This window comes from Polypterus senegalus, chromosome 8 (genome assembly GCF_016835505.1).
Source record: "Polypterus senegalus isolate Bchr_013 chromosome 8, ASM1683550v1, whole genome shotgun sequence".
NCBI lineage: Eukaryota > Metazoa > Chordata > Cladistia > Polypteriformes > Polypteridae > Polypterus > Polypterus senegalus.
Genome location: NC_053161.1, coordinates 163,595,073 through 163,665,596, shown reverse-complemented (window position 1 = coordinate 163,665,596; position 70,524 = coordinate 163,595,073). Strand labels below are relative to the sequence as shown.

General features: G+C 44.0%; 10 protein-coding genes across 10 annotated transcripts; 5 read left to right on the top strand and 5 right to left on the bottom strand.

Annotated features, from left to right (window-relative positions):
- Positions 1–22,139: 22,139 nt before the first annotated feature.
- Positions 22,140–22,451, top strand: LOC120534671 (histone H4). The gene has a single exon (XM_039762263.1). The coding sequence runs from the start codon at positions 22,140–22,142 to the stop codon at positions 22,449–22,451; it is 312 nt and encodes a 103-aa protein (XP_039618197.1).
- Positions 22,452–23,390: 939 nt separating this feature from the next.
- LOC120533352 (histone H2B 5-like) lies at positions 23,391–23,828 on the bottom strand. The gene has a single exon (XM_039760207.1). It carries the CDS (start codon positions 23,812–23,814, stop codon positions 23,437–23,439), a length of 378 nt encoding a protein of 125 aa, XP_039616141.1. The 5' UTR covers positions 23,815–23,828; the 3' UTR covers positions 23,391–23,436.
- Positions 23,829–24,663: 835 nt separating this feature from the next.
- On the top strand, positions 24,664–25,140 carry LOC120533340 (histone H2A-like). Its single transcript, XM_039760194.1, has one exon. The coding sequence runs from the start codon at positions 24,702–24,704 to the stop codon at positions 25,086–25,088; it is 387 nt and encodes a 128-aa protein (XP_039616128.1). The 5' UTR covers positions 24,664–24,701; the 3' UTR covers positions 25,089–25,140.
- Positions 25,141–38,294: 13,154 nt separating this feature from the next.
- LOC120533333 (histone H1-like) lies at positions 38,295–38,960 on the top strand. The gene has a single exon (XM_039760184.1). The coding sequence runs from the start codon at positions 38,340–38,342 to the stop codon at positions 38,922–38,924; it is 585 nt and encodes a 194-aa protein (XP_039616118.1). The 5' UTR covers positions 38,295–38,339; the 3' UTR covers positions 38,925–38,960.
- Positions 38,961–40,749: 1,789 nt separating this feature from the next.
- Positions 40,750–41,234, bottom strand: LOC120533337 (histone H3). Its single transcript, XM_039760190.1, has one exon. The coding sequence runs from the start codon at positions 41,183–41,185 to the stop codon at positions 40,775–40,777; it is 411 nt and encodes a 136-aa protein (XP_039616124.1). The 5' UTR covers positions 41,186–41,234; the 3' UTR covers positions 40,750–40,774.
- Positions 41,235–54,342: 13,108 nt separating this feature from the next.
- Positions 54,343–54,838, top strand: LOC120533335 (histone H3). Its single transcript, XM_039760188.1, has one exon. The coding sequence runs from the start codon at positions 54,376–54,378 to the stop codon at positions 54,784–54,786; it is 411 nt and encodes a 136-aa protein (XP_039616122.1). The 5' UTR covers positions 54,343–54,375; the 3' UTR covers positions 54,787–54,838.
- A 1,935-nt stretch (positions 54,839–56,773) lies between these two features.
- On the bottom strand, positions 56,774–57,439 carry LOC120533331 (histone H1-like). The gene has a single exon (XM_039760182.1). The coding sequence runs from the start codon at positions 57,413–57,415 to the stop codon at positions 56,822–56,824; it is 594 nt and encodes a 197-aa protein (XP_039616116.1). The 5' UTR covers positions 57,416–57,439; the 3' UTR covers positions 56,774–56,821.
- Positions 57,440–61,138: 3,699 nt separating this feature from the next.
- LOC120533341 (histone H2A-like) lies at positions 61,139–61,619 on the bottom strand. Its single transcript, XM_039760195.1, has one exon. The coding sequence runs from the start codon at positions 61,573–61,575 to the stop codon at positions 61,189–61,191; it is 387 nt and encodes a 128-aa protein (XP_039616129.1). The 5' UTR covers positions 61,576–61,619; the 3' UTR covers positions 61,139–61,188.
- Positions 61,620–62,464: 845 nt separating this feature from the next.
- On the top strand, positions 62,465–62,919 carry LOC120533353 (histone H2B 5-like). The gene has a single exon (XM_039760208.1). It carries the CDS (start codon positions 62,496–62,498, stop codon positions 62,871–62,873), a length of 378 nt encoding a protein of 125 aa, XP_039616142.1. The 5' UTR covers positions 62,465–62,495; the 3' UTR covers positions 62,874–62,919.
- A 980-nt stretch (positions 62,920–63,899) lies between these two features.
- On the bottom strand, positions 63,900–64,211 carry LOC120534670 (histone H4). The gene has a single exon (XM_039762262.1). The coding sequence runs from the start codon at positions 64,209–64,211 to the stop codon at positions 63,900–63,902; it is 312 nt and encodes a 103-aa protein (XP_039618196.1).
- Positions 64,212–70,524: the final 6,313 nt, after the last annotated feature.

Sequence of the window (70,524 nt, the reverse complement as noted above, 5' to 3'; positions counted from 1 at the left end):
TGACCAGTTTTTGTTTGTGGTTTACAATATACGGGGTCGGAAAACCCCAACCCTTGCTACTGTCTCCTCGGTCCTTCACAAGTGGCGTAGCCGGCAGGATAGAGAGATCCCGGAATGACGGAGGGACAGGACCTCAACACGTGCTGCAGGAATGAGCGCCAGCTCCAGGCCTGCAGCTGCGCAAGCCGCCACCACCGGGAGCTGGAGGCCACGAGGCCAGGTTAGTGGAAGCCCACGGGCGAGACCAGACCCGCCCAGGCAGCCGCCTCATCCTATGGTCCGATGGGCCCTTCGAGGGCGTCGATGCCTACCTGGGCATGTTTGAGAGGGCGGCCACCCGGAGCGAGTGGCAGCGGTCAGTGGGCGTCCATCTTGGCGCCATACCTGAAGGACCAGCTGCGGCCTATTATGACCTCCCTGAGGAGGAGGCGCTAATTACGACCTCCTCAAGCCCGAAATATTGGCCCCTACGGCATTAGCCGGGCCAGCAGGCGGCGAATGGCGGAACTGGGTCTTTGACCCGAAAAGCCGCTTCGCGCCCAGGCGTTGAGTTCTGGGGCAAGATGGGCGCTGGCTACGGCCAGAGAGCCCGGCAGGCGGAAAGTGGTCGGCGGGTGGCCTGTGAAGGCCTGGTCAATGCGATGCCCAGTTCCCTCGCCCAGCAGGTCGGGGACACGCCTATCAGAACATGTCGGGCCTCCTCGGCGTCCTGGAGCGTCAGTTGGCGGTCCTCCGACTTGGGGGTCAGAAAAGCCTGCTCGCGGGAACCGCAGGGGGGCGGCCACCCGAGCCCCTCGGCGCGCTGCAGAAGCGCCAGCCAGAGCCAGAGAGAGGCGGGTCCGCCGCGCTGTTTCAAGTGTGGCGAGACCGGTCACCTGCTGCCAAACTGCCCCATCACATCGCCCGGAGCCTATGGACTGCAGCTGGACATCATCGGAGAGGTATTGTACCCGCCGCATCCCTTGGCAGTCGAATCACGGGAGTGGTGTTGCTAAATGGGCACGCCGTGGTGGCTTTGTTTGATTCCGGCAGCAACATTACCATTGTTGCTCGCCGTTTGTCTTACCGCAACAGTGGTTAAAACAGCATTTGTTGGTCACCTGTGTGCATGGGGGACTAGGTCATATCGTTCCGCTCACTGCTATGTCACCTGGAAGGGGAACCAATCAAATGGCGGTCGCTGTGTTACCTGACCCCCTTCCCAGTGATTCTGGGACAAGACTGGTCTAAAAGAATCAGCGGTAAGCCATTCGCGCTCCGGGGCCTCGTTGGATCTTGTTATGAGGGGAAAAGGCACCCCTCCGCGGCCTCCACGCCGTGCACAAGGGCAGGCCCTATGGGGCTGGTGTCTCGGGGACCTTTCGTGGCTACGGACCTTGACCGGAAGATTCCGCGGAGAAGGGACTAGCCAGGGAACTCTTCCGGGCCCAGGCCCCAAGACCCTCTCGCGCCTGGACCATCAATTTCGGTCCACGCCGCCTCCTTTAAGAGGGAGCAGTGGAATGATGACTCCCTGCGCTTTGCCGGAATGCGATCGTTCTGCCTAACAGCTCAACAGCGGACGGATCCACACCGCGGGAACCCTTCTTTGTCCTTGAGAATGATCTGTTGTACCGAAAGTGGCTACCCATGAGGCGAGGTGCGGAAGTTGTTGCTAATTCAGCGTACCTTCCGGCGGGAGATATGCGAGTTGGCACATGCTCACCTCCTAGGCCCACCTCGGGGCGAAAAACACTGGAGAGGATTAAGCCCGCTTTTACTGGCCTGGGATCAATGAGGAGGTCCGGCGGTTCTGTCAATCCTGTCGAGTGCCAGACCCGCCAGATTCCTAGGAGGGACCGTGCTCCTCTAGTCCCTATTCCCCTCGTGGACCATCCCTTTGAAAGGATAGGGGTCGATTTGGTGGGACCCTGGAGCCCTCAACCCGTGGCCACAAGTATATCCTAGTCATGGTGGACTATGCCACCCGGTACCCAGAGGCGGTTCCCCTGCGCTCGCTAATACTAAAAGCATCGCGGGAACTGGTTAATTTGTTTTCCGCGTGGGCATACCCAAGGAGGTCCTCACGGACCAGGGTGCGCCCTTCACTTCGGATACGTTCAAGGAGGTAGCCAAATTACTGCAGATAAAGCACCTGAAAGCGTCAGTCTATCACCCGCAAACTGGCGGGTTGGTGAGCGATTTAATCAGGCGCTTAAGCAGATGCTCCGCAAGGTAGTCAGCGCGACGGCAGGAACTGGGACCAGCTCCTCCCGCTCGTGCTTTTGCCTACCGGGAGGTACCCCAGGCCTCTACAGGCTTCTCCCCTTTGAATTACTATACGGGCGACAACCCCGGGAATCCTCGACATCCTAAAGAAGGCTGGGAGGCGAGGCTCTTCCCTCCTCTAACATTTTGAGCGTGCGCAACTGCGCGACCGACTCACAAAGATCAGGCCCCTCCTAAAAGAGCACGTGACTCGTGCGCAAGCAGCGCAGGCCGGTGTTACAACCGCAACTCCGTCCTCAGGGAGTTCCGCCCGGGGGACCGAGTTATGGTGCTCGTCCCGACCTCCCACTCGAAGCTGCTCGCTCACTGGCAAGGGCCTTACGAGGTTAAGGAGAGAAAAGGACTCGTCGACTATTTGGTGAAACAGCCCAATCGTCGACCGAAAGTGAGAGGATCTATCATGTCAACCTGTTAAAGCCCTGAGAGATAGAGAGGAGCTCCCAGCTCCGTAGGTCACTCTCCCTTTTCGCAAGCACAACTGCCCTTAACCTCGGCGAAGAGCTGACCCCAAGCAGCGGCAGGAGTTAGCCCAAACACTCCGAGCCATCCCGAGGTAGTGGCGAGTCACCCGGCGGACCGCTGATTGAGCCCGATATAGTCACGGAGCCGGGGTAATCGTCCGGGAGAGGCCCTACCGACTCCGGAGGCAAAAGCGCAGAGGTCGAACTGGAGGTGAAGCGTATGTTGGACATGGACATAATTGAAGAGAGCCATAGTCCCTGGTCCAGCCCTATTGTCCTCGTCTCCAAGCCAGGCGGCTCCTGGAGGTTCTGTAATGACTTTAGGCGTCTGAATCAGATCTCCAAGTTCGATGCCTACCCCATGCCCGCATTGGCGACCTCCTTGGCGGCTGGAGTGCGGCTCGATATCTGACTACCCTTGACATGACAAAAGGGTATTGGCAAATTCCTTTAACGGCATCCGCAAAGGAGAAAACGGCCTTTAGCACCCCTAGCGGGCACTGGCAGTACAAGGTCCTCCCATTTGGGCTGCACGGGGCCCCGGCGACCTTCCAGCGTCTGGTAGATAGAGTGCTGAAGCCCCACCAGTCCTATAGCGCCGCCTACCTGGATGGCGTTGTCATCTATTCCGGCACCTGGGAGGAGCATCTACTGCAGGTCGCAGCTGTCCTCCGAACACTGGCTAAAGCCGGCCTCCGCATAAACCCCGGAAGTGTTTTTGGATTAAAGGAGGCCAAATATTTAGGCTACCTCGTGGGACAAGGACAGGTGCGGCCACAGAGCTCCAAAGTTAAAGACATCTTAGAATGGCCCGTCCAGTACCAAGAAACAGGTGCAGGCTTTCTTGGGGCTTGCGGTTACTACCGCCGGTTTGTTCCCGTTTCTCGAAGAGCAGCACCCTTGACTGACCTGACAAAAGGGCGCCCCTATACGTGGTGTGGACCGACAAAGCAGAACAGCGTTCAGTGACCTAAAGAAGGCCCTAACGTCGGCACCTGTGTTACGGACGCCCGATTTTGGGCTCCGTTTATTCTCCAGACCGGCGCCGGACACAGGCCTGGGTGCCGTGCTGAGCCAAAGCGTCGATGGTGTCGAGCACCCTGTGATGTACCTTAGCGGAAACTGATGGACCGGGAGACCGTGCGCGGCAGTGGAGAGGGAGGCCTTGGCCATTAAGTGGGCAGTGACCCACCTCCGTTACTACCTGCTGGGTCGCGAATTCGCTCTGGTGACTGATCACGCTGCACTTCAGTGGATGTCCCTACACAAAGAGTGAATCCAGCGGGTCACCAGGTGGTTCCTGGACTTACAGCCGTATAAGTTCACTGTCACTTATCGGCGGGCACCCTTCAGGCCAATGCCGATGCCCTCTCTCGTATTCACGACCTCTCGGTTAGGTCCGCCCGACCTGGCGGTCCTGGGCTAAGGGGGATCGTGTCACGCGCGCGAGTAGGAGGCAGCGGATTGATTCGATAGCACCTGGGAAACCACTCGCCGCCAGGGAATGGTGGGGTATTAACTTTCTCCCTCTGCTTCCTCATAGAAAGAAAGACCTTCCTGCACCATAGGCCTGGATTGACCGCAGTGCGATACTTCCGCCCTTCCTCCGCCATCTTGCCCTGGCGTCATCCTTCCCATCCTCCCTTGCGGTCCTTCCCGCATTCCTCCACTTCGGCTCCTCCCCAATAAAATGGCCGCGCCAGGAGTCCGGCATTATGAACTGTTTGTTTATAATTTTGACCAGTTTTTGTTTGTGGTTTACAATATACGGGGCCGGAAAACCCCAACCCTTGCTACTGTCTCCTCGGTCCTTCACAATATATATATATATATATATATATATATACACTCACCTAAAGGATTATTAGGAGCACCATACTAATACGGTGTTTGACCCCCTTTCACCTTCAGAACTGCCTTAATTCTACGTGGCATTGATTCAACAAGGTGCTGAAAGCATTCTTTAGAAATGTTGGCCCATATTGATAGGATAGCATCTTGCAGTTGATGGAGATTTGTGGGATGCACATCCAGGGCACGAAGCTCCTGTTCCACCACATCCCAAAGATGCTCTATTGGGTTGAGATCTGGTGACTGTGGGGGCCATTTTAGTACAGTGAACTCATTGTCATGTTCACGAAACCAATCTGAAATGATTCGAGCTTTGTGACATGGTGCATTATCCTGCTCGAAGTAGCCATCAGAGGATGGGTACATGGTGGTCATGAAGGGATGGACATGGTCAGAAACAATGCTCAGGTAGCCCGTGGCATTTAAACGATGCCCAATTGGCACTAAGGGGCCTAAAGTGTGCCAAGAAAACATCCCCACACCATTACACCACCACCACCAGCCTGCACAGTGGTAACAAGGCATGATAGATCCATGTTCTCATTCTGTTTACACCAAATTCTGACTCTACCATTTGAATGTCTCAACAGAAATCGAGACTCATCAGACCAGGCAACATTTTTCCAGTCTTCAACTGTCCAATTTTGGTGAGCTCGTGCAAATTGTAGCCTCTTTTTCCTATTTGTAGTGGAGATGAGTGGTACCTGGTGGGGTCTTCTGCTGTTGTAGCCCCATCCGCCTCAAGGTTGTGCATGTTGTGGCTTCACAAATGCTTTGCTGCATACCTCGGTTGTAACGAGTGGTTATTTTAGTCAAAGTTGCTCTTCTATCAGCTTGAATCAGTCGGCCCATTCTCCTCTGACCTCTAGCATCAACAAGTCATTTCGCCCACAGGACTGCCGCATACTGGATGTTTTTCCCTTTTCACACCATTCTTTGTAAATCCTAGAAATGGTTGTGCGTGAAAATCCCAGTAACTGAGCAGATTGTGAAATACTCAGACCGGCCCGTCTGGCACCAACAACCATGCCACGCTCAAAATTGCTTACATCTCCTTTCTTTCCCATTCTGACATTCAGTTTGGAGTTCAGGAGATTGTCTTGACCAGGACCACATCCCTTTGTGACTGATGCTTGATCACTATCCTGAATAATTTGTTGATATTGGGTTGAATTCATCCAACCCTCGACTTTAACAAGGGCTTCAGTCCCTGAACTATACACACAGCCCCACAGCATGATGGAACCTCCACCAAATTTGACAGTAGGTAGCAGGTGTTGTTCTTGGAATGGGTGTTCTTCTTCTGCCATGCAAAGCTCTTTTTGTTATGACCAAATAACTCAATTTTTGTTTCATCAGTCCAAAGCACTTTGTTCCAAAATGAATCTGGCTTGTCTAAATGAGCATTTGGATACAACAAGCGACTCTGTTTGTGGCGTGAGTGCAGAAAGGGCTTCTTTCTCATCACTCTGCTATACAGATGTTCTTTGTGCAAATTGCGCTGAATTGTAGAACAATGTACAGATACACCATCTGCAGCAAGATGTTCTTGCAGGTCTTTGGAGGTGATCTGTGGGTTGTCTGTAACCATTCTCACAATCCTGCGCATATGCTGCTCCTGTATTTTTCTTGGAGTGCCAGACCTGGGTTTAACAGCAACTGTGCCTGTGGCCTTCCATTTCATGATTTCATTCCTTACAGTTGAAACTGACAGTTTAAACGTCTGAGATGGCTTTTTGTAGCCTTCCCCTAAACCATGATACTGAACAATTGTTGTTTTCAGATCTTTTGAGAGTTGCTTTGAGGATCCCATGATGTTACTCTTCAGAGGAGAGTCAAAGGGAAGCACAACTTGCAATTGACCACCTTAAATACCTTTTGTCATGATTGGACACACCGGTCTATGACGTTCAAGGCTTAACAAGCTAATCCAACCAATGTGGTGTTGCAAGTAATCAGTATTGAGCAACTACATGCATTCAAATCAACAAAATGACAAGGGGACCCACGTTTTTGCACAGCCAGTTTTTCACATTTGATTTATTTTCATACAACTAAATACTGCTTCACTACAAATCTTTGTTCAGAAAACACCCCAGTACTCAGATGTTCCTAAGAAATGAAAGACATACCACTGTTATCTTTGTTTTTCGAAAGTACGTGTAGAGTAAATTATTATGCAGGTTGAGAGGTTCCCAAACTTTTTCATTTGACTGTATAGTAGTGCTTCCCGAAGCGAGATCGCAGCATCTGTGGAAGATTGCATATCCTTTGCCAGGGTAACTGTGGGCTCCCAGTGCTGCAGCGGCTCACCGTAAAAAGAAATCTGAGCCAACCGCTGTCGTGCTATAAATGCCTGTTGTTGATGGGTGATGCAAGGAACATTAGAAATGCAGGGAACAGTATTGCTGTGCCTGTGCATAAGTGAGCGCTACAATAAATAACTGTGCTGTTCCTGTTTTCAAGCTGAATAAAGCTGGTTTACTAAGTACTAAGTACTAAGACTTAATCTTGTGTTTTGGGGCTCAAGACAGGGACTCAAGCATCACAATACATATATATTGTTAAAGATAGCCCGGCCACAGACAGACACGACAATGCAGTGTCCACCACATACACACGTTTATTTACAGAACCACTACTATTTACATGTATTTACACAGTCCCTGGCTCCCTTATTGGAGTGAGGTGGCCCCTTTTATCCTGTCCCAAATGTGCTCCAGGTGCCTGATGATGGACTTCCGGCAACATTCCCTAGTGTGGTAGAAGTACTGCCCTTGCACCTGAAAGCACTCTGGGCATAAATCATTCCTGGTCTGTCAGCACTTCTTGGTATCCAGGAAGTACTGTCCCCCAGGGATCAAGGACCGGCTAGGTACCCAGGGAAAAGAAGTGCCGCTCTCCCGGTTCCTCCTTCCTCCATGCATCCTGGGTGGCAGGGTTCCTGGCCGTCTATCACTATATATATATATATATATATATATATATATATATATATATATATATATATATATATATATATATATTTATATATTTATTTACTCTGTATATAAATAAAATTGTCACACACACGCGAGTAGGGAGCAACCGACCAGTTCCACGGTCCACAATAATACACAGAAAGCGGGTTTGGAACAGAGTACTAACACGTCTTTTTTTATTTAGCAGAAAAACAGATGAATCAACAAACTTTTTTGAACACCCACAAACGATTTCCCTTCTGTGTGTACGACAACTGCTAACTGATCTAACAAAGAAGAGGGCCCCTTTTAATTTGGTGTAGAACGAAAAGACAGAGCTAGCATTCAGTGACTTAAAGAACATCCTTACTTCAGCACCTATATTAAGAACTCCTGATTTCTCTTATCCATTTATTTTCAGACACAGGTCTTGGTGCAATGCTGAGCCAAATTATGCTGAACACCACGTAATGTATCTGAGCTGGAAACTGTTAGACTGAGAGACAAGGTATGTGGTGGTAGAACGGGAGGCCCTTGCAATTAAATGGGCAGTGACCCAACTGCAGTACAGCCTGTAGGGTTGGGAGTTTACCCTGATTACTGACCATGTTGCTTTACAGTGGATGGCCGGACATTAAGAGTCCAATCCCCATGTCAACAGGTGGTTTTTGGACCTGCACCCATATAGGTTCATGGTCGTTTACTGCAGGAGCTCTCTCCAAGCTAATGCTGATGCTGTTTCTTGGGTTTTTAACCTCTTGGTTCAGGTCACCTGACCCAGTGGGTCTGAACCTTGGGGGGACATTTGTTGTGTCACACATGGGAGCAGCCAACCAGCTCAATGGAGCGTGATAATACACAAAAGATGAGTTTGGAAGAAAGTACTAACACCTCTCTCTTTTATTTAGCAGAAAAACAGACAAATAAACAAACCTTTTCAAAGACCCACAAAAGATTTCCCTTCCGTGCATACAACAACTGCTACTTCCCTTCTGTCCCGTCCTGATTACATCACTTCTGGCTTCACGTTTCCATATCATCTCTAGCAATTCATGTGTTCATACAGCTGATGATTTATCAAAGTGACTCACAAGGATTATAGCTGAGTAAATATATGTTGGTTAGCTACAATTGCCAGACCGCAAGGTACCTAAATAATAAAAAGCAATAGGTAAAGGAGGAACTAAGCTTATAGTCAGATGTTTCATAGACAGCAGTAAAAGCCATCAGCCAAATAAACTACTGTACAATAAAAAAGTTATTTTGTTGCCTTATTCAATTAAAATACTCTGAATTGAAACTGGACGGCACGGTGGAGCAGTGGGTAGCGCTGCTGCCTTTCTGTTAAGAGACCTGGGTTCGGTTCCCGGGTCCACCCTGTGTGGAGTTTGTATGTTCTCCCTGTGTCTGTGTGGATTTCCTCAGGGTATTCCAGTTTTCTCCCACAGTTCAAAGATATGCATGTTAGGTGCATTGGTGATACTAAATTGTGCTTGTTGTGTGTGGGTGGGCTGGTGTCCTGCCTGTGGTTTGTTTTCTGTGTTAGCTGGGATTGGCTCCAGCAGACCCCCATGACCCGGTCCAGAATAAGAAGGATAGGAAGATGGAGAGATACATGAATAACAGCAATCCATTTTCATAAGGAGAATAAAGAGTACAATTTCTGCTCTTTTTAGAAAAGTTTTTTTTGTTGGCCTAAAGCTTCAGACCCCATCGATTATAAGATACAAAGCACAGTTATGGGTAAGCAGTGTGTTGTAGCTGCTCAGAGACTTCACTTTTAGTTATAAGGATGCCATTTCAATCCTAAACTTACAAAAACTGTGTGACTCTAAACTGGGTGTGTATACCTTGCTTGCCCTCCAAGTACAGTGTATGGAAAAGAAAGAGGGTGATTGTTTAGAGATGCTTTATATATATATATATATATATATATATATATATATATATATATATATATATATATATTGTGGAAGACTGCCGGCTTCCGAGGCCGTCCGCACCCCAGGCCGACAGGAGGAGCTCTCCCGACAGCGGATCGTGCCCGAGGTCCAGCAGGGCCTTATGGACTCTGTGGTGTTTATACACAGCCCTGCTGGATACCTTGGGCGCCACCAGGAGTCGCTGTGGGGGGACTTATGGGCTCTGTTGTGCCTTATGACCCGGGAGTACGTCACGGTCACGTGACAGGAAGGTATGGCGTGCTCCCGGGTTGAAGTAATAGACTGATTGCCCTGACCCGAAGGAATAATAGACTGCTGGGACAGGAACACCTCCGGGTCGGGGCCTATAAAGGACGGTGCCTCAGTCCAGACACTGAGCTGTGCTGGGTGGGAGAGGAGCAAAGTGTCTGGGCGAGGAGGAGAGGTTATTGTGCGTGTTATAAAGAGATTTGTGAGGAGTGTGGTAGGTGCTTGGTGCACTGGAAGAAAATAAAAGATTCTTGGACTATTACCTGGTCTCCGGAGTTGTACCTGAGGGTTCGAGGGTGCACTACTGCCCCCTACTGCCACACTGGCATAGTCGGCAGGATTCTCCGCCGTCTGTTGGCAGAGGACCTGCATAAAAACAAATTTCGTGTGGGCAGACAACCTCGGTCGATTCCCCATTTTACACGGAGGTGCACAACACCACCCGCTGCCAAGGAAGCGGCAACAGTGCGTGCTATCCCGCTCTACAGGGCCATGGGAAAGAAACGGAAAAAGAAGGTCAGTCCCAGCCGCCTGCAGGGCATGACGGACGCCGCGATGTCCTGGACCCTCCTGACCGGGAGCGAGGAAGACAAAGCGCTGATACGGGCCAAACAAGCCCGGCCGCGGCGACCCGGACACGGACAAATGCCCAGCGCATCGTACTCCTTAGACGGTCCGGGGGTGCTGCATTCCGTTACGGAGGTATCCTGTTTTGCAGACGTCCGCCGGGAGGATTGCAGCGGCGTCTTGGACGACGGCCTCATGCCTCGGCAAAATGGCCGCGGCTCCCAGAAGGCAAGTCGCGTGAAAGACGGTTAGAGACAGCAGCGGTCGGCGACAACAGACTGGTCACCAGCGGGGATGTCGGACGGTGGAGGAAACCCGAGTCCGCCGGCGAGGCGGTCGCCCCTAACGGGTCCGAGCCTCCTCGAAGGGGAGGGGAAGGCGGGCGAAGCGCCGCCGAAACAAAAAGCCACCGACAAAGAGGGACGGGTTGTGGCTGGCGAGTCTGCCGCGTAAAGGAAAAGGCAGACCGCAGCCGGCTTGTAGTAGCCAGCCGTCCCTCTGAGGACTCCAACTCCCAGGGGCCTTTGCGCGACCCAGCGGAACACGTGCCTGGGGGGCGTGCTCATTGGTTCCCGGCGGAAGGTAAGCACAACGCGGAAGCGAAAATGCAGCCGGCCGTAGTAACTAACTGTTTGGACTTACGGGGTCTCGAGAAATACCTCGAGCCCCTGCACCGTTTCTTGCAGGGTGTCGAAGACCTAAAAGAACGAGTGGAGGAACTAGGAGCGACGGCAGCAGCACCTGTAAAGGCGCTGAAGGATTTCGTGCAGCGGCTGCGCCGGGAAGCTCCGGAGATGATCGATGCGGGAGTACAGGTGAGTCCCTCCCGTGTCGTAGAGAGTAAGGGGACACAGTGCGATCGGGCACCGCGGAGAATGAGTAGCGCGTGCCAAAGCACTGTGTGCCCGACAAGAGACTGGTAATACGATGACCGAATGGTCGGGGACTGGAGCAAACAGCCCGGGGCATGCGCGTGGCGTGGCTTTCCGGGGCAGTACGGCTCACCAGGACCCGACCGGTCTTAAGTGCGGGGTAGCGCCGGTGGTAGGAGTGCCGGGGGATGCGCCGCTCGTGCCGGTGCAGCTGAATAGTGCTGTTCATCGGTGCGGGACGGTGCAAATGACGCCGACTCCCAGTAAGCGGAAGGTAGCGGGTGTGCAGACAGCACAGAGGCTCTCCTCTTCCCATGGAGGGCCTCAGGCTGAGCGCAAGCCCCACATTAAGCGGGAGATCCCAAAAGGAATGGTGGGTCTCCCAACAGGATGGAAGGAAGGCTTGAGGGCCGCCAGGCGGCCATGATGACTTCCCTGGCAGGTGAAGGGGCGAGACGACGCTGACGGAGTTCCCGAGATGTTTTTGGTCCCGCAGAGGGGAACAGCCAGGAGGACTCCGTCGGTGCTATAATTGCCGGCGACGGGCCACGAGCGCTATTGTCCCCGGGGAGACAGGAAGTACACCGTCCCCCCAAGGTTCGCTCGAGGACAGGGACAACGCATTCAAGGCCCGGATGACGCGGCCCTCCTGGAGGAGGACGTCCCTCTCGGGGCCGGACGCTCCGCCCAGAAGTCGTCACTAAGGGGGGGGAACTGTGGAAGACTGCCGGCTTCCGAGGCCGGTCCGCACCCCCAGGCCGACAGGAGGAGCTCTCCCGACAGCGGATCGCGTGCCCGAGGTCCAGCAGGGCCTTATGGACTCTGTGGTGTTTATACACAGCCCTGCTGGATACCTTGGGCGCCACCAGGAGTCGCTGTGGGGGGACTTATGGGCTCTGTTGTGCCTTATGACCCGGGAGTCGCACGTCACGTGACAGGAAGGTATGGCGTGCTCCCGGGTTGAAGTAATAGACTGATTGCCCTGACCCGGAAGGAATAATAGACTGCTGGGACAGGAACACCTCCGGGTCGGGGCCTATAAAAGGACGGTGCCTCAGTCCAGACACTGAGCTGTGCTGGGTGGGAGAGGAGCAAAGTGTCTGGGCGAGGAGGAGAGGTTATTGTGCGTGTTATAAAGAGATTTGTGAGGAGTGTGGTAGGTGCTTGGTGCACTGGAAGAAAATAAAAGATTCTTGGACTATTACCTGGTCTCCGGAGTTGTACCTGAGGGTTCGAGGGTGCACTACTGCCCCCTACTGCCACAATATATATATATATATATATATATATACTAGGAGTGGGGGCTCCGCCTCGTTTGTCTACCCCCGGGTTTGGTTAACTGGATATGCAATTTAAAGAAATTGTTATTTTCATGGTAATCGTTACATTGTTTTCACTTTTACTTCAAAACTTTAGTAAAAACAATATTTTGAACTTTTCTTCAAGATTGTTTTAAATTTTGATGCTGTGTTTAGACTCACATTGTGACAATGCAATGTATAACTGCCCTTGAATGAATGTAGTTTCTTTATCTATAATAAATTACCAGACTTTTTCGAATGTTTGTCCATGCTCTTTCTTCTTCGCTTAGTCATTGATGTGTCTAGAACGTATACAATTATTGTCCTGATAAAATTTAGAAGAGTTGAGAGTGCAGGAAATGTGTCTGACAAAAGCATTCACACAACTGAGAGGTTAGATGACCGTGGTCTTGTTTGAAAATGGTTGTAAGTAGGACGTGACTTGAAAGAATTTAATTGCAAAAGTCGCCATCTCACAGGACTTGCTTCCAATAGGTCGTAAGTATGGCGTGACTTGAAACAATCTCGTGTAAAAAGTCTCCGTGTCACGGGACATCACTCCAAAAAATCTCTCAATAGGTCACGTCTTGTCCCAAGATTGTTTTGTTATAATGAAGATATATACAGGGTGGTCCAGATCTAATTATGATTTATATGGGGATGATTCCAGTCCGGAGCGAAGACGATTCTTCATGTCGTCAATTTGCAAACTTCTCACTGGTCCGGGATTTTTTGGGTGATTTTCTATGTAATAAACTTAACAAGTTATAGCATAATGAAAATTGCATAATTAGATATGGACCATCCTATATATTTATATATATCTTTGTCTATACAGGTATATATATTTTGGCTGACAGCCGGGGTCCATGCCCGGCCGGGACACCCCTTCACTGTATATTCGGAGTAAGCAGCCCTGGACCGTGCAATACCTCCCACTGGACACTAGATGCCAACCCCGGGTACTGCCAGGGGTGCTGCAGCTGGGACTCCTGAACCCATATGGACAGTGTATTCGCCACACCCTAAGTGCAGCCGGAACTTGGCAATCAACCACCACTCAATGGCCAGAGTTGGGAGGAGGAGGACGAAGCTTGGCGGAGGAGTGGTGGTGCCAGAGAAGAGTGTGTTTTAAGTGCTTTATTTGTGTACTGGGGACTGTGTTGTGCCAGTGGTGGGCACAGGGAAGATGTGCGCCACAGGTGAAGAAAATAAAAAGTTCTTTTGTTTTATACATGCCTCCGGGTGTGAGTCTGGGCCGGGCCCGGTGCATATATAATGCATTTTACAATATATATCTTATACATAAACAACTACGTGTGAAAGTGTGTGTGCCTGTCCAACCTGGAAGTGAGAGGTGGAGTTGGGGTAAGGGATTCACCTCAGAGGATATGCAAGCGAGGCCAGCGCATCAGCAAAGCAAAGCAAAACCTCAGAAAAAAGAGTCACTCAGTTAAACAACTAATGCAGAAGCGAGGCAAGTACATCGGCAAACAGTATCCCTTTTACTTTTCCTCCCGCCGCTAAAACACAAGCGAGGCGAGAACATCAGCAAAACGAAACCTCTAAAGAAACTTTCAATTACCTGACATCTCGACATTTCCTTTTTTTATGACGATTTCAATAGTTTCTAGGACCCTGTGCTTTTCACAGCTTTTTCAACAGATTATATATATATATATATATATATATATATATATCCTATAGGGGCCCATGGCCACCTCCAGCGGGTGGGTTCTGGTTCCTGAAGCCCTGGAAGCTAGCACTTCTGCCACACCAGGAAGTGCTGGCAGAAGGTAGCCCAGGATCACCTGGAGTGCTTCCGGTTGCTCAGTCGGCACTTCTGCCACACCAGGAAGGCAAGGCTTCATGGTGTGGAGAGAAGGCAGCCCGAAGAGGACCATTGTGATGTCGAGAGAGAGAAGGTGATTGGTGCTGGAGCACTGTGTGCTGTGTGGGACTGTGGTGAACTTTGTTCATAGTGTAAATGAATCGTGTGTGGTGCATTTAAAATGGTGTCTGTCTGTCTGTGGTCGGGCTGGCTTACACAGTGTATATATATATATATATAGTAAAGCCCAGTGTGCATACAGCCTCCTTAACCCCAATACAAACAGGCAGGACACCAATTGCCACGCAACACACAGTTTATTTACAGAGAGTCGCCTTCCACAGCACAAAAGACACTGAACACAACACAGTCCCTTTGCTGCCAGACCTTACACCTCCACTCCCCCTGAGACTTTGTCTTCTTACCCCCGACTTTGGCCATTGAGTAGTGATGAATGGCTTCTTCCAGCCGCACTTCTGGGTGTGGCAGAAGTGCTGCAAATAAGGCACTTTAGAAATCCAGGTGCCCCCTGACAGTGGTCTTGGGCCCGAGCAGCGTTGAACTTGCTCACAACCCAAGGCCAAGGCCACAAGCCAAGGGGGCTGCAATATTTCAGTCCGGTGGAGAAAAAGTCTTGCAAATACTCTCTCCCCTGGTCTTTCCATATTGTACTCAGAGCATTTCAGCTAAGTAAAGGCTCCAGCTGTCCGCCACAAGATATATATATATATATATATATATATATATATATATATATATATATATGCCCCTCCTTGAACCGTCACCTTATCGTGGTGGAGGGGTTTGCGTGTCCCAATGATCCTAGGAGCTATGTTGTCCGGGGCTTTATGTCCCTGGTAGGGCCACCCAAGGCAACTGGTCCTAGGTGAGGGATGAGACCAAGAGTGGTTCAACAAACCTCCCATGAAGAACAAAAATCTTGGACGACGTTTTCCCTTGCCTTGACGCGGGTCACCGGGGTCCCCCTCTGGAGCCAGGCCTGGAAGTGGGGCTCAATGGCGAGTGTCTGGTGGCTTGGCCTGCACCCATGGGGCTCGGCCGGGCATAGCCCGAAAAGGTAACGTGGGTCCTCCTTCCCATGGGCTCACCACCTATGGGAGGAGCCAAGGAGGTTGGGTGCAGTGTGAGTTGGCTGGTGGCCGAAGGCGGGGACCTTGGCGGTCTGATCCTCAACTACAAAAACTGGCTCTTGGGACGTGGATTGTCACCTTTCTGAAGGGGATGGAACCTGAGCTAGTGCACGAGGTCTAGAGGTTCCGGCTAGATATAGTCAGACTCACCTTGAAGCACAGCTTGGACTCTGGAACCAATCTCCTTGAGAGGGACTGGACTCTCTACTACTCTGGAGTTGCCCCCGGTGAGAGGCCGGCGGTGTGGGCATACTTATTGCCCCCTGACTTGGAGCCTGTGCATTGGGGTTTACCCCGGAAGACGAGAGGGTGGCCTCCCTCCGCCTTCGAGTGGGGGGAAGGGTCCTGACTGTCGTTTGTGTGTATGCGCCGAACAGCAGTTTGGAGTATCCACCCTTTTTGGAGTCTCTGGAGGGGGTGCTAGAGGGCATACCTTCTGGGGATTCCCTCGTTTTGCTGGGAGACTTCAATGCTCACGTGGGCAATGACAGTGAGACCTGGAAGGGCGTGATTGGGAGGAATGGCCCCCCCGATCTGAACCCGAGTGGTGTTTTGTTATTGGACTTCTGTGCTCGTCATGGATTGTCCATAACGAACACCATGTTCAAGCAGAAGGGTGTTCATATGTGCACTTGGCACCAGGACACCCTAGGCCTCAGTTCGATGATTGACTTTGTGGTCGTGTCGTTGGACTTGTGGCCATATGTCTTGGACACTCAGGTGAAGAGAGGGGCGGAGCTGTCAACTGATCACCACCTGGTGGTGAGTTGGCTTCGATGGTGGGGAAAGATGCCAGTCAGACCTGGTAGGCCCAAATGTGTTGTGAGGGTCTGCTGGGAACGGCTGGTAGAGTCCCCTGACAGAAGTAGCTTCAACTCCCACCTCCAGCAGAACTTCGACCACGTCCCAGGGAGGTTGAGGCGGCTGACCGGAGCTGTGGCCGCAAGGTGGTCAGTGCCTGTCATGGCAGCAATCTCCAAACCCGTTGGTGGACACCAGCGGTGAGGGATCCCGTCAAGCTGAAGAAGGAGTCCTATAGGACCTTTTTGTCCTGTGTGTCTCTGGAGGCAGCTGATAGGTACCGGCAGGCCAAGCGGAATGCGGCTTTTGCTGAGGCAAAAACTCGGGCATGGGAGGAGTTTGGAGAGGCCATGGACAATGACTTTCGGATGGCTTCGAGGAGATTCTGGTCCTCCGTCCGGCGTCTCAGGAGGGGGAAGCAGTGCAGTGTCAACACCGTATATGGTGGGGATGGTGCGCTGCTGACCTCGACTTGGGACGTTGTGGGTCGTTGGGGGGAATACTTCGAAGACCTCCACAATCCCACTAACATGCCTTCCAATGAGGAAACAGAGCCTGGAGACTATGAGGTCGGCTCTCCCATCTCTGGGCCTGAAGTCACCGAGGTGGTCAAAAAACTCCTTGGTGGCAGGGCCCCGGGGGTGGATGAGATACGCACAGAGTTCCTTCAAGCTCTGGATGTTGTAGGACTGTCTTGGTTGACACGTCTCTGCAACATCGCATGGACTTCGGGGACAGTGCCTCTGGATTGGCAGACCGGGGTGGTGGTCCCCCTCTTTATAAAGGGGGACCGGAGGGTGTGTTCCAACTACAGAGGGATCACACTCCTCAGCCTCCCTGGAAAAGTCTATTCGGGGGTTCTGGAGAGGAGGGTCCGTCAGATAGTCGAACCTCGGATTCAGGAGTAACAGTGTGGTTTTCGTCCTGGTCATGTAACAGTGGACTAGCTCTACACCCTTAGCAGAATCCTGTAGGGTGCATGGGAGTTTGCCCAACCAGTCTACATGTGTTTTGTGGACTTGGAAAAGGCATTCGACCGTGTCCCTCAGGGAATTCTGTGGGGGGTGCTCCGGGAGTATGGGGTATCAGACCCCCTGATAAGGGCTGTTCGGTCCCTGTACAACCGGTGTCAGAGCCTGGTCCGCATTGCCGGCAGTAAGTCAAGCCCGTTTCCAGTGAGAGTTGGACTCTGCCAGGACTGCCTTTTGTCACCGATTCTGTTCATAACTTTTTCGGACAGAATTTCTAGGTGCAGCCAGGGTGTTGAAGGGGTCTGGTTTGGTGGACTCAGGATTGGGTCACTGCTTTTTGCAGATGATGTTGTCCTGTTTGCTTCATCAGGCTTTGATCTTCATCTCTCTCTGGAGAGGTTCGCAGCTGAGTGTGAAGTGGCTGGGATGAGAATCAGCACCTCCAAATCCGAGACCATGGTCCTCAGCCGGAAAAAGGTGGAGTGCCCACTCAGGGTTGGGGGTGAGATCCTGCCCCAAGTGGAGGAGTTCAAGTATCTCAGGGTCTTGTTCACGAGTGAGGGAAGAATGGACCGTGAGATTGACAGGCAGATTGGTGCGGCATCTGCAGTGATGCGGCTTCAGCATCGGTTTGTCGTTGTGAAAAAGGAGCTGAACTGTAAGGCAAAGCTCTCAATTTACCAGTCGATCTACGTTCCTACCTTCACCTATGGTCATGAGGTATGGGTAGTGACCGAAAGAACGAGATCACGAATACAAGCGGCTGAAATGAGTTTCCTCCGCAGGGTGTCTGGGCTTTCCCTTAAAGATAGGGTGAGAAGCTCAGTCATCCGGGAGGAGCTCACAGTAGAGCCGCTGCTCCTCCGCATCGAGAGGAGTCAGATGAGGTGGCTCGGGCATCTGATCAGGATGCCTCCTGGACGCCTCCCTGGTGAGGTGTTCCGGGCATGTCCAACCAGGAGGAGGCCCCGGGGAAGACCCAGGACACGCTGGAGGGACTATGTCTCCCGGCTGGCCTGGGAATGTCTTGGGATTCTCCTGGAAGAGCTGGAAGAAGTGGCTGGGGAGAGGGAAGTCTGGGCCTCTCTGCTTAAGCTGCTACCCCTGTGACCCGGCCCCGGATAAGCGGAAGAGGATGGATGGATAGATGGATGGATGGATATATATATATATATATATATATATATATATATATATATATATATGTATATATATATAATAAAAAAAATAAATGATCGTCCAACTAACCTGACTTCTGCACAACACAACTGCTGGTCCCAACCCCATTGATAAAGCAAGAAATTACACTAAATAACCCTGATAAGGCACACCTGTGAAGTGAAAACCATTTCAGGTGACTACCTGTTGAAGTTCATCGAGAGAATGCCAAGAGTGTGCAAAGCAGTAATCAGAGCAAAGGGTGGCTATTTTGAAGAAACTAGAATATAAAACATGTTTTCAGTTATTTCACCTTTTTGTTAAGTACATAACTCCACATGTGTTCATTCATAGTTTTGATGCCTTCAGTGAGAATCTACCAATGTAAATGGTCATGAAAATAAAGAAAACACATTGAATGAGGAGGTGTGTCCAAACTTTTGGCCTGTACTGTATATATATATATATATATATATATATATATATATATTGCCGGAGATGGCTTAGGTGGCGACCAGGCCGGGACGCCCAGGAGGACCAGAGGAGGGCTTGTGCCTTCCCCAGACCATGTGGGGTGACTGCCCTGGTACCTTTGGGTGCCACGGGTACAGAGCTATTAAACGCGTGTTGAGTGACATGAACGTGTCCACCTATCTGTGTCTGGGCCGGCTACCACAATATATATATTGTGAACGCTGGCCCCGGCACAGACAGACGGACAACAGGTTTTCACCCATCACACTGTTTATTCACACTATTTACAATATCCAAAAGTCTCGTGCACTCACACAACCCCAGTGCCCCTGGCACTGAATCCCCCAAAGTCCAGGGCCACAGTCTCTGTGCCTTTGTTCCTGGCCACCTCCTGTCCTCTCTCAAGCTCCGTCCTTCTGCCTCCCGACTTCCACCCATGACTGGAGGGAGGCGGCCCCTTTTATGGGAACTCAGATGGGCTCCAGCTGCTTCCCGGCACTTAACGTTGGCCACACCCCTGTGTGGCGGAAGTGCCGGCTGCGCACCTGGAAGCCGTCCGTGTGTCCCCTTTTGTCTTCCCCCCGGCACTTCCTGGTGTGACGGAAGTGCCGGGCTCCCGGGATCAATAGGCACTGGGGCGCCGCCTGGCGGTGGCCACGGGTCCCTACAGGGCTGGGCTTCCAAGCCTTGTACCCGTGGCCCCCTGCATAACCAGGACGGACGCCCTCTCTCGGTCTGGAGGAGGCACACGCCCTCCTCTGGTCCTCCAGCGCCCCGCCGGGCTCCATCCCCGGCCAAAGACCACACGGGATAAACCGGCATCGGGGCGCCGCCTGGCGGTGACCATGGGTTCCTACAGGGCTGGGCTTCCAAGCCTTGTACCCGTGGCCCCCAACATAACTAGGACGGACGCCCCCTCGCGGTCTGGAGGAGGCACAAGCCCTCCTCTCCTCCTCCTGGGGACCACAATATATAAACTGCTCAAAAAAATAAAAGGAAGAATTTCAAATCACATCAGATGTCAAAGGGGAAAAAATTATGCTGGACATCTATACTAATGTGGACTGGGTAATCATTTAATGGAAATGAAAATTATCAACCTACAGAGGGCTAAATTTGAAGACACCCTGAAAATCAAAGTGAAAAAAATGATGCGGCAGGCAGGTAGGCTAGTCCATTGCAACAACTCCAAATCATAGTCAATAGCTTGTATGACCCCCATGTTCTTGTATAATGAACATGAATTGCCTGATAATGTCCAGGGGGAGGGGGGCATGCTCTGAATGAGATGACTGGGGCATCACTGAGCTCCTGGACAGTCTGAGGTGCAACCTGGCAGTGTCGGATGGACTGAAATGGTATCAATTCCTTCATCCTCCAGGAACTGCCTGCATACTCTCGCCACATGTAGCCAGGCATTGTTGTTCACCAGGAGGAACCCAAGACCCACTGCACCAGCATAGGGTGTGCCAATGGATCCAACAGTTTCATCCCGGTACCTAATGGCAGTCAAGGTGCCGTTTTCTAGCCTGTAGAGGTCTGTGTGTCCCTCCATGGATATGTCTCCCCAGACCATCACTGACCCCCCACCAAACCGGTCATGCTGAATGATGTTACAGACAGCATGATATTCTCCATGGCCCTTTCACATCTGTCACATGTGCTCAGGGAGAACCTGCTGTCATCTGTGAAAAGCACAAGATGCACGTGGTGGACCTGCATGTTCTGGTATTCTATGGCAAATGTCAATCGAGCTCCATGGTGCCTGGCAGTGACCACAGGGCCCACTAGAGGACGTGGGGCCCTCAGGCCACCCTCATGAAGTCTGTTTCTGATTGTTTGGTCAGAGACATTCACACCAGTGCTCATCCTGTTCCTCCTTACCCAAAGGAGCAGATAGCCGTCCTGCTGATGGGTTAAGGACTGTCTATGAGGGGCCCTGTCCAGCTCTCAAAGAGTAACTCTGCCTGTCTCCTGGAATCTCCTCCATGCCCTTGAGACTGTGCTGGGAGACACAGCAGACCTTCAGGCAATGGCACGTATTGATGTGCCATTCTGGAGAAGTTGGACTACCTGTGCCACCAACCTCTGTAGGGTCCAGAAGTTTCATTGACTTGATGCTATACTCTGATTAAAGTGTTTTTTTTTTCATTTTTTGAGTAGTTTATATATATATATATATATATATATATATATATATATATATAGTAACAAAGGCGCTAGACCCAACACAGATGGACACGGAGGCACGTATAAAAATAAACAAACTTTTATTTATCTTCAGGTGTGGGACAAGTCTTCCCTGTGCCACACAGCCCAACACAGTCCCAAAACACACCTGCAACACCAAACACTCCTCCTAAAGCTCAGTCTTCCTCCTCCCGACTCTGGCTCTTTGTGTGGTGGTGGCTGGCCCTTTTTATAGCCCACCTGGAAGTGTTCCAGGTGCTTGACCACCTGGTCCTAATTGGACCTCCGGGTAGGGCTGAAGATTCATCCAGCCAGGCTGCAGAGTCCATGCAGCTCCCCCTAGCGGCCATCTGAGCCCCCAACCAGGCTGTGGAGGATTCCATCTCCCATGGAGCCCTGCAGGTGGTTGGGGAATCACCATCTGCCAGGGAGGCTGCCACCAAGCGTCCCGGGGAAGGTACTGGACTGCCCGTGGTGGCTCCCCCGGAACATAAGCATGGGACCCGGCTGTCCTTCACTATATATATATATATATATATATATATATATATATATATATATATGAAATGCTCCAATTTCAGCATTATTAACAAGACTTAATTGTATTGTGAACGAAAATAAACACGGAAATATTTCGGTATAAGCAGGTTAGTAAGATGGGTGGATGAATAACTGAGGTTTATTTTTGTATGATAAAATTTGAGTGCAGTTAACGCTCATGTTACTGAAGATTATTTTTTTATTTTATGTGCTGAGGTTTAAGGCCAAACTATTGTAAGGTGCGAGTTACCATTCATTAAGACAATAAAGAAAAAACAAAGGGAAAAAGATTTGAAAAACAATCCGTGTGAAGTGTATGTAGCGCCTTCCAGGATTTTCCGTTGATTTTAGATTACACGTGGTGCATTCACTGCTTTTTTCATGGAGCTCGGAAATTGAAAAGCGAACTGAAGACGCGATTTCCTAAACCCCGCGCAGACATTTCCTGTACTGCGCTCTAACAGGTCGTCATTCTACTCATATTAAGCCACCAAGTTGTCGTTTTTTGTTTACTAACTTTTTTTTTAAAAAACAGCCTGAAAGAAATAGTCATGTCTGGCCGTGGCAAAGGAGGAAAAGGTCTCGGTAAAGGAGGCGCAAAACGTCACCGTAAAGTTCTGAGAGATAACATCCAAGGTATTACTAAGCCAGCTATCCGACGTTTGGCTCGTCGAGGTGGTGTAAAGCGTATTTCTGGCTTGATCTATGAAGAGACTCGCGGTGTACTCAAGGTCTTCCTAGAAAATGTTATCCGGGACGCTGTCACATACACTGAGCACGCTAAGAGGAAAACCGTGACCGCCATGGACGTGGTATACGCATTGAAAAGACAAGGCCGTACGCTATATGGCTTCGGCGGTTAAATTGTCAATGAAATCGTTAATTTGAAACGGCTCTTTTCAGAGCCACCCACAATTTCTTTTTAGAGAGCTTTCTTTATGTCCACGTTGTGTTTGTGTTTAGTGATTTTTATAATTCATGTTTTGCCTTGAGAGCCTTTGTGAGAAACGCGGTGTAAGAACAAAAGTTTTGTATTTCTGAGGCTGCCATGATTAGCCATCTCAGGTAAAAGGGATTAAGTTTCTGCATTTGTACACGACTGCAATCTGGTTTTTCATTGCGTTGTATTAACGAGTTAGGTTATTTTTCTTACCCAAAACGGGAGAAGACGCTTATGTAACTTTAACATCTTAGTACACAACCAGGGAGAGCTGAAACCACCACCCAATGCTTCTGGTTGAGAGGTGTAACGCTAACGTCCTATTTACGATTTTTGGGGAAATTCAGAACTAAAAGCTCCGAATTCTTTTCTTTATTCCATCCCTGGCACGAGTTCCCACCTCTTAGCGGGAAGTCTATGCTGTGTTGCAGTCGCTAACGGGTCCTGTTAAAGCCTACTTAAATATTGTGCTAGTTTGAGGAATGCAAGAAAAACCTTTACGTTCTGATATGAGCGCCTTTCTAACAGCAGTTAAGCAGAAGCAGCTGAAAGAAGAGGTGGCTAAGTTCCCGGGTCGCGCATTCACTGGAGCACGGAGACCCGTTTAGTGGGAATGAAAGACATTGGGCAACAAATCCCGGTACAGCGCTACTAGTAAGGAAGCCAGCTGGTGCTCTGCTTTGGAAACCAAAAGAAATGTAACCAATACAATAGGTTTCACAAGTTTCCTTGGAAAAATGTCAGGGGAAAAAAAAAACCCACAACATCGCGCCCAAAGATTTGAACCAACATCCGCAGGCAGATCAAGTACAACACAAATTATTGTTTAGCAGGAGAGTGGAGCTCTTTCATCGATAAAATGGGTGGCTCTGAAAAGAACCGTTGGTTTCGGGTAAGACTTCTGCAGTTTATTTAGAGCTGGTGTATTTGGTAACTGCCTTGGTGCCCTCGGACACGGCATGCTTAGCAAGCTCACCCGGCAGCAGCAGCCTCACAGCGGTCTGGATCTCCCTTGAAGAAATGGTGGAGCGTTTGTTGTAGTGCGCTAAACGGGAAGCCTCACCTGCGATGCGCTCAAATATATCGTTGACAAACGAGTTCATGATACCCATTGCCTTTGAAGAAATACCAGTATCGGGGTGTACTTGCTTCAGCACTTTGTACACGTAAATGGAGTAACTTTCCTTCCTAGACTTTCTGCGTTTCTTCCCACCTTTAGCCTGACTCTTTGAAACAGCCTTCTTCGAACCCTTTTTGGGCGCAGGGGCAGCTTTCGGCTCGGGCATTGTTGTAGATTTCACAGATCAAAATCAGAATGTCGCAGTTGTCTCGGCTTCTCTTTTTATAGCCAGTCATGCAAATTAGAAACGCTGCACGTCGCCACCAACCATAAGCGAGCAGTCGTTTCCCTCTTTTTAGACTCGACCGTTGCATTTGAATGGGACAAAATTCGCGCGCACAATTCTGCTTTAGGGTTCAGTTTTCAAAAGGATATTTTAAGTTTTTATCTCTCCTAATAGCATCCAGTATTCTTATCAGTTTAAAAAACAATGCCCACGCGTGTCAGATACATGTTATCAGTTTCGCAAAGGCAGGGATGGAGAAAAAACGTGGGCACTATTTTAGTAATTCGTATAAAGAAGCGATTGCAGTGATTTTTTTGTTTAAGAATTTCCCCATTCGTGTTGTTCTTTGTAAATGAAACAATAGCTTTCTATGTCTTGCTAATTCTACCATGAGTGAAAGATCATGAACATTGTTATCTGGTATATACGTCCTTCATGCTCAAAGAATCGGTCTTTTTGCCCAGTGCAGTGCTTTCAACAATAAATAATAAATGAAGAGCTAAGACAGCGCAATGAAATCCAAGAAAGAGACGTGATATATAAAATATAAATAATATTTGGATGTATATTCCCAGTGTACAGGTAAAAAGAAAATGATAAAAGAAAAGCACGTTGTACCTTTGTTCGGAGGTTTATTTTTGAATTTGAAGTATTGCGGGGGTCGAGCACAGCGCCTTGGATTTGCCCCCACTTAGTGACGTAATGAAAACATGCAAATGAAGCAGTCGAGTTGATTCAGCACGTCGCTCCCCATGAACGCCTTTATAAAAGCGCAGCACAAGCCTCTTACAGCATTTTACGGCACGAAGTTTTAGTATTATAGTACCATGTCTGGAAGAGGAAAAACCGGCGGTAAGGCGCGTGCTAAGGCCAAAACTCGCTCTTCACGGGCTGGTTTGCAGTTTCCCGTCGGTCGTGTTCACAGGCTGCTGAGAAAAGGCAACTATGCTGAACGTGTGGGCGCTGGTGCACCCGTTTATCTGGCTGCTGTGCTCGAATATCTGACTGCTGAGATTCTTGAATTGGCAGGTAATGCAGCCCGTGACAACAAGAAGACCAGAATCATTCCTCGTCATCTTCAGTTGGCCGTGCGTAATGACGAGGAGCTCAATAAGTTGTTGGGTGGTGTGACTATCGCTCAGGGTGGCGTGTTGCCTAACATTCAGGCTGTGCTCTTGCCCAAGAAGACCGAGAAACCCGCTAAGAGCAAGTAAACCGCTCGGCGATTCTTTTCTAAAGTCCAACGGCTCTTTTCAGAGCCACCCATCTATTCGTTCAAGAGCATTTTTTCCATTGAGAAGTTTTCTTCAGAACGAGAGCTGTACATTTTAATGGGCTCAATATTAGAGATGGGGATTTATGGCACTGAGGGGATCCGGATCTTGGCGATCCGTTCGTTTCAAAGAGCCGTTCAAAAGAACGGCTCTTTGGTTCTTTTTAAATATTTAGTCAGTTTTAAGACGCCAGCTTGGGGGCATCTCCGTTTATCCTGGAAATAATCACTGGGAGGAATAATGAGGTGAGATTTGTAGTCAAATAATTAAAACTCAGATATCACACACCAATTTCTGAGTTTGAATTATTCTGAAATATTATTACCTCATTTGTCATGTGTGGACTATATTCTATAGGGTTGCACAACATCCTTCTGCTTAGGCAGTGACATCACTATTTTGGATTTAGCTTACGTACAAAGTGTGTGTATGTGTAAAGCTACATTGACTTATGTTATTCATACAATACCTACTCACAAATAAACATCAAAAACAAAGCCGGCTGCAATGAATGTCTGTGCAAAACAGCTTTTACTACAAACACTTCCACACAAGAACATTGTTATCACACAAGAACATTTTGATAGAAAACAAAAAATATTTCAAGTTTTAAATATATACTGGAGATAAAATTAGAATAAATAAAATGGAAATGTCTACATTACTACTATTACTACTGTAAACTTTGCAAATAGGACATCAGCCCCCTTCAAGTCTTAAATGAACACAAAATGCAATGTAAATAAATACAAAGCAGTTCCTTACTTTATGACTTTTTCTGCCTCTTTCTTGTTCTTGGGCAAATTTGCATTAAGGAAGACAAGAGCTCTGACCTTTTTGGGCTTAAGGTAACTTCTCCTCTCTGAGATTATCTGTCCAGTTTTCGAGAATATTCTCTGAGGGAACTGATGTCGCCACAACACAAAGCTTCTTGGCCATCAGCTTGCTAAGCCTGGGGTAAACAGGGGCTCGACTCTCCCACCACTTGAGGGGATCCTCCAGGTAGGCTCGCACCTCCATGACAGCATCGGCGGTGGGATTCCTGGCTTCCACTGTTCCAGCTACCTGCTCATAGGGGTGGGAGATATAACAATGGCAGATACCATTTTTATGTGATTAGATTAAATTAGATTCAACTTTTGTCATTGCACAGTGTAAGAGAACAGATTAATGAAATGCAGTTTAACATTTAATTAGAAGTGACAATAGTAGATTTGCATATGTGCAGTATGTATAGATTAAATGCAGTGATTTACAGCTGGTGGAAGTTTTAGACTGAGATATCAGACTGATTTTATTCTAGAGATTTTTAGAGAAAAAAATGTGAATTATTGTTGCCACCCTTACTTCCTCATGGAAATAGCTCCAAACTATTGATCCAGCACCACTGCCTGCTCCTTCCAGTCCTTCCACAGCTGGTTGCTGTTGGATGGGTGTGTCACTGCTAATTCTTGCTGCTGCAGTTGACAGCCTTTGAAACGTCTCATCTGCTGTTCTGCCATCAGGGAAGGCCATCCTCTTAAAACGCGGGTCAAGTGCAGCAGTATCTGCTAGTACTGTATGTGGTTGGCATGAATCCTGTTTAATCGCAATGACATACTCGCACACAAAATGTCGATCACAACTTGCGCGGCCGCTGTTGTAGTGTTTTGCCAAAAATCAGTGGTGGCTCTTTGAAGTCCCCTGGCCAGCACTATGACCTTCAAGGCTGTCAAGTAGCTAGTGGAAAAAAAAAACTTTAATGTTACAATTTTAAAGCTGAAACAATGATAAATATTACAATGTATTAAACAGATATCTATAGTGGTATCAAATATCCATAATTTTTTATCAGGAAATTGGCATGCAGGCTACAGAAATCCACTGACAATTATATACACTCTAGTGTATTACACAGATTTCTAATATGGTATAAAATATTCATAATTTACTATCAGGTACTATGCATGTATGCTAAAGAAATATACTGTTGTCCAACTGAGCTACACATCTTTCTGCACTGAGTTCCACAGTGACTTCCTCAAATGGTTGCAAGATTGTGCAAATTTCTTGCACTGTGGTCCATTCCTCCTGGGACAGGTGACGAACAGGTGCATTGGTGACAGCCAGGGTGGAGATTATGGCATTTCTATTGGCAATAAAGCTTTTCAACATGTAGTAGGGGGAATTCCACCTTGTAGGACAATCCTGTTTTGGTCGGAGCTCCTCCATCTTCATTTGTAGTTAAGTCTCCTTCAGTTTTTGTGCCCCCATGGTGCTTCTGTGAAAGTATTCCACTGCCTCTTTCACCTTATCAATGATGGGCTTTGAAGCTTGCAGGGCATCTCTTACCACCAAGTTAATAGTATGGGCCAGGCATGGAAGGTGCATCCATCCAATGGTTTGTATAGCCTTAGTAACATTTGCTGCATTATCGGTTAGGCAGCACACTACTTTCTTGTCCACCCCCGACTCTGCTGCAACACTAAACAGCTGTTGTGCAATGTTGTCTGCGTTCTTGAAGTCCAACAGTCTGTGGTTAAACAGACAGCTGGTACTTTTGACACCCTTCTCTTCAAAGATGCTGTCTCCCTGTCATACATATCCATGACGTTCTGGGCTAAGGCCTTCCTACTTGGAGGAATGTAGGAGGGGTTGAGCGCCTGTGAATATTTTTTGAATCCTGTGTCCTCCACTATTGAGAAAGGCTGGAAGTCAGCGGCTATCATCTTTGCCAGCTACTCATCTATCTTCTCCTGTCTTAATGGGGTCAAGACAGGAGGTAATAAATATTGACTGATGGATGTCTGCTTTCTTTTTGGTCGTGCCTGGCCAGGCGATGTGGTGGGCCCAGTGGGGTCAGAGGCTTCTGGGGCTGCAAGTTGCACTTGATGTGGAGGCAGAGGAGGCAATAGACACATCAGTGTCACGGTTGTTGTCTGAGTTTGGCTCTGCTCTCAAACCTGTGACCTGCAGTGTTGGGTGTTGAGTCTTCAAATGCCTGTGTAAATTATTTGTTGACCCAGACTTAAATGAAATGACTTCCTGACAAATGCTGCATTTAGCCTTACTGTTTTCTTCGCGAGAAAAGTGCACCCAAATGCTGTTCCTTTTCCTCTGGCTCATTTTCACGTGTGTGTCTTATTCCTTCGAACGACCCGCTATTACTGACTTTGGCACTGAGACAGAGAGGCACTCGCACGTTTTATTTTTTTATTTTTACTGGAGTAAGCATGTGACAGCAGCATGCACAAGTCATGGCTCCGCTCCTACTCACTGGCTCCTCAGTATTTACAGTCTATGGCTACTACCCAATGAGAGGCACGCAGGGTGGTGGAGTACTCACGTGAAGGATGCATGCACAACTATCATCATTGTTAGGCAGTAGCGCCCCTGCTGGGTGCGCCCCTCCCCCAGTGTGGGTCCACCCCATCCCACCTGGGTGCGCCTCCCCTCCTCCGCAAGACTGTTCTGTCTCGCGGAGGAACTAATTTGTGTGCATCTGTGTGAAACACGCATAGGAAAAAAAGAATGACAGAAGGAACGGCTTCCCCCCAGCCGCAACTCAGCTCCCATCGTTCATGTTTATGAGCCGTTCAAAAGAATCGATTCTTCGTGAATGACACAACTCTACTTAATATTCTAATTGTTAAAATAAAGCGTGACTGTATCGGTTTCCAGCATGCTATTTGGTAACAACCTTATTTTTCGCTAATACTATACTTTCTCTATATGAAGAGAAAGGAAAAAAAAATTTGACCTTGATATTTTCAATCTCATTTTGACCATTTGGAATAATGTGTGTGTGTGTGAGCATGTATGTACCGGAAGGACGATAACTTGAGAACGCATTGAGCCGGATAAATGAAATTTAGTGTGTGTGTTGTACTGAAATGTTTGTTTTCTGTCACCTTTTGGGAATTTTACGTCAACCAGAAATTTTACTCTAATATAAGGAATGTTGAGTGAACAACGATCCAGATTTTTTTATGCTTTGTGTGGTGCTGTACAAAAGACTGGAAAATTCAATGCCCTTAATAAAACAACAAACATTTTGATTTTTTGGTTTTATGTTTTTCATACAGTGCTTTTAGTGATTTAAAGCTGTTTGTGGCATTTTCTTCTTTGTACTGGTTCTGTACGGCCATGGAAGGATCTTATCGTTTTCCATTGTTTTTGGGTTGCTTGGGTTTTTATTTTGTTTGTTTTTTTATTACCTACATTTATTTTTTATTTGTAAATGAGAGATGAAAGACAAACAGCACCGCAAAGGCAAAAGAAAATTAATCAGTTGCATAGACATTCATGCTCTGATATTTCATATAAACAGACTGAAAGAGTTAGACAGGCCTATATAATATTTAATTTTGGGAATGTCCAATAATTCATCTTATTTAATAAGAGTGTTTTTTTACTATGTTGCACATTATTTTTAACTGTTATTTAACTTATCAATGTACAGACATTACATGGTACAAACACAAAATAACACCCTAATTGGAAACTTATCTAATCAGTTAAAAAACCTATCAAATACACTTGAAATTTGAATAGGTACATGTTGTGTTTCATAAATTGACATATTCATATAATATTTAGATAATATCTACATTTATGAGAAAGTCAAGTGCTGGAGAACACTCCAGGTTTTTTTTCATACATACATCATATGGAAGAAACTTAATCTTTCCAAGAGGTCTAATAAATGTGAAGATAGAGCTGCCTCAGTGGTTGGTAAATGATGAAGATCGAATGTACAGTGTGAACACAGAACATTGTGCTGGTCAGGTTGGTTGGACAACTGCTATAAAATGTAGGTTTGGTCAAATAGGAGGTTTTACTCCATTTTGAAAAAATGTACAAAAGACAATTCTCTTTTTCTTGTCTCCTGCAGTGAAGACAGCCATTGGGGTGAATGGCTGCCTAAACGTTTAGACAAGCAGTAATGGACACCTTTTCTTGTTTTGCTGAGGCAATGATTTTTCGATCATTTTTCTTCTGTTAAAAAAGTTGAAGGGCTAAGTAAAAAGTCCTCTGCTTCCATCTATCGTGGATTGCAGTCACCCTGGTCATAATCATTGTTGAAAAGGCAATATATTATTTATGTGTTGTACCCCCTTAATTAGTTGTCTTCCGCCTTGGTTTATTGGTTGTTGTGGTTGGCCCGTGGTGAGTTGGAACTTGGCCAATCACGGGGCTTCACTTTGAACATTTAGATTAGTTTGGTGGCGTCTGAGCAGTAGAGTAGGAGCTTCGTTTAAATGTGAAAGTTTGCGTAATTGATTATAAAGTAAGTGGAATTCGTTTATCCTTAAAGTATATTGTTTATATGTTTACATTTGTAATTTGGATATATATATATATATATATATATATATATATATATATATATATATATATATATATATTTAGTACTGTTTCTAAATATTGAAGTTTGAAGAAGTTAAAGTATAGTTGAACAGATGCTATATGGAGTTTCTCACATTGTCTGTTATGGAATTGCGGTGTTATCGTTTCCTCGTATATAATATGTATATCTATTAAGAATAATTACTTTTTAAGTTGAGTAAATGCTTTATTGTTTAACGTTCTAGTAATTTCCGATATTGATGTTATCTGGGGTGTAGTACGCCATCTACTGGATAAATGAATTACCTGTTAAATGACTAATGTTAACATTGACAAACTGAAGAGAAAGAAAGTGGGATAGCTAATTTATGTTTATTATTATTTATTTAGACCATATCTTCACATTGTATAAGTTTGGAAGAAAGTAATAAATAGAATTTGGACATCTTCATCCATCCCTGACCGGATGTGTGCAGTGGTTGTAATTTAATCCTAACCAACATAATTCTTCAATACAAATTTATGGTCCTTCGAGCCGGATCGACAACTGCTACACTGTAAAGAAGATGTACTCGTCTTTTCCAGCATGTACTACAGATGATAATGAAGCTATTGTTAGACCCAGACGCCAAGTACGTCGCCCTGTGTATTTGGAAGATTTTGATGTGAACTATGTGAGTTGGTGTAACAGTGCACCCATATTACCGAATCAGTTAGTTGTGATTCCACCTCAGACAGCACATCACTCCGATTTGCAGAATTGTACGCTCAGTCAAGAAGGTGTAATTAGAAGGGTGAATCCAGAATCTGAGATTTATCATTCACCTACAAGTTATTGGAAGAGGGCCGGTTATGAGGGTGCTGCCAAGATGACACCCCTCCCCTCTCCCTGTCACATTCCCGATTCTGACATTGAGCAACAAAGTGAGGTCCGGATTGCTGCTGAGAGAAAAACTCCTAACCCTCCAAACCCAGGAGCTAGTGATGAGGTCCTTGCAGCAATTAGAGAGATGCAAGCTGAAAATAAGTATTTATGTGAGAATATGATGCATCTTACCAATGCCATAAGCAAGTTGCAGCCTCATGGAGATGTAGTCCCTGCACAGAAGTCTGATAAACAACCTCAATCTCCTTCAGTTATTGAAATGGCAAAAGAGGCTAATACTTCAATTGCCTCCCAGAGTAGGCCTGTTTCAGTTTATAGCAGCCCAGTTGCCAACATTGCAGGTGACCGTGGATACCGGTCAGAAGATTTAAAATTCTTTGGAGATCCTCCATTAATCCAAAGTGTACAAACCCCTTTAGGCACTGATCTTATAAGACAAAGTAGTCCAGAGAATGTTTCAGTACGATTTGTCAGACAGGACATGATGCAGAATAAATTCAATCCATTATGCCCCACTATCTATCCACCTGCACAACAGTATCAAAACGCTCAGAATGAGACATATTCAGTGCCACCAGCTGAAGGCCAGTATTGAAATCCATATTCTTCACTAATACGCCAATCTCAAAAGAAAAGCTACAGAGGACCAAAACCTACGATACCTTACTTCGTCCGTGAGGATCCAAGAGAATTCTCTAGAATGAAGATAGCTCTCGAGAATCTCCCCCCAAGTGATGCTACTGAACGTTTTAAGCATCAAATCCTTATGGATCACCTTAAATTGGAGGATGCACTATTAATTGCAGATTCTTATAGCAACTCTCCATATCCTTATAGTGATACTATGGCTTCCTTAACTGCACAATATGGTCAGCCTCATAAACTGGCGTTAAAACGAATAGCTGAACTAATGGATGGTGCAAATATCAGAACTGGTGATACTGTGTCCTTCCGTAGATTTGCCTTGCAGATCTGTGCTTTAGTGGGGATGCTTGACCAACTAGGTGAAAAAGGCAGAATTGAACTGCATTGTGGCTCACACGTAAGTCGACTTTCCTCCAAGCTACCTCACGATTTGAAAGCTAACTTCCGTCGCTATATCTTGTCAAGGTACATTAATGTTCCAACACTCTATGATTTCTCAAATTGGCTTGAGTTTGAGGTTCACGTGCAAGAAGGTGAAATAAAATAACCAATACTGGAACCAAGACAAATACCAGTCAACGAAGAGAGCAAAGGGAAGGCTGTCCACATAGGCAGTCCCCACCTAAGACCTCAACTGTTCTCCTTAGTATGGATTCACCTGCTGCTGTTCCCATTCCCCCTGTAGAGGCTCAGAAACCATTTGAATCATCCACATTTACTGAGAGACCTAAAATGTATTGTGCTTATTGCAACAATAATAAGCATTCTCTTAACCAATGCACCAATTTCAGTCAGTTAACAAAGGAGCAAAAGGAGAATTGGATTCGATCTAATAAGAAATGTTGGAAATGTGGAAGAAATCATCAAGCTGCCCAGTGCAGGATGAGAATTACGTGCAAAACTTGTAATGGTAAACATTTGGAAGCTCTTCATGAAGTGAATGTTAAGCCACGAATAGAGAATAAAGAGCCAGTTAGCTCCACAAGTGAAGTGCTCTATGTTGACAAGCCTACCTCCTCAAAAAGGGTTCTTCTTAAAGTAAGCAAAGTTGTTTTACGAAGTGGTGACAAAGCACTAGAAACATACGCTATATTGGATGATGGTTCCGAAGAACTATTCTGCTCCAAGCGCAGCAGATTATCTTGAATTGAATGGTGATCCCGAAGATCTTACACTTCGAACAGTAAGACAAGACCTTAAAGTGCTAAAGGGACAATCAGTATCTTTTTCTGTATCTCCCGCTTTCCAGCCAAATAAGAAATTTCAGATTTGTGGAGCCTTTACTGCAAATCACCTGGGATTAGCAGAACATTCATATTCTATTGCCATATTACAAAGTAAATATCCACACTTGCAAGGTCTTCCTCTTCAGTCATTTGAAAATGCAAAGCCACTTCTCCTCATAGGATCTGACTACCCTCACCTCATCACCCCAATTGAACCAATTCGCTTAGGTCTCCCTGGAGGACCTGCTGCCGGAAGAACCAGACTTGGATGGACACTTCAGGGACCATGCCGAGCACTGAAGCAGCAGTTGTCTGAACAGGTAATGGTTTGTCATTTCACTTCAGTATTGGCTCCTGATGCTTATCTGATTCAACAGATTGAGAGGCTCTGGCAGTTGGATGTTTTACCTTACAGAAGTGAAAAACAGGTGAGCAGATCAAAACAAGACAAAAGGGCAATACATTTATTAGAGGAGAAAACTGTGAGAGTTAATGTGGATGGAGTTATGCGGTATGCTACTCCTCTGCTTCGGGTTGAGATTATGCCTCAGTTGCAGGCACCTAAAGAAGCAGTGATTTCTCTGCTAAGAGGTACAGAAAGCAAAGACATACGCTATTGAAATTGAGAAATTGGAAAAGGCAGGCTATATTACCAGATTAAGAAATGATAGTGTTGAAGAAGCAAAGGAGACATGGTATATTCCACACCATATGGTAGAACACAATGGAAAAAACAGAATTGTGTTTAACTGTTCCTTTAAATGCCAAGGTCAGAATTTGAATGATTTTCTGCTACCAGGACCCACTCTGGGCCCTACCTTACTGGGAGTGTTACTGCGATTCAGAGAACACACCGTGGCAATTAGCAGTGATATTAAAGGTATGTTCCATCAAGTTCGTCTGCTCCCTGAAGACAGACCACTTCTTAGATTTTTATGGCGAGATTTAAAGGTAGACGAGCAACCCACTGTTTTAGAGTGGCAAGTTTTGCCATTTGGAGCGACATGTAGCCCTTGTTGTGCAATTTATGCTTTACAGCGGCATATCAGAAATCACAGATCTCCTGAAGAAGACCAAAGTAAATGTGTAGAAAATAATTTTTATGTCGACAACTGCCTATATAGTTCAGCATCATTGAAAAACTCAAAGGAATTGGTTGACAAATTAAGAAGTGTACTGTCACTGGGAGGTTTTGAACTAAGGCAGTGGGCAAGTATTGTGCCTGAAGTTATAGCCCATTTACCCGTTGAAGCTAGAGCTTGTAACAGTGACCTTTGGCTTAATCACAAGCAGTTTGATCAGCAAGAATCAACACTTGGATTAGTATGGAATTGTAAAGGAGACAAAATTAGTTACAGGTGTAGAACAATAGAGAGTACAGTACCTACAATGAGGCACATTTATAGAGTCCTCGCAAAGCAGTACGACCCAATTGGATATATTGTACCATTTACAACTCGGGCCAAATTAATTGTACAGCGCCTGTGGGATAAACAACGAGATTGGGATGATCCTAATTTACCAGAGGGCCTCCTTCAAGCTTGGTGTATGTGGGAAAGAGAATTACAGTTTCTCCCAGACATAAGCTTTCCACGGTGTTATGTGAGCCCAGGAATGGACACTCCTGTTGCTACAGGAGATATTCACATTTTCTGTGATGCCTCTAGTCAAGCATATGGGTCAGTTGCATATCTGAGGACAGAAAATAATGAAGGTAACGTGGAGATTGCTTTTCTGACAGCAAGATCAAGAGTAGCTCCAAAAAAGCAGCAGTCCATTCCCAGGCTTGAGCTCTGCGCTGCACTCACTGGTGCTCAACTTGCGAAACTGCTGACCAGGGAACTATCATATACAGTACATCATGTTGTAATGTGGACCGACTCAACAACAGTATTGAATTGGATTCAGTCTGAGTCATACAGATACAAGGTATTTGTTGGAACAAGGGTAGCTGAAATCCAGGAACTCACAGACGTGCGAAAATGGTGATATGTGGAGTCTGAAAACAACCCAGCAGACGACATTACACGTGGGAGATCACTTCAGGCACTTGCAGGAAAGAATCGTTGGAATCAGGGTTCCACATTCCTAGCTCATCCACCTGACAGATGGCCCTTTCTGCCTGATACAGCAAGTGTTGCAGATGACACTGAAATGAATAAAACTGATTTCTGTGGATTCACTTCAACAACTGTTAATTCCATTCCTAAGGCTGAGGAGTGTCATACATTCCAAGAATTAGTTGAAGAGACAACAATATCCCATCATGGGGCGGCGGGCCTTACGAATGCCCCATCAGCTGACAATTACAGAGATGCCAAGCTGACAATACTACATAAGAGTCAAAGAGACAGCTTCCCAGAGGAATTCGGCCTACTACAGTCGGGTAAACCTGTGCTACCAAGTAGCTGCCTCATAAAATTAGCTCCAGAGTATGATTCTGATATTAAACTTATTCGAGTGGGTGGGCGTCTGCGCCAGAGTGAGCAATTGAATATTGAAGCTATACACCCTATAATATTAGATTCTAAACATCCAGTTACCAAATTAATAATAGCTGAATTTGATGAAAAATTAAAACACCCTGGTCAAGAAAGAGTATTCTCAGAATTGCGTAGGCATTACTGGATAATCAGGGGCAGAGAGGCTGTAAAACAACACCAGCGTAAATGTATAGAATGTCAGAAATGGAGAGCAAAACCACAACCCCCTCAGATGGCAGATCTTCCTCCTTGTAGATTATGACTTTTCAAACCACCATTTTTCTCTACAGGACTGTTTTGGACCATTTTTAGTTAAGATAGGTCGTAGAAATGAGAAAAGGTGGGGTATTTTATTCAAACGTTTAACAACAAGAGCAGTTCATATTGATGTTCTATCTACTATGGAAAAAGATTCATTTTTAATGGCATTAAGAAGATTTATATCACGGAAGGGAAAACCTTCTGAGCTGATTTCAGACTGTGGAACCAATTTCCGTGGAGGAGAGTCGGAGCTAAGTGATACATTTAAAGAAATGTGCCCTGATCTTCAAGATCTTCTGGCAAAACAAAGAATTAAATTCAATTTCAACCCTCCTGGAGCTCCACACTTCAGAGGTGTGTGGGAGCGAGAAATCAGATCTATTAAAGCAGCGCTAAGAGTAACACTTGGGACTCAAACAGTTAATAAAGAAGTGTTCAGGACTGTATTAATTGAAATTGAGGGAATTATAAACTCAAAACCACTTGGCTATACTTCATCAGATATTACTGATTTGGATCCCGTAACACCAAATTATCTCCTAATGGGGTGGCCGGACTCAGCACTACCTCAGGTTGTTTACCCAGAGTCTGAACTTTTAACTCGTAAGCAATGGAGGAACAGCCAAATCCTTGCGGATCAGTTTTGGTCTCACTTCACTAAAAATTACTTGCCCAACTTACAATCACGAGAGAAATGGCAAACCTTTGTTACTTTTGCATCCATATATCCATCCATCCATTTTTCTGTCCCAATTATTCAGATCAAGATCGCAGTGTAGCTGGAGCTTATTCCAGCTGTCTTTGAGCACAAGACAAGAACAACACCTTGAAATGGGTGCCAAAACAGGTATGCTAGTTAAGCAGACTAAATTCAGGTGTTATTGTGTAATTTAGGAATAGTCATTTGAATAAGGGGATGCTAACTTTCATGCAGGGTTTGAACCTCGATCTTTTCATGGTGAGGTAGAAGTGATATCATTGTGTCACCACACTGCCCATTACAGAGTTTTATAATATGAACATGGTGTCACTACACACCCAAAAGGTACACAGTCTCCTTGGTTATAGTTCCTCTGTGTTATGAGACCAGCCCAGCCACTCACTAATGTGGAGCCCCAAGTACTCGTAGCAGTGTACACTGAAAAGTGACTGGTGTCGTAGAGACTCTTTTTTGTCTTGAAAGTCAAAAACAGTTCTTTAGTTTTGCTGATGTTAAGCTCCAAACGGTTTTCATTACATCACGACAGATAACACAGCATTATATTCATAATATGAGGGACATTGGGAGAAGGGAAAAGGAGACAGGGCCATTCTTTCTGGTTCTCCAGTGCTGCTTACATCCACGTTAGAGACACAAGCTTTGTGTCTCACAAAGTGCTGCCTGCCAGACAGAGTGAAAGAATATCTAGGACCAGGAATACAGATTTAGAGGCATACATCAAAGTCATACTGTACTAAGACACAGACAAGATTCCACACGTGTTTAAATGAAACAAATGTTATTTTCATACTGCTTTCTTTTTCACCCTTCTGCTGTACTTCAGAAGAGCGATACAATGCATTGTATCACATGTTATTCAAATGACTATTCCTAAATTACACATAAACTCCTGAAACTTTAGTGCAGTTCAAGCTACACTCCACTGCTACATTGCGTTACTGAGGAGTGGTATACTTCTACACTTCTAGGAAATGAAGTCCAAATTTGGCTCTGAGCATTGACCCCAATGGGAACGGGATTATTTGCACGACGGAATGCCAGCTCACACTTGGGTGATCTGATCCATCTTGTCAGCGCCTTAACATGGCCCTCCCTTTGAAGTCGCTGTTCCCGGCGACCACTTCCAACGCCTTGAAATTTCGCAAATCTGTTCTTCTCTTCAACCGTGCAGCCGGTGAAGAAGGCACATCAGCTGGGGTCTTAAACAATTCATTGTCAGGTGGCGCAGCAGGGACGTTGCATGCTATGTTCTCAGATGCCGCTGCAGGGATGTTGAGCGCTGTGTGGTGCAACAGAGATGTTATATACTGCACTTCTGTTCGGCGATCTATTCGTGTGCAACTAACAAGGCAAACCGCCTTGTGTAGAGTTACAGATGTACTAGTCTCGGAGTTTTTTTTCCTTCACCAAACTGACACCGTAACAAGCATTCCAGGTCTGGATCTCAGCTGCCAGGCTCTCCTTCCACAGCTGCCCCAACACATCTCTGTGAAGGAAGTAAGCACACCTGTCAGGGCTCTTAGGACAGAACAGAGGACTGGCTGAGTCTACACGGTTCTCACTACTGTAATATGAGCGAGGGAGCCGCAGCTCCTCATTCAAATCTGCAGAGTTATTAGCTCGAAGTGTGTCTTGTTTAAAATGGCAGAAACCGCTCCGGCTAAGGCGCCGAAGAGGAAGACGAGTTCGAAGCCAAAGAAGACCGGTCCTAGCGTGTCTGACTTGATCGTGAAGGCTGTATCGGCTTCAAAGGAGCGCCACGGGTTGTCTTTAGCGGGCCTCAAGAAGGCTCTTGCTGCTGGCGGCTACGATGTGGAGAAGAATAACGCCCGCTTGAAACTGGCCGTAAAAAGCCTGGTTAGCAAAGGGGCTCTGCTGCAGACCAAAGGTACCGGTGCCTCCGGGTCCTTTAAGATCAATAAGAAGCAAGCAGAAGCAAAGGAGAAAGCGAGTAAGAAAAAGGCGACCCCGAAGAAGAAGCCAGCGGCCAAGAAACCTACCGCAGCCGCCAAAAAAGTAAAGAAGCCTGCAGCGAAAAAACCCGTCGCGGCCAAAAAGACGGCAAAGAAGCCCGCTGCAGCCAAAAAAGCCACCAAGAGTCCCAAGAAAGTGAAGCCGGCTGCAAAGCCCAAAAAGGTGACTAAGAGTCCAAAGAAAGCCAAAGCTTCCAAGCCTAAGGTGGCAAAGCCCAAGACTGTAAAGAAGGCAGCGCCGAAAAAGAAGTGAATCGTGTACGTGTCGACAGTTTAGAAAAACAGCTCTTTTCAGAGCCCACATCTGTTCGAAAAGGGCAAATCTCTTTTGTGGACGCTAATAAAGGCGTGTGGCCCAGGACAAACGGGCTGCATTCCGTGATTTTCCCTAACCCATTTTTTGGGTGGTACTGTCCCTCACCCCTCTAGTAGGGACTATGGGATAAGCAATCACTGCTTTTGAAATTGATACTGATACAAGTATTTTGTGTCAGATTTCCGATACTGATAACTGAGTATTTTTGAAAAGGCATAGGAATGTTTATCAAAGTGTGATAGTGTTTAAAATGGCTAATATTAATGGGCCAGTCTGTATTTAAATTAACATATCAACACGGTATAAAAGTCACCGTGACAAATTTATTACTATCTATATTAATAGATTGACATGTCATTTTCTAACCTGCTCACTCCAGACCAGGGCTATGGGAGGGTGCTGGAGTCTATCCCAAATGCCATATGGTACAAGGCGGGAGCAAACCCATGACCGGTCGCCCATCTATTACTGGCAAACTATGGCCAAGTTTAGCTTTGCCAGTTCACCTATCCTGCGTAGATTTGGACTGTGGCAGGAACCTTACACAGCCACAGGGATAACATGCAAACTCCATGCAGGAAGGATCTGGGTAGCAAAGCATGAACATATAAAGGTAATAAGATATTCACTTTTACATTTTCATAAAGATTTGGTTATTTGCCTGTTTTACATGTATTGAATAATCACTGCACGCATGTATTTAAACTGATCCCCTTAGAACACAATTTACAAAAACAATTCCCACATTTGTTTTCTATTATATTCTGCTCTTCTGTTTTACCAAGGAAGATCTTGTCGTTTTAGCTTTACATTTAGTTAAGTTTCAAATTTGTATTTAGAAAAAATAATGCTGACATTTTTACGCTTAATCCTATTTTGCCTCTGCAGGTGCAAGGCAGGAAAAATCCCTGGACAGGGTGAGAGGCCATCACAGAGTGAACACACAAACCCCAGGGGCCAATTTATCATCAATCCACATAACTTGCACGTCTTTGAACTGTGCAAAGAAACAGGAGCACAATTTTAATACAAAATTAAGCAGAAATTATAGATATTACACTAGATGTTAATGTAATTAAAGTACTTTTAAATCCACTAAACTTGCAAAATAATATTTTAACATTTACTCAAGCAGGTATTTTTCGGAAAGAAAAACTACTTTAAGTGAAAGTTTTCATCTTCAAATTAGGCATAGCTATTAAGTATTTTGCATAGTGTTAAGACTATTTAACGTTCTTATTTATGTACATTTTAATTAGCAGAAAAACAAAACGGGCAGAACCCGTGACAAAATGCTCTGACAGTGATGCTTCACTCTTGTTCCCTCCTATATGCTAACAACGGGCTTTACGTTTTAATGAGCGGTAAACGGCAAAATATTTCACTCAACTAAAAATTCGTCAGTAAACTCCCTTCTACATAATCCTGCTAGTGGTAGAGTTAACGTCTCGTGATTCTTTGAAAACTCTCCTACAGCTATGCCTTATCTGGCATGGACTGCAGCTACATCGCTGGGCTTCAAATTTGCACCGCCTTAATGGCGCCGTTGTGTCACAGCGCGTCTGCTTATTTCAGTACGTGAGCGCGGAGTGTTAATGCATTCTACGCCTTTTGCGTGAACCTTGCTACCGTATCTTACAGAAATAACGTTTTTCGAGATTTTTTGAAACGTGGTAATGCGGAGCAAACCTCGAGTCCACTTAGTAGGATTTTATCTCTTACATGGGATTGTTGTGGCTCTGAAAAGAGCCTTTAACTCCCTATCTCGCTCTCAATAATTCTGTGACTTAGGCGCGTTCCCCACGGATACGGCGAGCCAACTGGATATCCTTGGGCATGATGGTCACTCTCTTAGCGTGGATGGCACACAAGTTGGTGTCTTCGAACAGACCGACCAAGTAAGCCTCGCTGGCTTCCTGCAGAGCCATGACAGCGGAGCTCTGGAAACGGAGATCGGTCTTGAAATCCTGAGCGATCTCTCTCACCAGCCTCTGGAAAGGCAGCTTGCGGATAAGCAGTTCAGTGGATTTCTGGTAGCGACGAATCTCTCGCAGAGCTACAGTGCCGGGCCTGTACCGGTGAGGCTTCTTCACCCCACCGGTGGCGGGGGCGCTCTTTCGGGCCGCTTTAGTGGCGAGCTGCTTTCGAGGAGCTTTGCCGCCGGTGGATTTGCGCGCTGTTTGCTTCGTTCTTGCCATGTCACTGACTTAAGAAAAACTACTAGCTGCACAAAACTAAACAAATGATCAAGAAAATACGCACGAGGAGCCTTATATTGAAGTTTTACTCTTTTCTGATTGGGTAAAAGGAAAGGGGGGCAGGCAATGACGATTGTAGCCTCGACTTAGAATTCGTGCTCGACGCGCAATTTGAAATCTGTCTTTGTTTCAGTACCCTTGCCCTCTAACGCTTACTGCCGCCAACTATTCACAGAAAGGCGCCGTGTTCAACACCATTTACTCTCCTATATTACGGTTTTCTTTTTTTTTTTCGCGAACTCAAATCAGTATGGGCTCCCAACATTTCCGTATACATTTTGTTGCGGGTGCAAACCAATCGAGCAGGTTTCTTAAATTGCAAGAAAAACTATGTTTTCTCTTTCCTTCCTTTGCACATGAAAAAGAGTGTCTGACACTATTTCCCCCGTAAATTTCGAGACCATGAAAAACATATATTTATTTTCATAACGTTTAACTAGGACAGCTGGAACTTATTCAAGCAGTCATCAGACACGAAGCTGGAACAACACCTGGACAGGACACCTGTCCATCATAAGGCAAACACGCGCACACATTAGGGAACATTTACCATCACCACTTAACTTAGCTACATATAGCAAAGGAGGGTTGTATCTGTCATAAGTTCAGGACTTGTAGTGTTCACTCCGTGTCAGTCAGGACACTGGTAAATAATACAGAGAATTCCACACAGCAGCTGAGAATGAAATTATGAGTTATTTTTTTCGAAGATACACATATTTGAATAGGTGTGTGATGTGGTCAATGAAAAATCGGGAGTGGTCTCACCTAGACATTCTCGTATAGTCAGATATGGGGATGGATATTTGAGGATTAAACCGCAAGACAATGATTATATGTTTATATTATGTACCATCCACAACAAATCAAATTAATAAATTATTAAGGTTTTTTTCCCAGACCAAACTGAATACCCAGGTAATCTCTTAGATTTTGTAAGTATGCAGGCTACAAAAGTTTGATTTATAAAACCCAGAAATTGGATTTCATCAGATAAATAACAACAAAGCTCATTTTGAGGTTCAGAAGAATCAATAATTAAAATAATAAACATAAGCATACCATGCCTGATGCTTAGTTCAAATTTTTTGCAAAGTTTGTAAATTGTATGCCATAAATCATATTTGCATTTTTTCAACAATGTTTAGCTTGAAGACATGACTTGTTAATGACCACACAACTAATTATTTTCTGGTTTTTTGGTTACAGACATATAAACATGGCCAGGCAAAGTGTGTAACATTTCATTGTCTATCAGGTATGACTTGCTAAAACATTTTATGCCATAACATATCCACTATGGCCGTAAATGCCAGTATCCCTGTGTATATGCAGATTCTCCTTGTACATTCAGAAGCTGGAAGAACCTTTTGAGTCACACATATCAGACACATAGGAAGGTAGTAACAGCTATGTTCTCATGTCAGACATGTGGATTTGAGGAACTTTCAACTGAAAAGGAATACTTTATTCATGTAAATCAACATCTTAGTCAATATGAAACCATGACTTACTGTTAACATAACATACATAACATAACTTAAGTAAACATAACTTACTTCTAACTTGTATGTTAGAAGTTTGTATGTTTCAGTCAAACATACGTGGTACATTTAACTCACATAAAAATCAGAAACATAATCCACACACTCTAAAAGATTTTAAGGCAGGTGTCGTTAAACTCTCTGAAGAGTCTAACAAATCTGGTAGTCATGTAGATGAAAGGCCCTCATCTTTAGCTGAAGTAAGTTTAATAACCCATTAGTTTGAAATGTAGATGCAAATCTTTATACTAATTGTATTCTGTGTTATACGTCTTGTTATATCTTTTCTTCTTACCTTCAGATCAACCAGGTGTTCATGCATATAACAATTGTACCACTGATATCAAAATTCATTAGACAACTGGACAGATACACCAATAGCCTGATGAAGGTTTTCTGTGTCAAAGGAGTATCTGCAAGACTAAAAATCCATGCCATAATGGCACCGGCAGCTACAGTAAGCGTGCTTTTATGTAGTATTTGTTTGAGTCAAGCAATAAGCTTTTGAAGTTCTTGGAATGAATTAGGAGGAGAGAGAGAGAAAAAAGTCCAATCTCCTTTTCTAAAAGTTAAACAGATTTGCAGGCCTACCCTTATTTTCATGTAGCAAATATGTATATGTTTTTATGAATTTATATTACCCAATATTCATATTGTGATTCCGTAGATGTTTTATTGATCTTTGCATTAAAGCAACTTAATACACACAAAGGACAAACAATTTTTCTCATGCAAAATTTAACATGCAATCAGAAATTGTATATTGTATTTGAGATTATATGACTATATCAAAGTCATTAGGATAACATAGTGACAAATATGTCTTGGGTGTGGATCCGCCAAGTACAGCCATGGGTAATATAAACTAAAAAAATTACTTCATTGATTTAACTTTAAATTCAGTATTAGTTTGACTAATTAAAATATATCTGTACATTGACAAATATAACTTTATTTGGGATCTTTTTGATATGCTTGTTTCAGAGTGAAGACATAAACATTAAACGGGACTGTGGTGTAGCGGGTCCACAGCTCATTGTGCAAAGGCCATTCGTTTTAAATAAATGATCGTGGCTTAGTGAGGGGACGTTGGGCCATAGTGGGCCGTGGGACGATCCGTAGGGTGTGGGCGTTTCTCACCTAGTGCACAGGTGAGGAACTGCCCACATTCATGATTGTCCCGCGGCTAATGCTGCAGCTGCTGTGGCCCTCGTCATTTTAAAAAGAAGCGCGAGTCGGTTTTAGAGAGAGAGAGAAAGAAACGATCGGGGGGAGAAAGGAAACGATCGGAGAGAAAAAGGAAAGAGGACGGAGGTTACAGGGAGCGAGGAAGCAGGCGGTGTGTGCGTGTGGAGAGTGCGCGTTCGAGGGCAGCTGTATGGAAGCTGGGTGTTAGGCCAACACCCAGACGTTTGAGTTGAGGTTGCTCCCGCTGAGTGACCAGGTAGCGGGAGTGCCTAGAGGAAAGCGACGAGCCGCAGAAGGCCGTGGAAAGGCAGCGGAAGTCGGGAGGCTTGGTGGTGGAGTCCCCAATATGAGCGACCTGGCTATTGGGGTAATCAAGTCTCGGGGACTGGGATGAGTGCCATACCGGAGCCAGGGATCGGGAGGTCTCCAGTCTCATGCGTGTGATGTAGGAGGGCAGCTGCAGAGAGCGTCTTGCCTGCTGCTTGGCCCAAACGGGATTAGCAGGTGAGACGCTAACAGAAAATAGGCACCGGATTGTGTTCTTGTTTTTAAGACTGCTTCCTAGAGAAGATTTTAACCTCGGGTTTTTTAAGGATTGTGTTTTTTTTCTAGTGTTTTATCCTCCACGTTCTTTTAATGGATTATTTATTTATTGAAGATCTGCACTATTTCTTGGAACACTGTTTTGTTTTGTTGACTGCTTTTAATAAAAGCACTATTGCACTTTTTGTATACCACCCCTTGCTCAATTGTTTATTTGCCTCCATTGACTAGCTCACTTGGTTACATTATCGACGGTGTTGGGTTCAAGGGTTCCCAACAGCAAAGGGAGTGTGGAGCCAGAACCTACATCGTCACATTTGGTGGCAGCGGTGGGATATCCCCAGCGGTGGGATATCCCCAGCGGTGGGATATCCCCAGCGGTGGGATGAGCTAGCAGTGGAGGCCAGAAGAGGAGACAGAGCAGCAAGTGGGATTGGTAACTGACTTTGAAGAACCCACGTACCCAAGCCGGAGGAGGACATTTTTAAGGACTGAGCTTTTTAAGTACATTTATTTATTGCTGGTTTTTATTTGTCTTTTAAAGTTCTTATTCTTTTAATGTCCTGTTTTTATGAAGGGGGCTTGGGTTTGTTTTATTGTGGGGAATTGTTTTAGTGCTTTTATTGTTTTAGTGCAGTGTAGAGTGGCCGAGCTGTGGACCTGAGCTCCAGTTGCATTGGGTTGGCAGTGGAGTGGAGCCTTCCCATGCAACTGGAGTTTTATGGGGGGTGGAATGTGGTGTTATGGGTCCACAGCTCGTTGAGTAAAGGCCATTTTTAAATAAATAATCAATGTGCTCGCGGCTTAGTGAGGGGACGTTGGGCCATAGTGGGCCGTGGGACGATCCGTAGGGTGTGGGCGTTTCTCACCTAGTGCACAGGTGAGGAACTGCCCACATTCATGATTGTCCCGCGGCTAATGCTGCAGCTGCTGTGGCCCTCGTCATTTTAAAAAGAAGCGCGAGTCGGTTTTAGGAGAAGAAGAAGAAAGAAACGTTCGGGGAGAGAGAATCGATCGGAGAAAAAAGAAACGTTCGGGAAGAGAAAGAAACGATCGGAGAGAGAAAGGAAAGGAGAGGACGGAGGTTACCGGGAGCAGGAGAGGAAGCAGGTCGGTGAGAGGGAGAGAGCCGCGAGGAGCGAGCGGACGGCGAGCGAATGAGCCGTGGACAGCTGCATGGAAGCTGGGTGTTAGGCCGACACCCACGTGTTTGTGTAGATGTCGCTCCCGCTGAGCGAGCAGGTAGCGGGAGTGACCAAGGTGAAAGCGACGAGCCGCAGAAGGCCGCAGAAAGGCAGCGGAAGTCGGGAGGCTTGGAGTGGCAGTCCTTGGTGTGAGCGTCCTGGAGACCAAGGAGTCCAAGTCTCGAGGCTGGGATGAGAGCCAAACCGAAGCCAGGGATCGGGAGGTCTCCAGTCTTGCGTGTGTTTGAGGAGGGCAGCTGCAGAGAGCGTCTTGCCTGCTGCTAAGCCCGTACGGGATAAGCAGGTGAGACGCATACAGAATAGGCACCGGATTGTGTTAGTGTTTTAAAGACTGCTTCCAGGAGAAGATTTTAACCTCTCGTTTTTAAGGATTGTTTTTTTTTCTATTTATTGGTTTTACCCCACGTTCGTTTTATGGATTATTTATTTAATGAATTTGAAGAACTGCACTATTTATGAACACTGTTTTTGTTGACTGTTTTAATAAAAGCACTTTTGTACTTTCAACCATCCCCTTGCTCAGATGCTCAATTTGCCTCCATTGACTGGCTCACTCGGTTTCATTATCGACGGTGTTGGGTTCAAGGGTTCCCAAACATCAAAGGGAGTGTGGAGCCTGAACCCACATCGTCACAGGGACCATGTCCTGAGGAGCTTAAGTGTCTACCTCAATGAAGACGTGGAGACTCTTGTCAAAGAATACATGGTAAGTGTATGTCTGCCTGCTCTCTTTACATTACATGTAAGTTATGCATATACATGTATTTACATTATTTTAATTGTCTTAGACTTCAAAGTTTAGCTTTGCCCATGTGTGTAGTGTGTTCTGAAAGACTAAAAATGCAGCATTAATTTGGAGTTTGATCATACAAGTTAAATGAGATGCTTGTCAGCTGTAAATGTATAAAATGGTTACACAACTCATTCTTCTTTGCTTATCTTAAAGGACTGTGCAGATGGTGAGTCAGGGATTACACAAACAACAGTGGGCTTCTATATCATTCGTGCAGTGGGTGCCGGTCCTGAAAAGGAGCCTGCAGATGTTGGCATTGCACTTGAAGGCTTGGAGGTTCTACAAAACCTACGCAGTGTCACCTTTGGATGTGTGATGCTTTTTGGACTGATTTACACACTTAACTTAAACTATCCTAAGGACCTGAAGTGCACCTTTGAAGTATTTCAGCAAATCTTGGTGGAAATGGACACAACCAAGCTTTCATCAAAAGTCCAGGCACTGTAAATTAGCATGCTCCTTTGATTGAGAGCAATAGGTCTGACACACTGATATTTATTTTTGTGTATAAAAGTAGATTGACTTGCTGCAAATGTTCTTAGTTTCACATAACTTTGTTCATGTGTTCATCACAATGTCATCAGCAAACATCATAGTCCATGGGAACTTCTGTCTAATCTCATCTGTCAACCTATCCATCACCATTGCAAATAAGAATAGGTTCAGAGCCGATCCCTGATGTAATCCTACCTCCATGTTAAATACACCTGTCATTCCTACTGCAATTCCTACCACTGTCACACTTACCTTGTACATATCCTATACAAATGTTTGCTGATGACATTGTGATCTGTAGCGATAGTAGGGAGCAGGTTGAGGAGTCCCTGGAGAGGTGGAGATATGATCTAGAGGGGAGAGGAATGAAGGTCAGTAGGACCAAGACAGAACACATGTGTGTAAATGAGAGGGAGGTCAATGGAATGGTGAGGATACAAGGAGTAGAGTTGGTAAAGGTGAAGAAGGTTAAATTCTTGGGATCAACAGTAAAAAGTAATAGGGATTGAGAGAGGTAAAAAAGACAGTGCAGACAAGGTGGAAAGGGTGGAGAAAAGTGTCAGGAGTGATTTGTGACAGATGGGTATCAGCAAGAGTGAAAGGGAAGGTCTACAGGCCAGAAGTGAAACCAGCTATTTTATATGGGTTGGATACGGTGGCACTGATCAGAAAGCAGGAGACAGAGCTGGAGGTGGTAGAGTTATAGATGCTAAGATTTGCATTGGGTGTGACGAGGATAGATAGTATTAGAAATGATAGTATTAGAAATCAGAGGGTCAGCTCAGGTTGGACGGTTAGGAGACAAAGTCAGAGAAGTGAGATTGCATTGGTTTAGACATGTGCAGAGGAGAGATGCTGAGTATATTGGGAGAATAATGTTAAGGGTAGAGCTGCCAGGGAAGAGGAAAAGAGGAAGGCCTAAGAAGAGGTTTATGGATGTGGTGAGAAAGGACATGTACTGTAGGTGGTGGGTGTAACAGAACAAGATGAAGAAGACAGAAAGATATGGAACAAGATGATCTGCTGTGGCAACCCCTAACATGAGCAGCTGAAAAAAGAAGAAGATACAAAGTATAGGGGAAGTATTAGAATCCTCCAAAAATTCCATTTCGAGGTTTTGATGAATCTTTACGTTTTAGAGTCAGAAAATACCATATTTGGAATTATGTCTGTGTCTGTCTGTGTGTGTCTGTGTAAACATAATTACTTGAGTAAGTTTTCACTTTAGTCAACCAAATTTTGCATACCATTATTAGGTTAAAAACATAGATTTCTATCAACTTTTGTTCTATTTCCATCAACCAGAAGTGGTACTTTACCTTTTATTCATGCTGTAAAGGACACATGATGCTTCAGCAGGGCTTGAATCACAGCGTTTGCATGACCTTTATTTTGATAAGTTTTTGAATGTCTGTAGTTGACATAATTATTTGTGCAGTTATTTTATTCCAGGAAAAGAGAAGGAAAATGAGACATATGGGATTAACAAACAAAATCCTTGATGAAAAGTGAACTGGGTATTCATTTCTCTGTGTTATATGTAAAACAAAAGTTATGAATGTTTGTTAAGTTATTTACATGCTTATTATTTTGTACTTTGCATTTATAGCTCTTGTGAATTTGTGAAACAAGGTCACAGGAACAGTAGTAAAAATTCATAAACCATGAGTCTGAGAGATGACCATCATTCAGCCGGAGTCGCTATGCAGCTGTAGAGTCCGATTTATTCAACCTTATTTTTATAATAATTGTTCAGTATATTATTCATTTGATTTGTTGTTGATGGTACACTGTAAACCCTGCAGTCCAATAACTTAAGTCTCTTAAGTTGTGTAAACTTAAATATTTCTTAAAAGTTCCATTAACTTAAAAATGTAATGTTGTTCTAACTGGCAATATAATTTGGAGCTTTGTAAACTTAATTTATTTTATGATGTACAACTTAGTTTTGGATTAAGTATATAATTTGGAGTTTTGTAAACGTAATTTATTTTATGATGTACAACTTAGTTTTGGATTAAATACCTAATACTCAGAATTATAAAGTCACTTTCATTGTGAATTCTCGAGTTATGACGTTAATGTGTCTGCATTATTATGTCTGTTCTATGCGCCTCCACGAGTGCAACATGGGAAAGAAAGACGGAAAAACGCTGAGCAAGTACTTATCGCAAATAATATATAATATAAACTAAAAAATAAACATAGTCTTGTTAGTTTGTTGATATGTATGAGTCCAGTGTGTAAAGCTGAATTTATGTGTCTTTATCCAACGACCTTGTTGTTGCAATAGCCCTGTGTTATTTCTGTGGTAGAAAAAAAAAAACTGAAGAAGTGTGGATGAACAGCCAACAAACTCCGCAAATTTTTGGCTCTTGCTAAATTACTCTGTCATTTTAATGGTATCACGTAAATTACGTAATAATGCTAATGCAACTAGTAGTTCAAAGTTTCTTTATGGTTATCGATAAGTGGTTTATTACCAGCAACACATGGTGACTTTCAAAGGGTGGTACTTAATGACGTGAATTAGATGTTAGTGGTGAGGTGGTGTGGTGTCGTTCTTGAAAGCTCGTTGATTTTCTTTTTTTCCTCCACTTTTTCTAAATACTTGTTGGAGGAACGTGCATTCAGTCCGATGCGAACTGAAGTGGATCCTGTTAACCGCTTATGTATTTTTAAGATCTGAAATGAAGGTGTGACTATTACAGCAGTAATCATATTTAAAGGTATGGATTAAATGCTGTACTGAGGTAATTTCAATATTTTATGTATTTCAGTGAGGTGCAGTTGAAAACATTGCAAGAACTGTTTTAAAAATCATTAAAACAGAATCAACTTGTGTTCAGCTGAGTCACAGAGCTGCCAGTGCTTCTGTGAACAGGTTTGATAATTTGATTACATTGATACATTTTAAAAGTAACTGTAAATTTCAAAATCAGAGTCTTTGTTTAATTTTGTCAATTTTTAATGTCATAACAAAAGCGTACACTCAAAAATAATCTTTTTAAATATGTTTCAGGCAGTGGTATCTAGAATGGCTTGGGAGTGTAAGATGTTTCCACATGTTTTGAGCTCCAGAACCCAATTATTTAAACATTATAGACTGGAGCACAGTCATTTTTCAAGAGTTAGTCCACTACCATGCCTGTATGATAATTGGATGTGCACATTTCAGACACTAAATGCTTTGAAAACTCATTTGTTAAGATATCATGAACACAGCAGTTACACACACAATGAGCGTGCAGTATTCAGCTGTCCTTGGTGCACATTTCAGCAACCTTTTACTGAATCTGCATTACTCTGTCACAACAGAAGACATTACAAAAACCATGAAACAGTGGTATGTCCATACAGAGACTGTAGCTATAGTACAAATGTGTAGTCTTCGTTTAATTCTCATAAGAGTAGAGTACATCAACATAACCTTGCATCAGATATCTGCAGTGGCATCATCAGCATTTCAAAGCTAAAGAAGACTGAGAGAAATCGATCTCTGATTGGCAGGATGATGCAGACCACATTTACCCTGAGATGCCAGACCATCATCCAATCCAGCCCACCAGTGAAAGAGATCCTGGACCTCATGCCTGCTCTGCACATAGAGTCTGCGGTAAAATGGTTTATCTGTTGTTTCAATAATGCTCCAGTGCTTATGTCCCATTTAATATTTATATTGAATTGATATGTACTGATGTTCTGTTACTGTTTACTTAGGTGTATGCAGAATTGCAGCAGATCACAAACCAGAATCTGCACAACATATTCTATACAGAGCTTGATTGTCACATCCCATGCTTGATGACCTTGTTTAGGCAGAAGGTATCCAAAACTGGAAAGATTGCAGATTCTTTGGCTGGTATTTTGAAAGTCCATGACGAACAGGTACTACACTGCCTATTTCAAAGTTACAGAAGTGAAATATGAGCTTTTTAATTAGCAAACTTGCATGTGTGTTATTAGTTACTGTTGTGGAATGCTGTTCCGGTATGTATCTTATTTTGAGTAAAGTGCTAAATCATTGTCTACTTGTCTTTTTACAGAATATCACTACATGTGTATTTCATGGCCCACATAATGCTTAGGATGTTTCGGGGTTAGGACATTGATCACACCTTAATTTGCTGCTGCTAAGGGGGTGATATTGTTTGGATCACAAGGCAGGGTTTGATGTTTGGTTTAGTCACCATATTTTGGACACAGTTTGAATGAAAAACTAAGAAAGGCTAATTCTTGGTGTTTATTTTATGAACTTAATTTATACAACAAAATGCAATTTTGTCTACAATTCTGTTCTCTTTAGAAATTACATGACATACAAAGAAAATGTACAACTGTTCTCCATGTACTTCCTGTGTTTCTGCGAGAGGATTGGTCAGGATTTTTGAGAACATGCAAGGCTGGTTATAATCTTATACCACACATTTTAGACTTTAAACTTCCTGCTTGTGATTGTGTATTCTTTTAAGTTATTGATAGTGAAAGAGCTGTGTTTCCATTTCTTTCAGGATATTGATGAGGCAAAGCTTGTGAATGCACCTCTGGCCCTTATTACAGTGAACAGGGACAACAACAGCCATTCAGTTCACTACCAACCTGAAGAATTCTTGGTTGTTATTGAAAGTGAAATTGTAATTACCCTTCGCAGGTTTGTGGATGCCCTTGTGGTAATGTTCAGTCTCATACATCTTACTGTAGTTATCCCAAAGGACTGAGAAACACTTTTGAATTCTTTCAAAAGATTTTGCTTAGTTTGGAAGATGCCAAACTGTCACCCAGACTGCAGACTCTCAAGAATGATTTGATGATAAATACCTAGTAACTGATCTGAGACAATGTAAACAATATTGATGTCTAGCCTTTAGAGCAGCATTTCTCAACCTTTAAGTATTTGCGACCTGAGTTTTCATAACAGTTTTAATCGCGCCCCCACTAACGTTATTTTGAAATGTAGATGCATATTTTATTATACAAACTTTTATTGACATTTATCTAACTCTATATTTATTGTTCTAGTATCAGAATGTAGTTTAAGTTAGTTTGTTTTAGTTTCAACAGATGTTCTTTTCATATTTTTGATTCTTGTTTTCTTTTTTTCACATCTTCGTGCTGCCCTTTTTGTTACTTCACACCCCCGTAGGCGGGCCGCCCCACAGGTTTAGAACCACTGCTTTAGAGAATTGTATTGAAAAATTGCACTTTTGGAAATTAGTTTTATATGTAATATACTGAGTCACAATAGTTGTTAAATGTTGCCTGTTTCACTCTGTCTCGCCACAAATGTTGTACACATATTGAATTGTCCTTCAGTCTGAAAATTGTTAGAATCTGTAGCATAATGGCACAAAACACTAAAATCCTGTAAACCAGAGCATTTGATCTGACACAGAAAGGTAGCCATAAAAAGTAGAAAAGGTTAAAATTTAAAGAAGGTTATGTTATTTTATGTAACCTGTTGTACTATGTCTGTGTATGTTTTGTATTTTTATTATAGCATTTTATTAATATTGTGGTAAATGTTCAAATAAAACTTTTGAATGACAACAGTACATGCCTGAGTTTTATTTAATTAAAGGTGTAATTACAACTAATAAATTTTGTCTTTAGATTACTCGAAATAGGCAATGCTTTTAACTTATAATTTTTAAGTTACAAATTCTTAAATTTGATCTGAGAATAACATTTTTAATTATTATTACATATTACTAAAATATTTGACTATAAATATGCAGTAATTTAATTTGCTTGAGTTAAATATTACAAGTCACTTACTCAAAAAAATAGGTTTGTAAAAATTAACATTTTAAGTTAATTAACTTAATTTTTTTGGTGGCAACTTATTGCCTAATTTTTTTAAGTTTTACTAACTTTTTCGTTTTTACAGTATACATAATATAAAAAATATAATCATTGTCTTGCGGTTTACTCCTGCAATATGAATATACAAGGACAATCTGCATATACACAGGGATACCGGCATTTACGGCCATAGTGGATATGTTATAGCATAAAATGTTTTGGCAAGTCATACCTGGTAGACAAAGAAATGTTACACAATTTGCATGGCCACATTTATATATCTGTAACAAAAAAAAAAACAGAAAAGAATTAGTTGTGTGGTCATTAACAAGTCATGTCTTCAAGCTAAACTTTATTGAAAAAATGCAAATATGATTAATGGTATACAATTTACAAACTTTGCAATAATTTCAACTAAGCATCAGGCATGTAATGCTTATGTTTATTATTTTAATTATTAATTCTTCTGAACCTCAAAATGAGCATCGTTGTTATTTATCTGATGAAATCAAATTTCTGGGTTTTATAAATCAAACTTTTGTAGCCTGCATACTTACAAAATCTAAGAGATTACCTGGGTATTCAGTTTGGTCTGGGAAAAAAAAAACAAAAAAACAACTTAATAATTTATTAATTTGATTTGTTGTTGATGGTACATAATATAAAAATATAATCATTGTCTTACGGTTTACTCCTCAAATATCCATTCCCATATCTGACTATACGAGAATGTCTAGGTGAGACCACTCCCGATTTTTCATTGACCACATCACACACCTATTCAAATACGTGTATCTTCGAAAAAAAATAACTCCATAATTTCATTCTCAGCTGCTGTGTGGAATTCTCTGTATTATTTACCAGTTTCCTGACTGACACTCCGGAGTGAACACTACAAGTCCTGAACTTATGACAGATACAACCCTCCTTTGCTATATGTAGCTAAGTTAAGTGGTGATGGTAAATGTTCCCTAATGTGTGCGCGTGTTTGCCTTATGATGGACAGGTGTTGCTCCAGCCTCGTGTCCAATAACTGCCTGAATAAGTTCCAGCTGTCTTAGTTAAACGTTATGAAAATAAATATATGTTCTTCATGTTCTCGAAATTTACAGGGGAAATAGTGTCAGACACTCTTTTTCATGTGCAAAGGAATAAAAGGGAAAGCATACTTTTTCTTGTAATTTAAGAAACCTGCTCGATTGGTTTGCACCCGTAACAAAATCTATACGGAAATGTTGGGAGCCCATACCGATTTGAGTTCGCGAAAAAAAAAAAAGAAAACCGTAATATAGGAAAGGAAATGGTGTTGAACACGGCGCCTTTCTGTGAATAGTTGGCGGCAGTAAACGTTAGACGGCAAGGGTACTGAAACAAAGACAGATTTCAAATTGCGCGTCGAGCACTTTGGGTGACCAATCGAAAGGCGACTTCTAGGTCGAGGCTACAATCGTCATTGTCCCCCTTTCCTTTTATCCAATCAGAAAAGAGTAAGACTTCAATATAAGGCTCCTCGTGCGTATGTTCTTGATCATTTGTTTAGTTGTGTCGTGAGTCAGTGACATGGCAAGAACGAAGCAAACAGCGCGCAAATCCACCGGCGGCAAAGCTCCTCGAAAGCAGCTCGCCACTAAAGCGGCCCGAAAGAGCGCCCCCGCCACCGGTGGGGTGAAGAAGCCTCACCGCTACAGGCCCGGCACTGTAGCTCTGCGAGAGATTCGTCGCTACCAGAAATCCACTGAACTGCTTATCCGAAAGCTGCCTTTCCAGAGGCTGGTGAGAGAGATCGCTCAGGATTTCAAGACCGATCTCCGTTTCCAGAGCTCCGCTGTCATGGCTCTGCAGGAAGCCAGCGAGGCTTACTTGGTCGGTCTGTTCGAAGACACCAACTTGTGTGCAATCCACGCTAAGAGAGTGACCATCATGCCCAAGGATATCCAGTTGGCTCGCCGTATCCGTGGGGAACGCGCCTAATCACAGAACTATTGAGAGCAAGATAGGGGGAAAAAGTTAAAGGCTCTTTTCAGAGCCACAACAATCTCTCATGTAAGAGATAAAATCCCGGGAAGTGTACTCGAGGTTTGCTCCGCATTACCACATGTTCTACTTTATGTAAAACGCTTATGTGCGCGGCAAGAATAATACGCTGAGGAACACCAAGTGTGCATTTGTCGCTTTAATGAGTCGCTCAAGAATGTGAACACGCCGACTAAATGTTGGTGCAAAACTGTAGGGAGAATTACTGCTGTTGCCCCTACTAGGGATGGGAAGATCGATACTCGAACTGCACTCATTTGGCATCGAGTACCATTCTAATAATCTCGAAAAACGTGATTTTTGTAAGGTACGGTATCAAGGTTCACGCAAAAAATGCATTAACACTCTCCGCACTCGCGTACTGAGATGAGCAGACGCGCTGTGACACAACGGCGCCATTAAGGCGGTGCAAATTTGAAGCCCAGCGATGTAGCTGCACTCCGTGCCAGATAAGGCAGAGTTGTAGGAGAGTTTTCAAAGAATTACGAGACGTTGTTTAGGTAACTCTACCACTAGTAGGATTATGTAGAAGGGAGTTGACTGACGAATTTTTAGTTGAGTGAAATATTTTACTGTTTATCACTCATTAAGGCGTATAAAACGTAAAGCCCGTTGTTAGCATATAGGAGGACACAATAGTGGAGCATCACTGTCCGAGCATTTTGTCACGGGTTCTGCCCGTTTTGTTTTTCTGCTGATTTAAAATGAATATACATAAATGTTAAATAGCTATTAAGTATATTGCATAGTGTTAAGACTGTCTAATTTGAAAATAACTTTCACTTATAGTTTTTCTTTCCGAAAAATACCTGCTTGAGTAAATGTTAAGATATTTTGCAAGTTTAGTGGATTTAAAAGTACTTTAATTACATTAGCAACATCATCTAGTGTAATAAAATATATACTTTCAGCTTAATTTTGTATTAAAATTGTTGTGCTCCTGTTTCTTTCCACATTTCAAAGACGTGCAGGTTAGGTGGATTGATGATAAATTGGCCCCTGGGGTTTGTGTGTTAACTCTGTGATGGCCTCTCACCCTGTCCAGGGATTTTTCCTGCCTTGCACATGCTGAGGCAAAATAGGATTAAGCGTAAAAATGTCAGCATTATTTTTTCTGAATACAAATTTGAAACTTAACTAAATGTAAAGCTAAAACGACAAGATCTTTCTTGATAAAACAGAAGAGCAGAATATAATAGAAAATACAAATACATGCGTGAAGTGATTGTTCAATACATGTAAAACGGGCAAATAACCTAATCTTTATGAAAATGTAAAAGTGAATATCTTTATTACATTTATATGTTCATGCTTTTCTACCCAGATCCTTCCTGCATGGAGTTTACATGTTATCCCTGTGGCTGAGTAAGGTTCTTGCCACAATCCAAATCTATGCAGGATAGGTGAACTGGCAAAGCTAAACTTGGCCATAGTTTGTTTGCCAGTAATGGATGGGCGACCGGTCATGGGTTTGCTCCCGCCTTGTACCATATGGCATTTGGGGATAGACTCCGGCACCCTCCCATAGCCCTGGTCTGGAGTGAGCAGGTTAGAAAATATGTCAATCTATTAATATATATAGAAATAAATTTGTCACGGTAACCTTTATACTGTGTTGATATGTTAATTTAAATAGACTGGCCCATTAATAGCCATTTTAAACACTATCAAACTTTGAAAACATTCCTATGCCTTTTCAAAAAATACTCCGTTATCAGTATCGGAAATCTGACACAAAATACTTGTATCAGTATCAATTTCAAAAGCAGTGAGGATTGCTTATCCCATAGTCCCTACTAGACGGGTGAGGGACAGTACCACCAAAAAAATGGGTTATGGAAGATCACAGAATGCAGCCCGTTTGCCCTGGGCCACACGCCTTTATTAGCGTCCACAAAAGAGATTTGCCCTTTTCGAACAGATGGGGGCTCTGAAAAGAGCCGTTTTTCTAAACTGTCGACACGTACACGATTCACTTCTTTTTCGGCGCTGCCTTCTTTACAGTCTTGGGCTTTGCCACCTTAGGCTTGGAAGCTTTGGCTTTCTTTGGACTCTTAGTCACCTTTTTGGGCTTTGCAGCCGGCTTCACTTTCTTGGGACTCTTGGTGGCTTTCTTGACTGCAGCGGGCTTCTTTGCCGTCTTTTTGGCCGCGACGGGCTTTTTCGCTGCAGGCTTCTTTACTTTTTTGGCGGCTGCGGTAGGTTTCTTGGCCGCTGGCTTCTTCTTCGGGGCCGCCTTTTTCTTACTCGCTTTCTCCTTTGCTTCTGCCTGCTTTTTATTGATCTTAAAGGACCCGGAGGCACCGGTACCTTTGGTCTGCAGCAGAGCCCCTTTGCTAACCAGGCTTTTTACGGCCAGTTTCAAGCGGGCGTTGTTCTTCTCCACATCGTAGCCGCCAGCAGCAAGAGCCTTCTTGAGGCCCGCTAAAGACAACCCGTGGCGCTCCTTTGAAGCCGATACAGCCTTCACGATCAAGTCAGACACGCTAGGACCGGTCTTCTTAGGCTTCGAACTCGTCTTCTTCTTCGGCGCCTTAGCCGGAGCAGCTGGAGCGGTTTCTGCCATTTCAAACAAGACACACTTCGAACTGATAACTGCAGATTTGAATGAGAAGCTGCGGCTCCCTCGCTCATATTGCAGTAGTGAGAACCGTATAGACTCAGCCAGCCCTCTGTTCTGTCCTAAGAGCCCTGAGAAGTGTGCTTACTTCCTTCACAGGATTGTGTTTGGGCAGCTGTGGAAGGAGAGCCTGGCAGCTGAGATCCAGACCTGCTTGTTACGGTGTCAGTTTGGTGAAGGAAAAAAAGCTCCGAGACTGGTACATTTGCAACTCTACACAAGGCGGTTTGCCTTTTTAGTTGCACACGAATAGATCGCCGCACTGAAGTGCAATATTTAACATCTCTTTTGCACCACACAGCGCTCAACATCTCTGCTGCGGCATCTGAGAACATAGCATGCAACGTCCCTGCTGCGCCACCTGACAATGAATTGTTTAAGACCCCAGCTGATGTGCCTTCTTCACCGGCTGCACGCTTGAAGAGAAGAACAGATCTGGGAAATTTCAAGGCGTTGGAAGTGGTCGCCGGGAACAGCGACTTCAAAGGGAGGGCCATGTTAAGGCGCTGACAAGATGTATCGGCCAGGGATGGATCAGATCACCCATAGTGTGAGCTCGCATTCCGTCGTGCAAATGATCCCATTCCCATTGGGGTCAATGCTCAGAGCCAAATTTGGACTTCATCTCCTAGAAGTGTAGAAGTATGCCACTCCTCAATAACGCAGTGGAGTGCAGCTTGAACTGCACTAACGTTTCAGGAGTTTATGTATAATTTAGGAATAGTCATTTGAATAACATGTGATACAATGCATTGTATCGCTCTTTTGAAGTACAGTAGAAGGGTGAAAAAGAAAGCAGTATGAAAATAACGTTTGTTTCATTTAAACACGTGTGGAATCTTGTCTGTGTCTTAGTACAGTATGACTTTGATGTATGCCTCTAAATCTGTATTTCTGGTCCTAGAAATTCTTTCACTCTGTCTGGCAGGCAGCAGCTTGTGAGACACAAAGCTTGTGTCTCTAACGTGGATGTAAGCAGCACTGGAGAACCAGAAAGAATGGCCCTGTCTCCTTTTCCCTTCTCCCAGTGACCCTTATATTATAAATATAATGTTGTGTCATCTGTAGTGATGTATGGGAAACCGTTTGGAGCTTAACATCAGCAAAACTAAAGAACTGTTTTTGACTTTCAAGACAAAAAAGAGTCTCTACGACCCCAGTCACTTTTCAGTGTACACTGCTACGAGTACTTGGGGCTCCACATTAGTGAGCGGCTGGACTGGTCTCATAACACAGAGGAACTATAACCAAGGAGATTGTGTACCTTTTGGGTCGAGTAGTGACACCATGTTCATATTATAAAACTCTGTAATGGGCAGTGTGGTGCCACAATGATTTCACTTCTACCTCACCATGAAAAGATCGAGGTTCACACCCTGTATGAAAGTTAGCATCCCCTCATTCAAATGACTATTCCAAAATTACACAATAACACGTGAATTTAGTCTGCTTAACTAGCATGCCTGTTCTGGCACCCATTTCCAGGTGTTGTTTTTGTCTTGTGCTCAAAGACAGCTGGAATAATCTCCAGCTACACTGTGATCTTGATCTGAATAAGTTGGTCAGAAAAATGGATGAATAGATAGATGGATGCAAAGGTAACTCTGTGATCGCTACTGAATTTTTCTACACTGTGCTGTGCTGGTAATACCACTTCTAGAAAGTCCCACCTAATCATTGAGCTGATTCATAAGGAAAGCTCAATTATGGGACATACTATTATGCCTTGGGGGTGGTAGAAGAAGTGAAAATCAAGACAAAACTGATGGCCATTTTGATCAATACAGCACATCCTTGCTGTTACATATAATTATAATACTTTCAGCCAACAATTCATTCAGCAGAATTTTGTGAAGAAAAGCTACTGGAGACCTTCGGACTTACAGGTTTAGTCTTTTACGATGCCTCACTGTGACTGCTCTTTCTTCTTTATCCAAGTCACAACTTCCCATCTTTTTTGTTATTCTCATGTGTAATGGGGTGGTGGAATGGCTTGTTGTCTGTTTACCTATAGCTGTCCACCTGCATTGCTTGAAATATGACTCGTTTATATCACATTGGCTGAATTTTTGTAGACAATCAAGAAATTTAGGCTTGAAAAGGCCCAGTTTGTATTCTCCCGATCTGCTTGCCAAAGAGCACACTGAAGAAACAATGATTATGACCAGGGTGACTGCAAGCCATGATAGATGGAAGCAGAGGACTTTTTACTTAGCCCTTCAACTTTTTAACAGAAGAAAAATGATCGAAATATCATTGCCTCAGCAAGAAAAGAAAAGGTGTCCATTACTGCTTGTCTAAACTTTTAGGCGGCCATTCACCCCAATGGCTGTCTTCACTGCAGGAGACAAGAAAAAGAGAGTTGTCTTTTGTACATTTTTTCAAAATGGAGTAAAACCTCCTATTTGACCAAACCTACATTTTATAGCAGTTGTCCAACCTGACCAGCACAATGTTCTGTGTTCACACTGTACATTCGATCTTCATCATTTACCAACCACTGAGGCAGCTCTATCTTCACATTTATTAGACCTCTTGGAAAGATTAAGTTTCATCCATATGATGTATGTATGGGAAAAAAAAAAACCTGGAGTGTTCTCCAGCACTTGACTTTCTCACAAATGTAGATATTATCTAATAATTATATGAATAGGTCAATTTGTCAAACACATGTACCTATTCAAATTTCAAGTGTATTTGATAGGTTTTCTTAACCGATTAGGTAAGTTTCCAATTACAGTGTTTTGTTTTTGTACCATGTAATTTCTGTACATTGATAAGTTAAATAACAGTTAAAAATAATGTGCAACATAGTAAAAAAACACTCTTACTAAATAAGATGAATTATTGGACATTCCCAAAATTAAATTATATAGGCCTGCCTAACTCTTTCAGTCCTTTATATGAAATATCAGAGCATGAATGTCTATGCAACTGATTAATTTTCTTTTGCCTTTGCGGTGCTGTTTGTCTTTCATCTCTCATTTACAAATAAAAAATAAATGTAGGTAATAATAATAATAAAAAAAACAAAACCCAGGCAACCCAAAAACAATGGAAAACGATAAGATCCTTCCATGGCCGTACACAGAACCAGTACAATGAAGAAAATGCCACAAACAACTTTAAATTACTAAAAGCACTGTATGTAAAACACAAAACCAAAAAAGCAAAATGTTTGTTGTTTTATTTAGGGCATTGAAGAGTGGCAATTTGCCAGTCTTTTGTACAGCACCACACAAAGCATAAAAAAAATCTGGATCTTTGTCAACTCAACATTCCTTATATTAAATTAAAATTTCTGGTTGACGTAAAATTCCCAAAAGGTGATAGAAAACGAACGTTTCGGTACAACACATACACTAAATTTAGTTTATCCGGCTCAATGCGTTCTCAAGTTATCGTCCTTCCGGTACATACATGCGCGCGCACACGCATTATTCCAAATGGTCAAAACGAGATTGAAAATGTCAAGGTCGAATTTTTGTTGTCCTTTCTCTTCTATATACAAGTATAGTTTTAGCGAAAAATAAGGTCGCTACCAAATAGCATGCTGGAAACCGATACAGTCACGCTTTAACAATAAGAATATTAAGCGTATTGAAACGTACAACTCTCGTTCTGAAGAAAACTTCTCAATGGAAAAAAATGCTCTTGTATGAATAGATGGGTGGCTCTGAAAAGAGCCGTTGGAGTTTAGAGAAGAATCGCCGAGCGGTTTACTTGCTCTTAGCGGGTTTCTCGGTCTTCTTGGGCAAGAGCACAGCCTGAATGTTAGGCAACACGCCACCCTGAGCGATAGTCACACCACCCAACAACTTATTGAGCTCCTCGTCATTACGCACGGCCAACTGAAGATGACGAGGAATGATTCTGGTCTTCTTGTTGTCACGGGCTGCATTACCTGCCAATTCTAGAATCTCAGCAGTCAGATATTCGAGCACAGCAGCCAGATAAACAGGTGCACCAGCGCCCACACGTTCAGCATAGTTGCCTTTTCTCAGCAGCCTGTGAACACGACCGACGGGGAACTGCAAACCGGCCCGTGAAGAGCGAGTTTTGGCCTTAGCACGTGCCTTACCACCGGTTTTTCCTCTTCCAGACATAGTACTATAACACAACAACTCCGTGCTGTAGAATGCAGTAAGCAGTGTGTGCTGCGCTTTTATAAAGGCGTTCCTGGGAAGCGACGTGCTGAATCAACTCGACTGCTTCATTTGCATGTTTTCATTACGTCACTAAGTGGGGGCAAATCCAAGCCGCTGTGCTCGACCCCCGCAACACTTCAAATTCAAAAATAAAGCTCCGAACAAAGGTACAACGTGCTTTTCTTTTATCATTTTCTTTTTACCTGTACACTGGGAATATATATCCAAATATTATTTATATTTTATATATCACGTCTCTTTCTTGGATTTCATTGCGCTGTCTTGGCTCTTCATTTATTATTTATTGTTGAAAGCACTGCACAGGGCAAAAAGACCGATTCTTTGAGCATGAAGGACGTATATACCACGGGCCTTATTATTCATACTGTCTTGTAACCCCTTGAGAACAATGTTCATTATCTTTCACTCATTGTAGAATTAGCAATGCATTTAAAGCTATTGTCTCATTTCCAAAGAACGACACGAATTGGGAAATTCTTAAACAAAATAGAAAAATGCAATCGCTTCTTCATACGGATTACTAACATGCCCATGTTTTTTATCCATCCCTGCCTTTGAGGAACTGATAACATGTATCGGACACGCGTGGGCATTGTTTTTTAAACTGATAAGAATACTGGATGCTATTAGGAGAGAAAAACACTTAAAATATCCTTTTGAAAACAGAACCCTAAAGCAGAATTGTGCGCGCGAATTTTGTCCCATTCAAATGCAACGGTCGAGTCTAAAAGGAGGGAAACGACTGCTCGCTTATGGTTGGTGGCGACGTGCAGCGTTTCTAATTTGCATGGCTGGCTATAAAAAGAGAAGCCGAGACAACTGCGACATTCTGATTTTGATCTGTGAAATCTACAACAATGCCTGAGCCGAAAGCTGCTCCTGCGCCCAAAAAGGGTTCGAAGAAGGCTGTTTCAAAGAGTCAGGCTAAGGGTGGGAAGAAACGCAGAAAGTCTAGGAAGGAAAGTTACTCCATCTACGTGTACAAAGTGCTGAAGCAAGTACACCCCGATACTGGTATTTCTTCAAAGGCAATGGGTATCATGAACTCGTTTGTCAACGATATCTTTGAGCGCATCGCAGGTGAGGCTTCCCGTTTAGCACACTACAACAAACGCTCCACCATTTCTTCAAGGGAGATCCAGACCGCTGTGAGACTGCTGCTGCCGGGTGAGCTTGCTAAGCATGCCGTGTCCGAGGGCACCAAGGCAGTTACCAAGTACACCAGCTCCAAATAAACTGCAGAAGTCTTACCCGAAACCAACGGCTCTTTTCAGAGCCACACATTTTATCGATGAAAGAGCTCCACTCCTGATAAATAGTAATTTTATTATTGTATTATACTCGATCCCTGCGGATGTTGGTTCAAATCTCTGGCCGCGATTTTTTTTTTTTTATGACATTTTTCCAAGTAGACTTGTGAAACAGTTTGGTTACATTTCTTTCGGTTTCCAAACCAGAGCACCAGCTGACTTGCTTACTAGTAGTACCGTATCGGGATTTGTTGCCCAATGTCTTTCTTTCCCACTAAACGGGTCTCCGTGATCCAGTGAATGCGCGACCTGGCAACTTCGCCAAACCCATAACCCCTCTTTCAGCTGCTTCTGCTTAACTGCTGCTAGAAAGGCGCTCATCGGAACGTAAAGGCAAAAGTTTTTCTTGCATACCTCAATAGTCTAACAGGCCCCCTTTGCGACCACAAAACAGCCTACACTTCTCACTAAGAGGGGTGAACTCGCGCCCGGGATGGAATTAGGAAAATTGTATGTGCAACATGTTAGTTTTGCACCAAAATTAATTCACAATCGGTATACTATTAAATGTTGTAGGACGTTACCTAGCCTTACACCTCACAGCCAGAAGCACGGTGGGTAGTAAGTTTGCAATATTTATTTTTTGTAATGGACATCGGGCGTCACAAGCGGTTTCTCTTTTTGGAAAGGAAAATAACTTGATTCGACCCTACGCACCTCGGACTTGATTCGTTAATACAACGCAGAGAAAAAAAAATTGCAGCCGAGTACAAATACAGAAAGCAAAAGTAATCCTCGTTACGGAGATAGGTGGCTTATGGCAACCTCACAAATACAAAGTATGTTCTTAAACTGCGCTTCTCACAAAGGGCATCTTTCAAGGAAAAACGTGAATAGGTTATACAAATCACTAAACCCAGAACCAATACGTGGACAAAAGGAAAGCTCTCCAAAAAAAATTGTGGGGGGCTCTGAAAAGAGCCTTTTTAAATTAACGATTTCATTGACAGTTTAACCGCCGAAGCCATATAGCGTACGGCCTTGTCTTTTCAATGCGTATACCACGTCCATGGCGGTCACAGTTTTCCTCTTAGCGTGCTCAGTGTATGTGACAGCGTCCCGGATAACATTTTCTAGGAAGACCTTAAGAACACCGCGAGTCTCTTCATAGATCAAGCCAGAAATACGCTTTACACCACCTCGACGAGCCAAACGTCGGATAGCTGGCTTAGTAATACCTTGGATGTTATCTCTCAGCACTTTACGGTGACGTTTTGCGCCTCCCTTACCGAGCCCCTTTCCTCCTTTGCCACGTCCAGACATTATTACTACTACTTTCTTTTTCTTGCCGCTTTTAAAAAGTTAGTAAACGAAAAAGTACAACTTGGTGGCCTAATATAAGTACAACGACGACCTGTGAGAGCACAGTGCAGGAAATGTCTGCGCGGGGTTTTATGAAATCGCGTCTTCAGTTCGCATATATATATATATATATATATATATATATATATATATATATATATATATATATATATATATATATATATATATATATATATATATATATATATATATATAAATAAAGCATCTCTAAAGTATCATCCTGTTTCCTTGCCTTGGCATACACTGTACTTGTAGGGCAAACAAGGTATTCACACCCAGTTTAGGGTCACACAAGGTTAGGATTGAAATGTCATCGTTACAGCTAATACTGAAGTTTCTGCGCAGCTACAACACACTACTGATTTATAATTGTACTTTTAAACTTAGGTAAAAAAAAAAAAACTTTTCTAACAAGAGTCGAAATTGAACTCTTTATTTCCCTAATGAAAATGGATTGCTGTTGTTCATTTTTCTCTCCATCTTTCTATCTTGCTTATTCAGGACAGGGTCGTAGGGACAAGTGGAGCCTATTCCAGCAATCACTGAGTGCAAGGTGATAGTAACACATTAACATCCATCCATTTATCCAACCTGCTATCCTAACACAGGGTCACAGGGGTCTGCTGAAGCCAATCCCATCCAATACAGGGCGCAAGACAAGAACAGACCCTGGGCAGGGTGCCAGCCCACCGCAGGGCACACACACACCAAGCACACACTAGGGACAATTTAGGATTGCCAATGCATCTAACCTGCATGTCTACGGACTGTGGGAGGAAATCGGGGCAGACACAGGGAGAACATGCAAACCCCACACAGGGAGTACACAGGAAGCGAACCCAAGTCTCCTCACTCCTCACTAGTATGCAAGACATCCATATTTCGGCCTTCTCAGTCCTGGCTCCTCTCTCTTCGTTCAAAGTTTCCAAGTAAAGGTCTCCTCTTAATCTATTTTTGCTTAAGCTGAAAAGGCTCAGTGTTTTTAATCTTTTCTACTTTTTGTAACAAGGATATCAAAACTGTTACTAGTTGAGATTTAACAAGTGCATTATTAAGCGTGAGTATAACCTTCTTTAACTTGTACTCCACACTTCAGTGTGCTATTTAATCTAACATTCTGTTAGTGTTCTTAATGGTTTCTGAATACTGTCTGGCTGAAGATGGTAATAATAATAATAATAATAATAATAATAATAATAATTCATTATATTTATATAGCGCTTTTCTCAGTACCTAAAGCGCTATCCACATAGGTAACGAGTAAATTACAAATCCCAAATCCTTCTCATAAATTGTATATTCAAACCTAACATTTTTACTTCCTACGTATAATACTTTAACTCTTCTTACATTAAACTACTTAGTGACTTCCACATTTCTGCTGACATTGACAGTTACTGCATTGTGGACAGTGCTCAGAGGTTGTTTTTCTTGTCTTTCCATTTGATTGCATTCATTTTTTTTTTTTTTTTGCTATACACCTTCTTGCTCCCCGGTGAACGTTCACAACACCAAATTCACTAGAAATGTCATGGTGAGTTGGTTGTACAGTTCCCTATGCATCAGCTTCACTATCCTTGTCAATGTCTGATGACAAACTCTTATTGTCATCACTATTGCATGATATAACCAGTGGTTCAGTTGCTTCTAAAATTAGCTCTTCAGCTTTTTCCTTACACACTGTGTGGTGTACGGCGGGAGCCCTTATCTGGCTGGGTCATCTCACTAGTGGAAGGAACCCGGGGAGATAGCTTATTTAGGACATTATCTTCCCTGGAACGCTAGAGGGCAGGCCCCTGGCTTGCAGTTGTCCACGGTTTGGAGCATGGAAGGTTAATCCTGCTGTGGCATGTGTTCACCACCAGGGGTCACCTAGATGTTTGCAGAGCCCTGTTTGGCCACACTTGCACCACATCCAGAAGTGCTCTTTGAAGAAGGTCGTTGGACACCACCAGGCGCTTTTCAGGAAACCACAGTTGGGAGGAAGACAGATGAAGCTTGCTAGTGGAGAAGTGGAGGCAAAAGGAGAAGAGGGAGAGAGAAAGAGAAGAAAGGACTGGGTATTATTGCTTGGTGCTTTGTACTGTGCTGCTGTGGGGAGCAAGGGAAAAGCACTTCTCCACTGAAATAAACATATGCTGTGCAACAGTTGTGCATGTGCCTGGTGTGTTTGGATGTTTTTGGGGTGGCTGGAGCACCCCGGTTTCCACAACACTTTTGAATATTTTGTTTAAATACTCCACCCTAGTGGAGAATGGAAAAACACATAGAAATATTCATGATTTTATTGTATGTTCTTTTATGTATTAGAAGGCAACAGAATTCTGTTTCAAGAGTTACTCAAGCTTAATGCTTCACATTGGATCATAACAGTATACATTGTGACATGTTAAGGAGCTCTCACTCCCTTGAACCCTGAGACACCAGATAAAAAGTCCAATAATTATTTATTATAATAATAATGTGCACAAAGCACCACCACTCCACTATACTCAATAACAAAAACACAATAATCAAATAAACAATCCTCCAATCTCCCAGACGCTTAGCCACCCTGCCTCCCGTCTGGGAGCTGTCACAGTCCTTTTATAGTCCCTGACTCGGAAATGTTCCAATCCCCAGTTCATGTGATCCTTATCACTTCTGGGTCAGATACAAAGTCTTTTTCTTCATCCAATAAGTACATCACTTCTGCTGTCGCTTGGCCTATGACACACTTCCAGGTTATAGGGCACATATGACCTTCTAAGCCTCCCTGCAGCGTCCTCTGTTGGCCCCTGGGGTATCCAGCAGGTTTGTAGGGGAAAACTCCATAGTCCATGATTCCCTTCTGGTATCTGGGGCACCTCCATGCTGCAGGGAGAGTTCCATCTGGCGGCCTGGGGGTATTGGCTGGGATGAAAAGCTGGCCAAGGACCACAACATTCTTGTCTCCTTTTCTCTTTACTTTGTACACCGGGGTCTGGTCACTATTCAGGGAGGGCATGTGGAGGTGGTCCACTCCTACAAATACTTTGGGAGCTATAACAAAGAGAGGCTGGACAGATCACACTGAAGGACCAAACAAGAAAGAGCAGAGCAGGCTTCAATTCTTTAGGAGACTGCATTCTTTAAATGTGGGAAGTGACATCCTTCACATCTTCTGCCCTGAGGACAAGTAAAGTTCTAGCTAAGCTAGCTGATTACAACCTGCCTGAAGAAGGGACCTCTGTTGCCTCTTAAACTTACATATTGTAATCCATTCAGTTAGCCATTAAAATGCCTGCTTGACTTTTCATTGCATTCATAATAGCTAACACAGTACAACACCCTTCAATTAACTAAACTAAAAAAATGTATTTTAAAATTCAAAATGCAAGATTCCTTTCTGAAGAATTACTATGATGGAATTTTGGTTTTGCTATTGGTGTAGCATATAGATGATGGCATCCTCTGCTCCCACCTACTCCTGGTGGACTGCAGAGGGTCGAGGGCGTGGCGGACCTTTGGCCTCAGGTGGTGAAGCAGCAGCCGCTCCATGGTCTTCATCACATGTGACGTCATAGCAACAGGCCAGAAGACATTCAGCTCACTAGGACGTGAAACCTTTGGGACAGGGTTGACACAAGATGTTAATTATTAGGGTTATTATTATTATTATTAGGGTTAAATGAAGGGCACAAACTAAACAGAAAAAATAGAAAACAAGAGAAAACAAAAAAGACAGTTAAGCATTTAAAGCTTAAGAAGAAAAAATATTTCTTAATGTTTTATGAAAGTAAAATAAAAAAAAAAATCTGTTGGGCCCTTCTAAGTGCAGAAAAAGAGAACAGAAAAAAAAAAACAGCTAATTAAATGAGATCAGTTGTTTTCAAATATTATCACTTATTGTGAACCTGGTTGAAACAAAAACCAGCAGCTAACTATTTTTGGTTCTCAAAAGACTTATAAAAAACTTTATTTTTTTATATCTGCTACTGTCTCCATACATCAAATCATTATAAACAGATGGTATCATGTCTGAGAAATAAAAATAGGTCATGATTTTAAAATGATTTTTAAAAGGACTCTTGCTACATATAATAACACATGCTAGGTCAACGTTTCTCATCCTTTAAGTATTCGTTACATGAGTTTTCATAACAGTTTTAATTGCCCCCTAATTTTTTTTTGTCATTAATAAAAACTAATAAAATGTATTTCTATATTTTTTGCTGCCGATACACTGCTACAAGTTTTATTATACCTACTTAACTTTTATCGACACTTAACTAACTCTATATTTATTTTTCTAGTATCAGAATGTAGTTTAAGTTCATTTGTTTTGGTTTCAATAGATGTATTTTTCATATTTTCAATTATTGTTTTCTTTTTTTGACATCTTCGTGCCCCCCTAGGTGCACCCAACAGGTTAGGGCTAGGTTTAGGTTTTCTTTATCTGTTAGTGTACTGCAAGGTAAGGTACTATACATTAAAAAAATTGTTTTTCAGAATTAAATGGTTCTATGAAGAGCAAAAGTCCTACGAGGAACCACACAACTTAGTAAATAACCATAAAGTTCCACTAAGAAACTATTTTTAAGACTGTATCTCCTAAGGAGGAGCCCAGCTACCCTGCATAGAAATCTCAATTTTTCTGCAAGAATCCACGACCTTATCCTTTCAGTCATTGCCCAAAGCTCATGAACATAGTTGAGGTAGGGACTTAGATCATCTGGTAAATCCAGACTTGAATCTGTTCCTTCCTCACCACTATGGATAGTATAGCTATTGCATAACTGTGCTCGCCACTCCTATTCATCCATCAATCTCATCATCCCTTTTCCTCTTACTCGAGAACAAGACCCTGAGTTACTCTACTTGAGGTAGTAACTCACCTCCCATTTCACTTCAAATACTGGCAGTCTGCTGATCAGTGACACACTTCAATGTGCACAACTCTGCTTGTAGTCATGATGTCACTTACTGAGACCCTGGGCTGTCTGCCCATCTGTGTATTTACATTCACAGTTAAAACATAATGGTTCACATTGTAGAATGACATGGTTTAAACAGACAGACATCGTGGTCATTTCTTTGGTAAACTGGTGAAATTTACCTGAGACAGAGGTAACAAGGGACTGAATGCTAATTTTGAAGTGAGGGGGAGAATGATCACAATACTTGTAGCTTAAAGTGACAAGTTCATTGTGTTACTTTGACTGTCCTGAGTGGCTCATCTGTGTGAGGCATTAAGGAGTCCAAATTGTAAATTAGAGACATTATGGTGAATAAATATGGTGAAGGTGCGTGAGGTCATGAATTGCACAGGTGGTGAACCAGCTGAAGGTAGGGAAGGCTACAGAGATCCGTGGTATCTGGGGTGAAATTCTCCAGGCTGGTGGTATGGCTCTCTCCTCCTGACATTGCAAACAATCTTTGCTTCCATTTGGGAGACTGGTGTCACCTCAACTGACTGGAGAACAAAACTTGTCATCCCTATATGGAATGGAAAGGGTGATCACCTAGACTGCATCAACTACAGAGGGATAACACTGATCTTGGTGCCGTGTAAGGTCTTCCTCAATAGGATCCGTGATCCCTTACTCACCTACCAACGACTGGAGTAGTCTGGTTTTTTGCCTAAAATGTCTACCATTGACCACTGAGGGATCTCATGGAGCAATAACGCAAATATTAGGAGAGTTTCTTTTCAGACTTTGTCGATTTTTATAAAGCGTTCAACTCAGTTGATCGAGCTGCCCTGTGGGACACTATGAGACTTAATGGGATCCCCTCAAGGTTACTGGATATAATGGCCGGCCTATACAGTGGTACTGTGAGTGGTGTTAAGAGTGAAGGCAGAACCTCTTCATTTTTTTCCAGTTGATTTTGATTGTCAGGGGTGTTTTCTTGCTCCTACTCTGTTCAATGCTTGTATGGACTGGGTGTTGGGCAAGGTCATGGGGCCCAGTGACTGTGGGGCATCTGTTGGTGAAGAAAGATTCACTGATCTTGACATTGCTGACGATGCTATGATCTTCACAGTGTCAATGAAGGCTCTGATTGGGGCTCTTAAGAGACTGAGTGAGGAGTCCGAGTGTCTGGGCTTGCGAGTGTCCTGGATAAAATCCAAGATACAGGCCTTTAATGACCTCCTGGGCACAGCCTTCAGCAGTGTGTCTGTCTGCGGAGAGAGTGTTGAACTTGTCGAGAGGTTTGCTTACCTCGGCAGTGACATTTATGTTTCTGGCAATTCTTCCTATGAAGTCAGATGAGGAATTGGGAGAGTATG

What these genes read in the sequence shown, in the direction of transcription:
- LOC120533335 (XM_039760188.1), top strand. Translation starts at nt 54,376, where the DNA reads ATGGCAAGAACGAAGCAAACAGCGCGCAAATCCACCGGCGGCAAAGCT.
- LOC120533340 (XM_039760194.1), top strand. Translation starts at nt 24,702, where the DNA reads ATGTCTGGAAGAGGAAAAACCGGCGGTAAGGCGCGTGCTAAGGCCAAA.
- LOC120533352 (XM_039760207.1), bottom strand. Translation starts at nt 23,814, where the DNA reads ATGCCCGAGCCGAAAGCTGCCCCTGCGCCCAAAAAGGGTTCGAAGAAG.
- LOC120534670 (XM_039762262.1), bottom strand. Translation starts at nt 64,211, where the DNA reads ATGTCTGGACGTGGCAAAGGAGGAAAGGGGCTCGGTAAGGGAGGCGCA.
- LOC120534671 (XM_039762263.1), top strand. Translation starts at nt 22,140, where the DNA reads ATGTCTGGCCGTGGCAAAGGAGGAAAAGGTCTCGGTAAAGGAGGCGCA.
- LOC120533337 (XM_039760190.1), bottom strand. Translation starts at nt 41,185, where the DNA reads ATGGCAAGAACGAAGCAAACAGCGCGCAAATCCACCGGCGGCAAAGCT.
- LOC120533341 (XM_039760195.1), bottom strand. Translation starts at nt 61,575, where the DNA reads ATGTCTGGAAGAGGAAAAACCGGTGGTAAGGCACGTGCTAAGGCCAAA.
- LOC120533333 (XM_039760184.1), top strand. Translation starts at nt 38,340, where the DNA reads ATGGCAGAAACCGCTCCGGCTAAGGCGCCGAAGAGGAAGACGAGTTCG.
- LOC120533353 (XM_039760208.1), top strand. Translation starts at nt 62,496, where the DNA reads ATGCCTGAGCCGAAAGCTGCTCCTGCGCCCAAAAAGGGTTCGAAGAAG.
- LOC120533331 (XM_039760182.1), bottom strand. Translation starts at nt 57,415, where the DNA reads ATGGCAGAAACCGCTCCAGCTGCTCCGGCTAAGGCGCCGAAGAAGAAG.